Consider the following 72,089-nt stretch of genomic DNA (forward strand, 5'->3'; position numbering starts at 1 on the left):
AAAATGTAACTTGCAGTCTAATGGTCTCCACCTCAACTCCTGCAATGGAGGTATGAAAACAGCTGTCCAAATATTTAGGACTTCTGTTTACTACAAAGATTGTTTGAGAGCATGTGAGACATTATCTATTTTAGGAGACATGTCTCTTAGCTGGTTATTAAGGAATTTTGCACATTTTTTGTTTATTAGTAGTGAGGGTATAAAAAGCCCCAGCATGCTATAAGAGAATGTACAATTTTTGGTGATAAGTGTAGATGTGAAACTTATCAATAATTCCACTGCAAAATGTTACTGTAATTTATTGTAATATTAGGTACTAGAGATAAATAGCAACATTAAATGTTACTGACTGTGATCTCCATACCTACTTCAAATGTTCTCTTGCTAGTGAGGGTATAAAAAGCCCCAGCATGCTATAAGAGAATGTACAATTTTTGGTGATGAGTGTAGGTGTGAAACTTATCAATAATTCATCTGCAAAATGTTACTGTAATTTATTGTAATATTAGGTACTAGAGATAAATAGCAACATTAAATGTTAGTGACTGTGATCTCCATACCTACTTCAAATGTTCTCTTGCTATGTAACCTTAATGCTGACCTTATGAATAACAAGATGTCTTAGTCTAGTCAAGCCTTCTCCACCATATAATGAGCATAGCACCTGCCCCATATCTATCCTCTTGGGATGGGAGTTTTAGTTTGATGGAAGACTTTGGCAATAGGTAGGTGTCATTTCTCTCTGCAAATAGCAGCTAACAACAAGTTAATGAAATATTCATATTCTAATATCCTAAGTATCATCATCATAAAATATAATTCACTACATGCCGTTCAATAACTGTCTTATTCACTACATGCCCTTCAGTAACTGGCTCATTCCCTGCATGTACTTCAGTAACTGCATTCACAGCATCCACTCTATAGCTGTCTCATTCACTGTGTGCCCATCAGTAACTGGCTCATTCCCTTCATACCCTTCAGTAACTGTTACATTCTGTGAGGGGTGATGCAGTTCCCCACATATTCAGTAATGGGTCTACTTGTATTTGTGCATGGAAGTTAGAATGGCAAGAACCATGCCTCATTAGTACAGTTAAACTTGGCATTCTGCACTGACAGTGTGCCCATTTCAGGAAACATTTTGTATGTATAAGGTTTTGGCTAACCAATATTCTGCCTAAAATGTTTACTTTTATAAAACTGAAGTTCTTCTTACTGCCAGGTGACAAGTTCCTGGTTGAGACAATGCAACAAAGAATGCTAGGTAAGTTTCTAATGAACCAAAGCGTTGGTACTGCTACAAGTACCATACTCTGTACTTGGCCTCGTATAACATAACCTGGTGCAAATGAAATGTATAACTATACCTGCTTAACTCAGTGCATTAGAAATACTGTCAATTAAATATTTCTACTTGTTTACTACTACTGAATTTTGGTACATAAGAATGATGCTCTGTGAGGTAAAACCATTATAACACATATTTAGACATAAAGTGAGTTCCTTGAAGTTTAAATGTATAAAACAAATAATAAAAACAATACTAAAGACCTGATAAAAATTTCCATGCCAGTTAGTTTTAATTATCTTATTTTACAATTGTTAACTGGGCAAGCGTTCGGAGGACTGTTTTCAGCCATGACCCAGGACACAAGGCTTGAACTAAGTGTCTGAAAGACTTGTACAATAGCTGCTAACAGTTAGCCAGCACAGAGTAAGTGAGTGAATAGAATAGGCATAAAGTAAGACTACCAGCATACATTAACTACATAACATTAACCAAGAATAAAGTAACTACATAACACAGCATTAACCAAGACAAAAGTGACAGAAGGTCTGTCTGGGAAAATGAACATGCAATGAATATGTCACCTAACCTGCCAACAAATCAATATATTAATTAAGTTTACAGATGTGATATGGATTGTTGATTAAGATAGATTTCTCATGTATCCTCTCAGTCTTTACAGAAGCATGCAACTAGTAATGTAGCAAGACAGAATGTTCTAGATTAATGGAATATGTTCCTCTCAAAGGCATGATTGCATTTGTATGCCGTACATTAAGCAATGATAAAAAAGTTAATGACACAAACTTTAATACTAGCAATCGGTTATCCCTTTCCTGTAACATTTTCTTAGTCTCGATACCCAAATTATTCCCATCACTCTTTTTCCTTTCTTAGTTGATTCCAGTTCGCTGAACATTATGTTACCATTTTCTGTGAACTATATGTTACCATGATTAGCTTTTGTTTAACTATCCATTATATGGGAATCAGACTGATATACATTTTTTTAAGCTATAGAATACATCCCTCTATGAATGAATAATATTAAAATTACCTTATTTATACCTTTGCATACCCCAGATCCCAGGTTCTATATGCAGTGAGAGTTGTTCTCCAGGATATCGCAAATCGCCTAGAAAAGGACAGCCAAGCTGCTGCTTTGATTGCCTTCCATGTTCTCAAGGGGAAATTACTAACAATAGTGGTAAGTAGAGCTTTGTGTATAAGGAATGGACATTAGTGCTAGGAAGTGACAATGCTTAGACTGATTACATGGTGGATTTACATTTCTGAATGTATCCGAAGGAGATGTGGAATTGTGGCACTGTTTTAAATCCAACTGCATGCTAACAAATGCACCATATTTACTTTATGAATTCTTATGTACTGATGACACTTAAATCTCTCTTTGGTAATTAACTGAGATCATTTCCATTTGTTCAGGGTTATATCAGCTCTTCTATAAAGACTGATTCATTTGTTCCAAACTGTATCATGCAGATAAAAGATTTACTTCTAAGAAGGTCATGTAGAATTACACGTTCTGAATACCACAGGCTATCATTTTAAGGAACATGAACATTTTCAGAATGTCTGTTATCATGTCGGAACATTTTTGTTGTTCTGTAACAAGCACATATCCAGATATCATCAGTTTTGTTAGAAGGAGAAATGTCAGTAGCTGCCATCCAAATAACCAGTTACAGTTAACGGTAGAAGTAAGATGTGTACATGGCTAACAAATCACTAATTCAGCCATTGCTATTTTCAGTTATTTGCTCTGAATTTTAAAATGTCTTTTCCTAGTACTCAAATATTGATTAAATATTTAAAGACAACCTTCAAAAGCAGGTCAAATTATGCGATTGTACATAATTCCCACTTCATTTCAGGTGATCCTGATTTCATCAGCATTTATCAAAACTGAAAAGGCATCTGTTCCCAGCTGTATAATTCACAGTATTCTGTTAAAAACAGTTCTGTAGCTGAATAGTGCACAGCTAGGAATATGTCTTACATGAAGCTATCTCTCCAGTATTTTCCAAGTACCTCTTGCTTGCACTTTTGTCATGATACCTGTATATTTTCTCCTTCTTCCTAGTGTATAAGTGGATTAACCTTTTCTGTTTCTTTGGCAAACCCTTCCCTTTCCATCTTAACTTAAAGGTATGTTCATGGAGATGCAGTTTTCCAAATGAGTGCTGAGTGCTGCTGCCCTTGCTGGGAGAAGATGGAGCCTATCAGTAACACAGGCATCTATGGCTTGCTGACTACAGGCGCAGATAACTCTTCTGACCAAGCAGCCTCCAATTCCCAATCCCGATATCATTCTTCATTCTTCTACCTCCGTGTCCCTAATACCATCTCAGCTGACTACCCTGACAGATAATCAGTGCCTTTATGGCACTTGTTCATCAACTTGATCATTCCTTCCTACCATGCCTTACCAAGCTATCACAAGCTATTGCAGTCTGGCTTTTTCAGCCTTCCATGATAAAATTAAAAAAACACTTATTAGTGACTGAATATAAAGTTGGGAAAATTGTAAATGTTTCCACACTAACTCTCCTACATACTGTTGTGCCCCATTTTGTTATCCCACTTACATTCAACCATTCATTCTTCAACAACTGTCTCACGGACAGAACCCACACTGTGAAAGTAGCTGATTCCAAATCTGACATCAGACCAGTGACAAGTGGAGTACCACAGGGTTCAGTCCTGGGTCCTCTCCTGTTTGGTATCTACTTCTCTGAAGTGCAGGCCAACACAGAAGGTCTTTGGCTAACAAAGTCTGCAGATGACTGCAAACTAGGAGCCATAATCGAAACTCCTAAAGATGTGGACAAACTACAAAAGGGCCTCACTGAGACAGATACCTGGTGTCAAAGCCATGGCCTGAAGCTCAATGCCAAAAAGTGTATTGTCATCCCCTTTGGTAAAAACTCTGTACCCATGAACTACCACATAGCTGGTAGTCTACTTAATGCCGAAAATTTGATAAGAGACCTTGAGACACAGGTGGACAGTAGTCTCTCCCTTGATAATCACATCACCACAGTGGTCAGGAAATCCTTCTACGTGGCTCATCTCATCACAAAAGGATTCTCATCCAGAAAAAAAGAGGTCATTGTTCCCCTCTACTCATCACTCATTAGACCCATTATAGAGTACAACGCCCCTTTTGGTATGTACCTCACAAGACATCTACAACAACTGGAAAGGCCACAGAAATACCTCACGGAGAGGATTACTGGCCTCAAGCAGATGTCCTATGCAGACCGTCTAAAAAAACTACAGCTTTACTCCATCGCATATCGCCTACTCAGGGGTGATCTCTGCCTAACATACAAAGCTATGTCAAACCCAGAGCTGTTGGACATGCTCCACTTAAAGAAATCCCAATCCCTCTGAGCTATATACTCTAGGGACCTAAACCTTGTCACCACAATAAACAGAACATGCTGGAGGGATAGATTCCTGTCCCAGAGACTTCCCATACTCTGGAACAGACTACCTATCTATGTCAAACAGAGCTCCTCATTAGCACTCTTCAAGAAAAATCTTGATGATTGGTTGAGAAATGGGAAATTCACCCCGGGGATCACTTCTGTGGCTCTGCCCGACAGGGGCACAGGAAAATAATTTTCTTGGGTGGAGAAAGCCAGGGTACATTTTTTGGCTAGGCTTGTATGGGCCCTAGGGCTGATAGCCTAGTACCTACCTATGAACCTATGAACCTATGAAATGCAGTATCCACAAACCTCCACTTTAAATCTACTTTTTGTTGCCGTCCCTTGTTAATGCTGATACTCCCCCATCTACCTGTACAATTACCACAGCCACTATTGGAAACAGCTGACTTCTTCTCCCATTATTCACCTTAGCTCCCCCTCCTCCTTCTGCTCTACTCTCTTAACCTTAATCGCAACATCTTCCAAATCATTGCTCATCTATTCCACATTATTTCCTTGATTGTTTATTTATGTACCTATCTATTTATCTCTCTCTCTATCTATCTATCTATCTATCTATCTATCTATCTATCTATCTATCTATCTACCCGTCTTTCTATCTGTCCATCTATCTGTTAACTAGTCAAGTGGACATATTGGCAAGGGTGATACAACATACATGAAGAAGATTTAGTGGACCCAATCAATTGACATGTTTTTGGAAAGTGCCATGTAAAGACCCTTGCAGAAATGGGCAGGAAGAACATGAAAAAACTCCACACAAACAGTGAAAAGAGGTCAAGACTGCACCCTGTACATAGGAATTATGGACAAAGATATTACTATTAAGCCACCATGTAACTTGCCTCTATAGTGCACATTGCTTTCAGGTCCACTTCACCGACTAACCATCCATTCCAACTGAGTATCCCTTCATGCCCTCTTCTCTGTAGTATTGTTTCCAACATAGCCACAAATACATCTGCTTCTATTTATTGCTCGTTACTACATTCATCTACCCCTCTGCTGTGGCTTCCTTTTCTTTCTCATCTCTTTCCTGGCCATGTATCCTGTCTTACCCTTTCACTTTACTGCTTGCTTCTCCATTTACTTGTAATTTTCTGGTAACATCTGACCATGTCTTTCTAACATTGCTCTTCCCCTACCTTTGTTTTCCCTACCAGCTCCCTCCCTGGCCTCCTTTTATCCCATTTCTATCATCCATATTCTCAGCTGAGTGTTCTCTTTCTCCTACAGGCATCAAATCATCTAATAACTCAAAGTTTCTTGAGCCAGACCTGTTCCAGAAACCCTAAAAACTTTAACCACCTGTCCCTCCATTACCCTGCCATGATTTACTCCTTTGTTTTGTCCAGTTCTTTGAATTCCTCCTACCCACTTTGAATATGCACCTTATTAACTCCTATCTAGAACCCTCATTCTTAAATGTTTTTTTTTTTGGCAAATTCCACATAAAGTACTTAAACAGTCGGTAAGTACTTATTATCTACCCTACCTTAGTAGTTTCTGATCACTAAAACAATAGAAAATATGCAATATTCTTATATTCTAAATTAGATTCCCTACAAATGCACCTATCTGACCTATCCAACTTTATAGCTATGTAAGTGGTAGATAAGTAGGTAAATTTAATTATGCTCAGTTACCAGACCTAAAAATAAGACTGTTTTCTGTCTTAGTCTCACATGAAAAAAATAATGTTCAAATAAATAAAAGTAATATATGTGTGTGTGTGTGTGTGTGTGTGATATATAAATATATATATATATATATATATATATATATATATATATATTATATACACATTTAGATATATATATAGGTTCATAGGTTCAAAGGTGATGACTAGGCTAATGGCGAAAGAGCCTTTATAAGCCTGGCCAATAATGCTCAGACTATAACAGTATTATATCTTAATTCTAGAGATATGGAATGGGGTAATATCAGGGTAGTGGGTCTTTGGGTGTTGGAGCTCTGAGTCATTTTCCACACTGCCTCTGTCCATAAGGGACATGGGCAGTACCCCAGAGTGAATTTATGGTGCCCTATCCATTTATCCAAATTGTTTTTGAAGTGAGTGAGGGACATGTTTTGTTTTATGAAGATGGGAGGTTAATTCCACAGACAAGGCAGCCTTTGCAATGCAAATCTGTCTCTCCAGCAAATTCTGTCAGAGTCAGAAATAAGGTTCAGGTCCATGGAACATGTTACTCTTGCATATTTTTTTTCTTCTCTACTTCCGTACATGTGTGTGTGTGTGTCTGTGTGCATACATTCATATATGGGTTCCCTTTGAAATCTTGAAATACTGAAAAGTCGAATTTCAGTATTTCGAGACCAAATTGTCGAATTTGCAGTTGTGCAAAACTGCAATATATCGAACCCGGAAATGTGAGTGTGGTAGGGAGTGTTAGGTGTGGGTTAGGGTAGCTAGGTAAGAGTGTAAGTGTGTCAGTGTTGAGAGTGGTGGTGTTTGTATGTATGTGATGTGTGTTTGTACAAGGGGGTGTAGAATGTGTGGTAGTGGTGAGTTTTCTGTCTTTCGGTGTTTAGTGCGGCCTCGGAATTAGTATATATAAGTAGCAGGAGTGTGGGGGGCGCACCCCCACATGGAGGGTGCAGGGGTGCTTGCCCCCCTGTTTATAGGAAGGGTAGGTGTGTGTGTTTGTTTTGTTGTGTTCACTTGTGTTCTTTTGCTTTTTTTGTAGTGTTGAGAGGTAGGTGTATTTGTGTTTGTATGTGTGGTGTAGTGTTTTGTTTGCATTCGCGGTTTTGAATTTTGCGGTTTTGGTTTTTGGGATTGTGAGTTTTTAGCTTTATAGTCTCCAGATACTGAAATTTGATATTTCAGTATTTCACAATTATTAAGTGAATATATACATATATATATATATATATATATATATATATATATATATATATATATATATACATATTATATATATATCTATATCTATATATATATATATATATAAAAATATATTTGCATGTATATATGTGTGCAGTCACACACACACACACACACACACACACACACACACACACACACACACACACACACACAAACTCGCATGCATATAAATATATCTGTAAATGGTTATCATCCAAATAGCAGAAAATACAGTCACCATAAAACAACAAACAGACAAATGAGTGACTGCACATTTCTGACAATCACCATTGGTTCAATTCAAGCTTTATATAGTGCAGGTATGTAGGAGTATGTAAGCAAAGGAATAGTTCAGTGAAAGATAATGGTTTTGAAAATGTGCAAGACTGCATTATAGCTGTGGGAATTTTGTGCCCTTTTATCTTGATCAGTGGTACTTTTAGGGAAAGGGTTTTTAGTGTTGTGATGCATAGGATTATGGTTAGGGGCAGGGTTAAGGTTACGATTAAGATTAGCACTTTAGTAAGGTTGTTCATGGGGTGAATATTGATGCTGCTTGATCTCTAACTATAATTTTATTACATATTGTTTCTTTGTAGCTATGACAGCATCGTGATCGTACTGGAAAACTTCTTCTCTCCTTTCCCCTACAAGACTGGATAAAATCATTATTTGGCATTTTGAATGTCCTTTGTTGAAGATGAAATTTATTTCAACTTGCATGGCCAAAATTTATAACTAATAAATAAAAGCTAAAAGTTAAAACTTAAAGTTCTGTTCTTGTTTTTTTTTTGCATTTCATGACCAGAGTTTATAAGTACTGAACAAAGTTAAAAGTTGGAATTTAAAGTTCTACTCTTGTTTTCTCCTAGATTTTGGGTGATATAATTTCCTTCTTTCTTCCCCCTTTTTTCCTTTTGACGTGTTTGTTTCTAAATCTGTTGTAGTTCTGGATCATTATTATGTTGTAAAAAAAAAAAAAAAGAAACTAAAGAAAACAATCTCCCCACACTCTTACAATCATCACATTTATATAAGAAAACGATTTTATTTCCCTCTAATGCTATCGTGCCTTAGTGTAAAACACGTAGTAAACATTGCATTTGTACATATATCAAAATCCGACTGATCATATACTACGGTATTATGTCTGTGCTTCAGTACAAAACACAAAGTTCTTTAATGCTCCTTATCCAAATGAAATAAAAATGTACTTTAACATATCAGAATAATTCTTTTAACCAGTAGGTCACATTTTAAGCAGCCTGGTGAAATGGTACTTAGATACTTTTCTTCTGATGATCTCTTTTCAGAGGTGATCTGATAAAAGTGATCATCTCAGGTGAAGAAAAGGTTAAAGAAGTGCAGCGAACAACATTTGAAAACTGATGAGAGATACCATTAACTGGAATACCTTGGATCAACTTTCAGCCATGGGTGAGGCAGTCTGCTACATTGGCATTATACTCATGTGTGAGCTGCACTGTTTTTTTGCTCCCCAAAAGGAGTTTCAGGTTAAATATGGCACTCTGCCTTCTATGCCAGACAACAATGAAAGTATATACAAATGAGATAGACAAATGGATGGCTACACACATACCAGTTTATCAAGACTAGATGGTTTTCTACTAGTTCAAAAATCTTGGCTTTATTTTCTATTGCTGTCCATCTAACACTGATGATGAACACAATCATCAGAGAGCTTAATTTCCCTGCCTTGAGGAAAGAATTCCCCAAACTCTTCCAAAAAGTAGTTGCATCTGCTGAGCCTAATATTGCTAGACTTGCTGTTAAATAACACAAACACACTGTGGTTGTTAAGGAGCATATAAAATTAAACTTTTGTTCACAAATAAAACAAACCATCACTTCAGCCAATGATTTCTCATGGTTATGTTAAGCAAAACAAATGCTTAACTTAAATATTATTACTCCATGGAATTATTCAACACAATCAATCAGTTCAACGATTATATATGCCTGTATAGATACACTTAAAGAGACATTTATAATAAATTTCTCATTCTCCTTTTATTGTTTAAACAAGTGTGTTATAACTAAAAATGGACAAAGCTTCCCTTTTAATGAGCTATCAGAAAGATTTACATATAAACACAAATTCTTACAGTGATGTATAATAAAGCATCTTAAAACGTTGTGGTCACAATTGTGTTCTAATCTGAAGGGGTTTACAAATAAACTTGTTAATGTCTCATTCATGATATCTTATATGAGGTGATAAATTCTTACCCGGACTTGCTGAGTATTGAAGCAACATAATAAAAAAAAAAAAAACACTAATCCACACCTTTAGTATTAAAGCTAAAAGGCTGTATGTCTTTAAATAAATTGCCATAATTTAAATGCTGGGGTGACATATCACAGAAGGGGAAGAAAGTGAAACTGTCATACTGTATTAGAAAGCTATATTCTGGTTGTCAATAATACTGGATTCCTTGCTCCTGAGAGTACTACTTTCAGCTGTGATATGCCAGTATGTGTGTATGGAGTGATGCATAATGGGGGTGTTACTGACACCCTAAAGCGAATCTCTGGGTAACACGTAAAAAGGAGAAAATGAACATTTGCACCTGATGAAGTATATTGATGGATGTGGAACTGGGGGATGTTATCACTGCCGGGGTGATATGTAATTAGCATTACCATGGAATGATACATAATAAGGGGTATTGTTATATCACGGTGATAGTTTGAAAACTGGAAGTCATTTGGGACAATTACTTCTTGGGAAGTGTCATGTAGTACATTTTAATGAACAGCCATTACAAATAATCCCATTTTTAATTTTTGTTCACTTATCATGAATATTCATTTATTAGAAATTCTGCTGAAATCCAAAGCTAAAATTAAAAAAAGTAGTTTTTAAGTTTCCTTTGTACTTTGCTGACTGTATTTTATCATATTGATATCTCATTTTGCTGATTTTTACTGCATTTTCTGCACATAGAAAAAAAAAAGCTATTCTGTAACTTTAAGTACCTATCACATAGCATAGACTAGATTCAGCTTTGTTAAATCTCGACTGTATTGTAACACTTGAGCGCTCTTCCAGCCATCTTACATTAGGAGGGCCCTGTCTGCACCCTTGTGGCAGAAGTGTGTAGTCTGAGACTTATCTGAGTTGGAGATTACTGGAGGAAAGCTCATTATGTGTTTTCCCATTGGTAGTATAGTTTAAAAGTGTTTATTTTCATTTGTATTTAAGCTTCGCATTTGCGCAAAGCTGTGCACCATGCAACTGGGTTTAGCAGTGCCCTGTATAGAAACAAATGCCTTGAAAAACAATTTTCCACTAAAGATCTCTTAGTGAAACCCTCCCAAGCTCCCCTGTTGCATTGCAGGCAACTCAGTTGTGCACTGAGAAGCATTGCCATAGTTTTTTTTTCACCCCTAGCCTTCAGTAGAATAAGATCCTTTTTAATCCTAGAACAAAATCTGGTCAAACTAGCCCCCTCCTCAGTAGTAGCTATGGTAAAAATCTGCCACAATGGATGGTCATTTTTCAACCATTTCTCTGGCCATTTTGATTGACATGAGCATCCTCAGGCAATGTAGTAATTGCCTCATGCATAATGAGAATCATTACTCCTAAAACAAATTCAATATGTGAGAGATGTAATTACACTATGAATCTGGAATTAGTTCTCTCATGTAACAACAAACCAGACATCAAAAAGGTTGTCAGCACACACACATCACCACTCACACAAAACAAGGTCACAGTACATAAACACACATACATGGAGGTACTCCACAGAATCCTTTCAAAAGATCAGAGATGTTCCAAGCACAAACCACTTGCACACACTGCAAAGCAAATAGAATCCACTAAAACATAACAACACACAGACCAGTTGTCACTTGTCCAGTCAGGATAAGACAAATGGTTGTGGGTTCAGTTCAAATAGCTTTATTACATACAAACACATTAAGATTGAGGCTTAGTAATTTAAACTTAAATAAACTTATAAACAGACTGACTACTGCACTCATACATGTTAACACTCTGGCTGTTCACTCAAAATGGCACTGCTGCCTGCAAGTGCTCTCTATTTATACACAAGTGCCCTCACTTTTAAATGCTTCTTAAAGTCACAACACATGCTCTGATCTATATACTCCTCTTTGAAAAATAAGCTATATACAGTAATAATGACAATAATCATTGACATGCAATTATATAGAACTAATTACAAGTGAAACAATCATGTCCAGGTTGCTGTGTATTTTACACTGGGTCTGGAAATACAACCTGATTGTGTGACATAAAAATTAGGACTGGTTTAGCAGCAGGGACTGTCTTTAATGAATGTTCATCTTCAGGGAAATCTGGGATGAATGCTTTTGAACAGTTGGGCTTTGATTGCTCTGGTGTTTTTAGCATTAGGCACCAACAAACTGGAACTGATGGGCAAGGTTGTGCTTGTTTGCCTAAATAGAAGTCTCTTAGCAAGTGAGCCAAGTAAACTGTCATTGGGTATATTTCTGAGATTAAACAAATTCAAGAAAACATTGGTATTGTCACTCTTTGACCTCTCTAGTAATTGCTTTGCACTTTGCACTGCATTTTCAGCTAGGCAGTTTGACTATGGGTACTCAGGACTACTGGTAACATGCATAAAGTCCTACTCTTTTGCAAATTACTGAAATACCTGACTGGTAAACTGGGCACTGTTGTCAAAAATGACTTTGTGTGGAGTACCATGGACTGAGAAATGATGTTTCAACCTAGTAATGACAGTACTGGACATTAGGTTAGGAAGTAGATCCATCTCAAACCAATTTGAATAAGAAAATCCACAAAGCGAGGTCCTTGTCAGCAGGAAACCAGACACAAACTGAAGTCCTTAACGCGTTTTATTATAATACCCAGTTTCGCCGCCACGGCAGTCCGTGGCTTCTTCAGAGGAGAATAAACAATTAAAACAGCACACTCCATTAATATCAAGGAGAATAGGAAGTGACATCTTCCAATTTCCTCAAAGCAGCAATCACCTTTTAAAAAAACATTTATCACATAAAATATAACACTACAGCTCGCCATGTTAATTAATACAACAACTTGTGTATAAACTTTATGAAAAAACATGTCTAAAATAAGCATTAAAAAATAAAAGTACATGTGAATAAAAATAAACATAAAAAAATATATATATAAAAATGTGTAATTAACTACATCTTTTATTAACAGGACCAACTATCCTATCAAGGATACCTGCAATGTGTGTGTGTATAACTACCATTGCAGGGAGGCTAAATTGACTTTTGTTACATCATAATGATATCGTGAAAGGGACATAGTTTGAACCTGTTTTCATCAGATTCCTTCTGTAAAATGTACAGAACAAACCTTATTACTGTATCCTTTTGCCACAAATGGTAGATATTTTAACTAATAATATTTCCATATACTCCTGTACGCTTACCACAAGCTGAAGGGTCTACCCTATTTACATAGAGGAAACCAAAAGAAAGTTATATGTAAATTACCTAAAGTAACTTTTTAATTTCAGAACAGGGGCTATGTTGCAGTTGCTGTTCAGACCTGGGTGCCTAAAAGCATCAAGGCGTAACTGCCATTCTAGCTCCCTGTTTTCTAAAATCAATGAGAAAGGACCTCCCCTAGTCCTTAATGGTACGTGATCAATGGCCATAAATTGGAAACCGTGACCTGGGTTTAAACCTATATATGCTGCCAGCGTGTTCGCACTTGTTGTTTTTAATGGCGTACAGATGTTCATACATCCGGTCCCTGACCCGACGGTCCGTTTTACCGATGTAAAACACCTGGCAACAATTACACATGGCAATATAAATAATAGATTTACTCTCACAGTTTAAAGTGAAATGTATATGATACTTCCTATCCCTGATCGTAAATGTCTCACCCACTCTGACCTCATTACAGTATTTACAAAAGCCACATTTAAACATGCTTTTCTTCTTATAAAATGAGCTTAGGGGTACATCCCTTTGCAACAGTTCCTTAAGGTTATTTGATCTCTTAAATATAAATCTTGGTTTAGTGCCTAATTTTTCAACCAGACAGGAATTTAAAGATATAAGGTGCCAGTTTTTTGCAATTCGAATAAGAATCTACCAACACTAAGTAATGCTGACTATTCCATTTGAATATAACAGTGGCTGCGGTTGACCAAAGTAGTTCAGGAATCTGGTTTAGCTGAAGTGGCTCTTTTTGCAAATGTGGTTTAGTACTATTGCATACTGAACAGGATGAAAGTACTTTATTGATATCTTTTGACAGAGAAGGCCAAAATACTATCTCTCCCGTCCTTCTTTTGGTAGCTTAGACACCAGTGTGGCCACAAAGTAAAATTTGGATGTATTCATGTTGTAAGGAAGTAGGAATTACAACTTTACAACCTTTGAAAATGATACCATCTACCATCAACATTTCACCTCTGTAAGGAAAATAAGGTTGCACTTCTGTTGGTACACAAGATTGCTTGGATGGCCATCCATCATTGATGAAGTGGTTGACCTTTTGAAAATTGGATCAGTCTTTGTATGATCTGTTAGCTCATCAAGTCTTGTGGTAGAAAAAGTATGCTCATCCATGACACTGAAGTCAAAATTCTCTGTATCAAGCCTTTCTGTGGTATTTCTGGGCAATCTGGATAAGGTATCAGCCAGATAAGGAAGTCTGTCTTTTATGTAGTATATTTTGAAGTTGTACTTTTGTAATCTGAGCATCATTCTTTGTAGTCTTGCTGGAGCTGTATGCATAGGCTTCTTTAAAATAGTGACTAGAGGTTGATGATCAGTCTCAATCTGGATAGCTCATCCATAAATATAATCATGGAACTTCAAACATGCAAACACAATTGCCAAAAGTTCCTTCTCAATCTGAGCATACTCCATCTCAGTTTGGGTAAGAGTTCTAGATGCATAGGCTACTAGTCTGCCCTCTTGAAGAATAACTCTAAGACCGAACTTTGAAGCATCACAGGAAAGAATTACTGGTTTGTAGATTTCATAGTATCTTAATGTAGATGGACTGGCAATTTTCAGTTTCAGGTCATCAAATACTCTATGGTGTTATTCCAACCATGACAAAGTAACATTTTTGCATGTCAACTTTCTTAAGGGTGCTCATAATTCACTGAAGTCTGGTATAAACTTGCCCAAATAGTTAACCATACCAAGAAAATGCTGTAAGGCTTGGACATTGTCTGGAGCTGGTATCTCACTGATAGCTGTTTGTTTGGAAGGAGCTGGTCATAAGCCTGAACTGGTAAATAAATGATTGACATAAGTAACTTCTCTCAGCTTGAATTCATATTTCAGAGGACTGAGCTTTAGATTCACTTCACATGCTCTTTCCAGAACTTTCCTGAGGTTTCTGTCATGCTCTGCTTCACCATTATCTCCAACTAGTAAATAATCTACTATTATAGCATACAGATAGTCTGAAAAACTTTGCTCCATTGCATGCTGAAAGACTTCACTGGCAGAATTTATTCCAAAAGGCTTTCTGAGAAATCTGTATCTACCAAACTGCATAATGAATGTAGTCAGTAGTGAAGACTTACGATCAAGCATTACTTACCAAAATGAACTGTTTGCATCTAAGACAGAAAGAACAATGGCATTTGGTATGAGGATAGCAACTTCCTCAACTATATGCATAGGATTATGATATGATATAACTACCATGGAAGGCACCCATTCAGTCGGTTCTGTAACTAGACAAATCACACCTTGCTGCGCCATTTTATCTAAATGGACTTTGACTCTGTCCTGCATAGCTGTTGGAACTATTCTCACTGGTCTGACCACTAGACTGACCTCTGGGTCTAATTCCATGGAGCACACAACTTCAAATTTACCTAGCTTGTCTTCGAAAATATCAACATACTCTGAGAAAATAGCACAGGTGAAACTGGAACTGGGACATGTGCTTACATGATGGACTTCTTTGGTAAAATAAAGCAGTTTCATTCTTAAACTGTCTCTGAGACCATATAATGATTGTACAGGTCTTCTGACTACATAAAATTGCAAGCTGTAACTGTTCCCAGCTGAACAGCATGAAAGCACTACTGAGCCTTTGGCTTGAATTTCTTCACCTCCATAAGCAACAAGCTTCACACAACTGGCCATATTAGGTTGTTCCCCAGCTCTTACTCTAGCAAATGTTTCTGCTGACATAACATTGCACTTTGAACCAGTGTCCATTTGAGCTCTGTGGGATTACCATTAGTTAGGACAGTACAAAACATTTTGTTCTTTGCCAACAAATCTGCTGCATTAACCTTTTTACCAATCACTGATACACTATCTACATAAAAAGCAGAGTTGCAGCTTTCTATATGGTCAACTTGCTCTTTTGAGTGACCTTTCTTAATAAATGAATGAGGCTTGCTTGATTTACAAAGCTTTTGAAAGTGGTTAATTTTTTACACTTGTGGCATTATTGACCAAATGCTAAGCACATTTTTCTTTTGGACTCATGACTGGCACCACAATTATGACAGTTAACAATGAGACTTGACTTGGGTTTTGCTGACTTGTGCTGCACTGAGCATGTCTGTTTTACTGAGCTAGTCTTAGGACATGCTGGAGAGGTACAGGTTCTCCCTGGAAGTCCAGCAGGGGCTACAGATGCTATGTGCTTAGGCCTGTTTTTGTTAGCCACGTACTGCATGCTGTCTATGTTTGCTCTAGAGGCTGCTGAAACCATGCTCTTATCACTTGCAAGCATATTTGTGTGACTTTCTGTAAGCTTGTGTATTTGACAAATCTCTATTGCTTTGTTCAACATTAAATCACTGTCTTGAAGCAAAATCTTTCTCACTGCAGCATTATTAACACCACATACAAGTCTGTCCTTTATCATTTCATCTTTCAAATCACCAAATCTGCACGTTTTAGCTTTGGTTCTCAAGTCAGTAATGTAAGCAGCAACAGTTTCTCCTGGCTTTTGGTCTCTTGTATAAAATAAGTACCTCTCCAATGTAACATTTGTCTGGGGGTTACACATTTCTCTAAATTTATGTTTCAAGCACTCAGGGTCCTTCTTTGATTCAGCTTGTACAAAAATATGATAGTTTTCCCCTTCTCCTGCATATACTGCTGGTGCATACACAAATGAATGCTCTTTCAATGGCTCTTGACCCAGCTAAATTAAGCACAATAAATGACCTTGTATGTGCATTTTTATTAGAAAAAGATGCTTGTATGAAAATATTGTATTCCTGCTCAAATACTCTCCAATTCTCTGCAATATTATAATCAAGCACAAGTGGACTTGGTCTGCAAAATGCATCTGCCATGCCAAAACACAGTAAGAAAGTGCCTTGGAATTATGTACGAATATAAACACATACATGTCAGAAATTTATGCCAGAAACTTGTAATTATGCTCAACAGCACAGTAGACTCTTCAGAATAACTACACTTTGTAAAATGTCTACTTTGCACAAGAAACACTTTGAAATAACTGTACTTTGCGAATGAACTGTACACAGCACAAGAAAATTCTCAAAATGACTGTATTCTAAACACACTTTGCAAAATAACTGTACTTTGCACACAGTAAACTCTGAAATAATTGTACAGTAATAAAGCACACATTGCAAACACTTTGCACACTCTGAGATACTTTGAACAATTCTAGTTATACTTTGAACAGTTTTAGTAAATGCGAAATAGTAGCTCATATCGAAAAATATGGTCATTTACTAAAACAGTAAGTCGTTTTGCTTTTTCATCCTCATTTTGCCCTTTTATTGTACTCGTTATGCTTGTTTTGACTTCTATCATGCTCATTATACTTTTCTTGTGCTCATTTTACTTTTAATGTGCTCATCATACAAATCAGAATTCTGAATGCTCTCATAAGAATTTTGAATAATTTTATCAAATATCATAGTTTCATACATTTTGTTTAATCAATAAAATGTTTTGTGATTTTTGTTTAATTAAGTTTAATCAATAATGTGTTTTGTGCTTTGCAAATGCTTCATATCATTTTCTTTACAAAATAAATTATTTATGCGAGTTTTAATTACCTGAAATTCATTTCTGACCTTTTTTCAATTGCTTGAGAAGGTTGGGGCGAGTCATTCCTCTATATACCCCATTTCTAATTGTGCTCCTCATGGCTCAACTTCGGGCTTCTTTCTGGCTTCTTGTTGCTCAGACATCCCATTTCCAACACCATGTCATTCAGACATGCCACTTCTGACACCATGTCGCTCATCCTGACAGGGTAAAACAGACGAACGGTTGTGGGTTTGGCTCAAACTGCTTTATTGCATGTAAACACATCAGGATTGAGGCTTAGTAACTTAAACTTAAACTTATAAACAGACTGACTACTGCACTAATACATGTTAACACTCCGGCTGTTCACTCAAAATGGCACTGCTGTTTGCACGTGCTCTCTATTTATATGCACATGCCCTCACTTTGAAATACTTCTTAAAGTCACAACATACACTCTGATCTACACCAGTGTCTCAACAAATAAGTCCCTAAGGCAAAACACCTGAAAACCAAATGTCCCGGTAATAGGCAACTCCATAGTGCGACACACAGATGTCTCTCTCACCAGGCTGAATAAGGAGAAGGTCTTGGTCAGCTGCATGTCATGTGTCAAGATCTGTCAACTCACACTCACACTCAAATCAGTCAACAACAAATACCATTATGACTCTATCATAGTACATGTTGGGGTGAATGACCTGAGATGTACCCCACTGGACTATATAAAAAGAGACATGACTGAACCTCAGATTATGTGTCCCAGGCAGGTATGTCCCTAGCCCTAAGCAGCATCCTACCTTCTCCCAGGTTGATGCCACAATGTAGACAAAAAAATGATTGACTTCAACAATTGGCTTAGCTTCTGGTGTCATTCCAGGGGGATTCAATATCTGTCAAGCTGGAACACATGGTTGACAGACCACTCAGCTTTCCACTGATGGTCTTCACTTGTCTCCTCTAGGATTTTGGATACTGGCAAAGATGCTTGTCATCCCCATAGTGCCTTTTTAGGCAATGTCAAAACAACACAATTCCCAACGTAAAAAAATCCATTTGAGATAAACTTCTTAATGCTAGGAGACTAAACAGGAAATTGAACTCCGTGGAAGCACCCCACACCTTGGAAGATGCTGACATCTGTGCAGTCACTGAGACATGGTTCAAGGCTGCAGACAGCACCCCAGCCATGCAAGGTTACAATGCCTTCCACATGTTAAGACTCCAAAACGAGTATAAAAGAAACAAAGGTGGAGATATATCCATCTTCTTTAAAACCAAATACGCCTTGAAAACAGTACGACTCATTTGAGCTACTCCAAGTCCAATTAACTATAGGTAAGGCATCCTAACACAACCTCCCACTATGAACCAAGAGAAAAACACCTAACATCTGGTTAAAAGTATTAACATCTTTGCACGAAGATTTAGCCATGAGTAAGAATTATTTATATGCGTACCCTGAACAGACACCAACCTGACAAACAACAGGAAAAATAATGCTCCTACTTAAGAGTGAACCTGCAAGCTATTCTAAAAATTATAAACCAATAACTTGCCTTCCAGCGACATATAAACTGTATGCTGGAATTGATGCTGACAAGAGTTTATAGTCATTTAGAAGAAAACTCAGTTATGGCAGTTGAATGAAAAGGCAATAAAAGAAAGTCATACATTTATTTATTTATTGACATTTGTTAACCAGGTTGATCCAGCTGGGTTTTTTGGCCCATTTTCAGTGGAGGCCCAAGGAGAAACGTTCCAATACAGATATATACAGACATAAAAAGGTAACAATTTCAATTGACATATGATGAGATATGAAAAAAAGAAGAAAAAAATAATAATAATAATAATACAAGAACACTACAGAGACAGGTGAAAACATGCAAACTATTTACATTATGTAAGCTATATGTTTACAGATTAGAGATTTTAAACATATTTACATGCAGATTAATTGTTCAAATGAGAAGATATAGAAAAAAGGATCATTTGTTGTTACATAAAGCCATAGTGGAGAACTGTAAAAAGGGGAAGAATCTAAGCATGGTGCAGAGTGACTACAAAAAAGCATTTGATAGTATCCCACATTCATGGATAAAAGAGTGGTTAAAAATGTATAAGATACACCCTACACTGATTGACTACATTACAATGACCATGAAAGAGTGGCAGACTATTTTGCAATTAAGCCATGATAAAGGACAAATTACTATTCCATGGATAAAAATTCAATGGGGGATATTCCAGGGTGACTCTCTGTCACTGCTGCTATTCTGTCTTGCCCTTAACTCATTAAGGTGTCTACTTAGCTTAGGCCATGGCTATAATTTGGTTCCTAGAAAACAAGAGTGGAAGACCACTCATCTTCTCTTTGTACAGCTCATCAGGTGAGGAACTGAAAGCACAAATGCAAGTTGTCAAAACTTTTTCAGATGATATTAGAATGCCATTTGCTCTTGATAAATGTGCAAAAGCAACCTTCAAAGCAGGAAAACTGCAGCATCAAGAAAACATTAGTTTGGGAGAAGAATGTGATATGAAAGAACTTCAGCAAGAGGGAGTGTATAAATATTTGGGAACTGATGAAGAATTAACAATAAAACATGAACAAATGTGAATAAAACTTAGTAAGGAATATTGATAGAAGACAAATTTAATCCTAAAAACAGTGTTTTCATCTAGGAAAAAAATTCAGGCTACAAACCAATTTATTCTTCTTGTTCTAACTTACAGTTTTGGAGTGATTGATTGGTCTCAAAACGTGTTGGATAGATTAAACAGGAAAACAAGAAGGATGCTTCATGCTCACCAAATGATTTATAAAATCAGTGCGTACTAAGATTATATATTCCCCATTCCGAAGGAGGGATGAGCCTCCTTGAAATTAATTACATGTATAGATTTGCAATCATGGGACTCCACCCATATCTGCTGACATCACAAGACCCTAACATAGTGAAAGTTTTGGAACATGAGAAGAATAAATCTAAGATGACTTCCCTGCTTAGTCTAGCAAAAGCATATCAGCATCAAGCAGGAATGGAAATCAACCCAGAAGTAGATAAAAATCAGGCAGTAACTGAATGTGCCAAAAACAAAACAAAGAATATAAGATGAAGGATCGGATGAGAAGACAAGAGATGTGGAAAATACATAAATATAGTTGCAAGTATAGAAAAATTCTGGAAGAACCTCATGTTGATCTGTATTGAATGCAGGAATGGTTAAGGAGATGTGAATTCAAACCAAGAGATGAAAGGTTAATATTGACAGTCCAAGATATTGGGCTACGTACACGTTGGTTTACAAAGGCCATTGAACATGTGGGAGAAACAGACAAATGTAGGTTTTGTAAAACGGAATTAGAAACAGTCACACACCTCATTGCTGATTGTGATATACTAATGGCAGAAGGACTGTATACTGAAAGGCATAATAATGTGGCAAGACTGTTGCACTGGGAGCTGTGCAAACATTATGGTATTGAACTGGCTGAAAAACACTAGAAACATGAGCCACAAAGCATCATAAAAAATTATGAAGTCTACATCACATGGGATCACCCATTACCAACAGTTCAAAAGACAAATGCTAGAAAACTGGATATAGTGGTCCATGAAAAGATGACAAAAGCAGCATTGATCATTAAAATCACCACACCCAATGACTACAGTGTCTTGTATACAGAGAGACACAAAGTTATAAAATATCCGGATTTGCAGACAGAAATGAGCGCAATGTAAAAAATATACCTAGACAGTTCCGATAGTAGTAGGAACAACAGATCTTATAAAAAGAATCTACAAGCATATTTAGATATGTTACCAATACATGTAATTCCATACAAATTGCAGTAGTAGTCATTACTGGGCACATTGCAGGTGCCGCATAGATCACTTCTGGCTGACATCAAAGATTGAAACAATACTAATTGAATGAACTTTTATCATGTTTTGACTTAGGAATAGGATACATTCCCTCATGGTATTATAAACTCAAAAGGTTTGGAGAAATTAAAAAAAATGGTGATTGACCCATATGTCACTAGATGAGTAGCTAACTAGCTCACCTACAGAATGCATACTGTCAAAACTGGGGAGTCCACCTCTACCAGCAGACCAGTTGTCAGTGGTATACCACAAGGATCTGTGCTAGACCCTCTGCTGTTTGGAATCTATTTCTCAGAAGTCCAAGTGAAAGTAGATGGCCTGTGACTTACCAAGTTTGCTGATGATTGGAAACTGGGCGCAATCATTGAGTCCCCCAAAAATGCTAACATATTACAAAAGGGGCTAATATAAACAAATGATTGGTGCCAGAGCCATGGACTACAACTAAACTCACAAAAGTGCATTATTATCCCCTGTGGCAAAGAGGAAGTCCCTGCAAATTACAATATTGACAACACCCTCTAAGTTCAAACCCAGTGGTGTGAGATTTGAGAACACAGGTTGATAGCAACCTAATCTTCAATCAGCATGTGCCCACAGTGGTAAGCAAAGCCTTCTAAATTGCACATCTCATAAGTAAGGGCATCACGTCCAAGTCTAAGGATGTTATAACTCCTCTGTACTCGACCCTCATCAAACCACTAATAGTGTACAACACTCCCTTTTGCATGTACCTCACCAGACAAGTGCAGTAACTGGAAAGACCACAGATCCACAAAGAAAATTCAGGGCCTCCAAAACATGACCTACATGGAAAGACTGAAAGCCCTGTCACTGTACTCTGTGTCCTGCAGCCTGTTGAGAAGTGACTTGTACCTGGCCTACAGAGCAGTCTCTGACCTTGCCCTAATGGAAATGCTGCACTTCCACAAATCAAATGGAAGAAGAGTCACTCAAACTAGGATCTCAACTTAGCCTGTGACATCAACAGAACATGCTGGAGAGACAGATATGTCTCCCAGAGATTGCCAGTCCTCTGGAATAAACTCCTAATTCATGTGGAGCAGAGCTCTTCAATGACCTTATTTAAGTGCAACCTAGACAATTGCATGGGAGACCATCAATTCACCATGGGGGTTGCACCTATGTCCACCATGGACAGGGGCAGTAAGTGCTGATCATAGACTTGCCCTGCAAAAAAAAAAAACATTCTAAACATGGTCAATTAGGGGACACTGATATAATATGGCTAGGCTTGTAAAGGCCCTAGAGCCATTAGCCTAGTAACCTCCTATGAACCTATGAACCTAAAACTTCTCTACAAGTGAAACTGATTGGGTTTTGCTGGTTGATGTCTGATAGCAAAAAAAAAAAATAACATTTTAATTAGTCTCAGAATCAAGCTCAGAATAAAACTGAAATTTCAAAATGCTGAAAAAAAAATAAATGAAATACTCTGTTACCAATCTCTGTATTTGCATAAATGGTACTCTTTACATATATCCTCTTGAATAATACTAAGTTCAAGAAATATACCAGAATGTACAATACTCTCCATAAGATGGATGAATTCCTACATGACACTTTTGGAGAAATATAAATAATATTCCGTGGCACATTACTGGAAAATCTCACTCAGACTCTGCCATAAACAGCTGTGAAGGAAACGTTAGTTTGTATTTCCTTATATTGTTTCTGTTATTTTGCATTGCTTTATTGCATTCTTTAGTTTTGTATATTATAGTGTATTTTTATTACTCTGTCTTAATTGCATTCTGTTTTCTATTAATATTTAAACTAGGGAATAAACCAAAGCTGTGTCTCTTATGAGTCACATAGAAATTATTTTTTTCTCTCTTTCACACACTGATGCAGTGTTCTTAGGGTCACTGTCTTGTCTCTACTATGGCCCTTCTGTTAATTTGACTACATAATTCCTTTCCATAAGTTCATAGGTAGGTACTAGGCTATCGACCCTAGGGCCTATATAAGCCTAGCCAAAAAGGTACCCTGGCTTTCGCCACCCAAGAAAATTATTTTCCTTTGCCCCTGTCGAGCAGAGCCACAGAAGTGATCCCTGAGGTGAATTTTCTTTTTCCCATCCAATCATCAAGATTTTTCTTGAAGAGTGCTAATGAGGAGCTTTGTTTGATATAGCTAGGTAGTTTGTTCCAGAGTATGGGAAGTCTCTTTGACAGGAATCTATCCCTCCAGCAGGTTCTGTTTATTGTGGTGACAAGGTTTAGGTCCCTAGAGCGTGTAGCTAGGAGGGATTGAGATTTCTTTAAGTGGAGCATGTCCACCAGCTCTGGGTTTGATATAGCTTTGTATGTTAGGCAGAGATTGCCTCTGAGTAGGCGATATGTGATGGAGTAAAGCTAGAGTTTTTTAGATGGTCTGTGTAGGGCATCTGTTTAAGGCCAGTAATCCTCTTTGTGAGGTATTTCTGTGGCCTTTCCAGTTGTTGTAGATGTCTTGTGAGGTACATATCAAAAGGGGCATTGTACTCTATAATGGGTCTAATGAGTGATGAGTAGAGGGAAACAATGACCTCTTTTTTCCTGGATGAGAAACCTTTTGTGATGAGGTGTGCCACATAGAAGGATTTCCTGACCACTGTGGCAATGTGATTATCAAAGGAGAGACTAGTGTCCACCTGTGTCCCAAGGTATCTTATCACACTTTCGGTGTTAAGTAGACTACTGCCTATGTGGTAGTTCATGGGTACAGAGTTTTTACCAAAAGGGACGACAATGCACTTTTTGGAATTGAGCTTGAGGCCATGGCTTTGACACCAGGCATCTGTCTCAGTGAGGCCCTTTTGTACGATGTCCACATTGTTAGGAGTTTCAATTATGGCTCCTAGGTTGCAGTCATCTGTGAACTTCATTTGCCAAAAACCTTCTGTGTTAGCCTGTACTTCAGATAAGTAGATGCCAAACAGGAGAGGACCCAGGACTGAACTCTGTGGTACTCCACTTGTCACTGGTCTGAAGTCAGATTTGGAGTCTGCTACTTTCACAGTGTGGGTTCTGTCAGTGAGTCAGTTGGCAACCCATCTTGTGACATAGGAATTTGTAACTAGTTTAGTGAGTTTATAGGTTCATAGGTTGGTACTAGGCTATCGGCCCTAGGGCCTATACAAGCCTAGCCATAACAATTTCCTGGCTATTTTTTCCCACAATATTTACTTCCCTGGACCCCTGTCTAGCAGGGTGACTGACATGATCCCTGAGGTGATTCTCCTATCACCAATCCAATCATCAAGGTTCCTTTTGAAGAGGGCCAAAGAGGCGCTCTGCTTCACATGTATGGGCAGTCTATTCCAGAGCATGTGGAGTCTCTTGGTCAGGAACCTATCCCTCCAGCATGATTCGTTAATTGTGATGACAAGGTTTAGATCCCTGGAGCAATTGTGATGACATAGTTTAGATCCCTGGATCTGAGGGATTGGGATTTCTTTAAGTGTAGCATGTCCAACATCTCTGGGTTTGACATAGCCTTGTATGCTAAGCAGAGATCGCCTCTGAGTAGACGATATGCGACAGAGTACAGATGGAGTTTTTTTAGATGGTCAGTATAGGACATCTGCTTTAGGCCTGTGATTCTTTTAGTGAGTTATTTCTGCAGCCTTTCCAGTTGTTGCAGATGTCTTGAGAGGTATATACTAAATGGGGCATTGTGTCTATAATGGGTCTAATGAGGGATGAGTACAGTGAGACAATGACCTCCTTTTTTCTGGATGAAAAGCCCTTAGTGATGAGGTGTGCCACATAGAAGGATTTCCTGACTGTTGTGGCAACGTGGTTATCGAAGGTGAGATCACTGTCTACCTGTGTCCCTAAGTCTCTTATCACACTTTCGGTGTTTAGTGTACTGGCACCCATGTGGTAATTCATGGGTACATGGTTTTTCACAAAGGGGGTAACTATACATTTCCTGGCACTGAACTTGAGCCCATGGCTCTGGCACCAATAATCTGTTTCTTTAAGGCCCTTTTGTAGAATATCCACATAATTTGGGGATTCAGTAATGGCTCCCAGTTTGCAGTCGTCTGTGAACTTTGTTAGCAAGAGTCCCTTAGTGTTGGCCTGTACTTCAGAGAAGTAGATGCCAAACAAGAGTGGTCCTAGGACTGAACCCTGAGGTACTCCACTTGTCATTTGTCTTGAGCTGGATTTGGAGATGGCTGCTTTTACAGTGTGGGTTCTGTCAGTAAGCCACTTGGCAACCCATCGAGTGATGTAGGGATTAATGCCCAGCTTAGTAAGTTTATCTATGATTCCAGAGTGGGGGATGGTGTTGAAGGCCTTGTTGAGGTCCAGATAGGCTGTGTGGGCTGCCTTACCCTCATCCACAGCTCTGGAGACTGATTTGAAGAAATCAATCAAGCTCAGGAGACAAGATCAGCCCTTCATGAACACAAACTGGGTGGGGTCCAGTGTTTCAAGGTTGCCAATGTCTTTGTTTATATGTTCCATGATAATACGTTCCATGGCCTTGCAGATAAGGCTTGTCAGACTGATGGGGTGGTAGTTCCCAGGATCCAAGTTGGATCCCCCCTTGTGGAGTGGGATAACTGTAGCTGTGCACCACTCAGTGGGCACGAACCCTGAGGAGAGGCTATGATTAAACATAACACTTAGGTGAGGTGCCAGTTCATTTTGTAGTTCATGTAGTACACAGCCCGGGATGTTGTCTGGTCCCATGGATGCTGTATTCTTAGCTTTGGAGAGTGCAATTTTTACCTGTGTGGCTGTGATTACCAGAATTTGGCAATCTTTCAGTATTAAGATGGGCCTTTTAGGGGGTGAGAGGGGGTGAAGTTGACACTGAATTGATCTGCCATGATATTGGCAATATCCTTGGGATCAGTATATTTAATGCCATTCTGTTGTAGCTCAGTGCAGATCTGAGCATTGCCATTTAGATTCTTGACATAGCTATAGAATACCTTGTGGTTGTCTTTGGAATCTTTGGCAATTTTATTTTTGTAACTAGCTTTGGAGGATTTTATTAGGGATCTCAGCTTCTTACTGATGCTGGTAAGGGAGTTTTCTGCATCCTGGGATTATCCTCTTTTCTGCAACAGTTTCTTCCTTCTGTTGTAAAGTTTGTTTATGGCAGGGGACCACCAGATTGGCTTCCTTTTTTTGGAGGAGAACATCTTGGTTCTATTTGGGATGGCTGGCACGATTCATGCACGAGTGGATGTGCTCGTACAGTGCCTTGGTGTAGGATTCAGCAGTCGAACTTTCAGTTCCTGTCTGCATGGGTGTTATGCAGTTTGCCACTTCTGACTTGAATAGCATGAAGTTGGCTTTGGAGAAGTTTTTTACGGAGGTTTCCTTATGGGAGGTGGGGGTGGGATGTGGATGTCAAGGGTGAATAGCTTATGGTCAGACCTGACCAATGAAAGGGGGTGACCATAGGTGTGGAGCATCGATTTCCCATGTTGGTAATGACCAGGTCTAGGATATTGGAGCTCCTTGTGGGACTATGGATTAGTTGATCCAGGGCACTGGAATTTATGAATTCGAAGAACCGTTGGGCAAGGGTGTTGGTACATGAGTAGTTTTCCCAGTTAATGGCAGGGTAGTTAAAATCACCCAGTATTAGGGTGTTTGGTTCTATCTTAATATTTTCCAGTATGTTTTGAAAGGTGTAGTGAGAATCTTAGGGCATGGTGGCGGATCTGTAGCAAGCTACAATTTGGATTGCAGTCTTACCTAGTGTTAGTTGCACCTGGAGAATTTCAGATGCATTGTGTTGGGCAACTAGCCTGGTGGTGTGAATATCCTTGGTAAATATGGACACTCTTCCACCTTTAGTGTTTCGATCCTGGTTTGGTGGCCGAAAAAGTGTGGTAAGAGTTGTAGCCTGGTATTGCAGGGGTGCTCTCTGGAGCCTTGAACTAGGTCTCAGCTACTGCACAGATATCGATGTACTCCATTTTTAGGAGTGCCTCGAGAGAGTGCATTTTGAGGTTTAGACTTCTAGCATTGAGTAGCATTGCCTTCAGATTTTGCATGCTTGTACCTGTTACGGTGGTGGTTTTGTCCTTTGAACCTTGCCTAAAAAAGGCACTATAGGAGTGGCAAGAGCCTTAGCCAGTAACCTGAATCCCAGGGGTGACAGGTGCAGACCATCTCTGGCAAACCATCATGGTCTGTCGATAATGTTGTCCCAGGCAGACAGATACTGGATCCCCTTTGAATAACACCAAAAGCTTAGCCAATTGTTGAAGTCAATCATTTTGTCCTTATACTGTGGTATCATTCTGGGTGAAGGCAGGATGCTACTCAGGGCTAGGGTCATACCTTCCTGGGCCACATGATCTGAGAGCTCTTCCATGTCTCTTTTCATGTAGTCCAGGGAGGTACGTCTCAAGTCATTCACTCCAACATGGACAATGACAGAGTCATATTTGTACTTGTTGTGGAGTGACTTGAGTGCATGCTTATGTGGCGGATCCTGGCACCCGACAGGCAGCTGATTATAATTTTCTCCTTGTTCAGCCTGGTGAGTGGGATATCAGTGTGTCTGACTATAGAGTCACCTATGACTAAAGTGTTGGGTTCGTTGTCTTGCCCTAGGGGCTGTTGTTGGGTGGCACACTGGTGTGCTGAGCTATGTGACACTTTGGTTGTGATTGGTGTTTGTTTACTTTCAGGTTTAGAGGTCCTTGTTGCTTGGGCAGGTTACTGTTAAGGGCCTCCACATATGTGGGTTTAGTGTTGCTATGTGTTTGTGTTGATGGTGTGGGTTTAGAAGGGCTATGTGTTGCTTGAGGTGTAGTGCGGGTGTTAACCTTCTCCTCTTGACTGTCTAGCACAATCTTGGGTGGAGAGAGCTTTGCTTCCAGTTTGGCTATGTAAGTGCATCTCTCACAGGTTGTAGTGTTGGGTGGTAGGAGGAGAGGGTTGTCTGTGTACATGAGGCAATTGCTGCATTGCCCCAGGATGCCCAGATTCACCAGGTGGACCAGAGAAATCACTGAAAAATCACTGAAAGCTGACCCTTGGACATGCCTGGTTTGGTGCTTTTTTGTAAAGTGCAAAAGCTGTTTTCCCTTACCTTAGCAAGGTACTTTGCAATCATAGGCTGTTTAGTGCCTATGATTAATTTGTCTTTATTAACAAAGAGAGCTGAGTGCTTGTATCAGTTTAAGACTTCCTAGTGCTTACCAGCAGGTTTTAGAGCAAGTGTTAGTCACAGGGATGCTTAAAGGTAAGATAAAAAAATGGTTTATCCTAAACACTGCACTGTGCACTAGGTAAGTTAGATGTGAAAGTAGGTAACTTAAGTTTTTCCTGTTTAAAAGGTTAAGTTTTAGTAGTCACTATTTTTAAAACAGCAAGATAGATTGAAAGGGAGTTGTCACTTTTGTATTCTGGCACTATGGAATACAGTAGGATGGTCAATAAATTTAAATAGTTGAAGGGGAGTGATTTCACAAAATGATAATTTTGTGCTTACACAAAACAGTAAAAGCACAGAGGAAATGAGATATATGGTCAAATTAACATAAGGGGCAGGCAACTAGAAAGACAGTGGTGTTTAAGAACACAACAGTAACCGAGTGGGAGAGTGCGGAAAAAAAATTCTGACTGACTCACAAGAGACAGATCTGTGGTCTCTTTTCAAGTTTTAATATCCAGTTAAAAGCAGAATACAAGTAAAACACAAGGTAAAGAAAACAGATCACAGTATTCAAAATAGAAAAAAAGCAATAAAGTAATACAAAATACAACAAATAAAAAGCAAACTAACCTTTCCCTCACAGCAAAGTGTAACAGAGCCTTGGTGAGCCTTTCTATAATTCCAGAGTGGGGGATGGTGTTGAAAGCCTTGGCGAGATCTATATAGGCTGTGTGAACCACCTTACCCTCATCTATGGCTTTGGTGACTGCTTCAAAAAAGTCTATCGGGTTTAGGAGACATGATCTTCCTTTTACAAACCCAAATGGGTGGGGTCCAGACTTTAGAGATTACCAATGTCTTTGTTTATAAGTTCCAAGATGACACATTCCATGGTCTTGCAGACCAGGCTCGTCAGGCTAATGTGGCGGTAGTTCCCAGGGTCTGTGGTGGATCCCCCTTTGTGAAGTGGGATAACCGTTGGTGTGTGCCATTTAGTGGGGCACAAAACCTGAGGTGAGGCTATGACTGAACATGGTATTTAGGTGGGGTGCCAGTTCGTTCTGTAGTTCATGTAGAACGCAGCCTGGGATGTTGTCAGGTCCCATGGATGCTGTGTTCTTGGCTTTGGAGAGTGTGGTTATTACCTGTGCAGCCATGATTACAGGAACTTTGCATTCTTCCGGTATAGAGATGGGCCCTTTAGGTGGTGGGGAGGGGGTAAAGTTAGCACTGAACCTATCTGCCAGGATGTTGGCAATATCAGTTGGTTCTGTATATTTAGTGCCATTGTGCTGTAACTCAGAGCAGATCTGAGTGTTGCAATTGAGATTTGTGACACAGCTATAGAATGCTTTGTGGTTGTCTTTAGAATCAGTGGTGATTTTGTTTTTGTAACTAGCTTTGGAGGATTTTATGAGGGATCTCAGCTTTCTGCTGAGGCTGACCAGGGAGTTCCTCCAACCATGGGATTTTTACTATTTTCTGCAGCAGTTTCTTTCTTCTGTTGTAGAGTTTGTTTATGGCAGGAAACCACCAGATTGGCTTCCCTTTTTTGGAGGACAGCATCTTGGTTCTGTTAGGGATAGCATGGTCCATGCACTCATGCAAGTGCATATATAGTGCATTTGTGTAGGATTCAGCAGTTGTACCTCTATTGTCTATCTGCATGGGTGTTGTGAAGTTTGCCACTTCTGTCTTAAGAAGTGTGAAGTTGGCTTTTGAGAAATATTTTGTGGTGGTTTCCCTAATGGGGGGTGGGGGCGGTATGTGGATGTCTAGGGTGATTAGCTTGTGGTCGGATCTGCCCAACGAGGAATTGACCTCTGGTGTGGAACACCGGTCGCCCATGTTGGTAATGACCAGGTCTAGGATACTGCTGCCCTTGGTGGGGGTGTGGATAAGTTGATCCAATGCATTGGAATTTAAGAATTCCAGAAAACGTTGAGCAAAATAGTCGTTACATGAGTAGTTTTCCCAGTTAATGGTGGGAGTTGCAGCATGCAGTAAGCAGTTAGGAAGATACTGGTTATTGCCAGAAAGCACAATGTTATCATTTTGTGAAGTCACTTCCCCTTAAGCTACTTAATTTATGTGTCCTTCTACTGTATTCCACATAGCCAGATTAATGAATGCCCACCTCCCATTCAATCAATCTTGCTCTTTTAAAATTAGTGCTTCTCCTCATAGACTGTAAAGCTTGAGTTACTTCTCTTTAGTATCTTCCTAACTGCTTACTGCATGCTGCAACTCCTAAGATATTAACCCATTTGTCTTCGTCTTACTTTTAAAATCTGCAACATCTGGTGCAAGACAATCAATCACTGGGAGTCCACATTCCACTTCTCAGTAGTCATCTTGGGATTAATGCTTATGTTTTGCTCCTGAGGAGAGAAGGAGCATAGACCATTATTTCTTGGAGACTGATGATCATAGGATTGCCTGATGACTGCTTCATAGAATCCAACTTGTATTCTTTGATATTCTTTTGCTCCTAGTGAGAGATGGAGCAGATGTTAATTTGTTACTGGCTGTCTCTGACTGGTCAGTGAGTGTCTGTGTGGGACCTTCCTAATAGGTCTGGTTGCTATTTAAGGCATTTACCAAGAAAATCCTACAACAGGCCTACAAACCCCACCCCATTATGGATGAGATTGTTGCTCACCAAAGAGCCTGTGCACCGCTTTTCATCTTGGGATTAGTGCTACTGTTTGCTTCTGGTGAGAGAAGATGGAAAGGGACACTGAATCCCAGCAGTGTGAAAATGTGGTGAAAAATGCACTAGTAGTACCTTGTTGGTTGCCAATTAGATGAACCTGTACTATTCATCAGTCTTGAGAAACCTAATTCATTCTTTCTTTCTTTTCAGTAAGTATCTAATCTAACCTCAAATATCTATGTAAATACCTCATCCTTAAATCTTCAGAGTCTACTGCAGCAGTTTCCCCTCAAGTGTTTGGCAGTGCCCTGTATAGATGCAGGCACCTTGAGATGACATTTTCCCTGTAAAATTACCCCTGAAATTTTATGACTACCTTGTTGCTCACAAAGCAACTAGTTTGCACAATGACAAGCACTGTCATCAGAGTTGTGAACCAGATGCTCTTGAATTTATTCTTTATTCTCACAGCAGCTGTCAAATCAATGAAAAGGGCCTGTTGCCATGGATCCCAACTTCCTTACTATGTCTGTTGTCATCTTGGTGGACATGGGTATCCTGCGTAAATGTAGAAATTGCCTCATGCTCACTTACAACCAGCTAATTTTCAAACTAACAAGGTATGTGAGTGATGTAATTACACAATGTCAATGGAGGCAAAGCTCTCTCATAAAAGTACTCCTAATGTCAATCAGGTTGTCAGTAGTACATACACTGCCCCCATCACACACAGCATGAATCCAACAAATAGACCCATATATGCTGAGGCATTTAAATGTAACCTTCCAAAACCCTGAATTTCTCCCAGATGAAGCACACCTAACAAATGAACTCAGCAGCCTCAAAGCAACATCCACATTAACACATACAGCCACATCTCATGAAGCCTCTACGTATAAGTCCAAAAGACAAGCTTCCACATAATTCAACATTCTGGTCATTGTTGACTGTATTGTGAGACAGTCTAATGTCCCTGTCCCCAGACTGAGTAAGAAGAAAGTCACAGTCAGTTACTTATCGGGGACAAGGATCCACAAGATTAATTATACACTCAGGTCACTGGACCACAATACTAGTATAACTCAGTCATGGTCCATGGGGGTGTAAATTATCCAAAACTTACTTCCTTTGGCTATATGATGAGAGACATACGGAACTCTCAGAACATGTGTCCTAGGCGGGTATGAGCCTAGAATTTAGCAGCATTCTACCTTTTCCAAGGATGATGCCACTATACAAACAGAAGATGACTAACTTTAAAAATTACTATATAAACAGAAGATGACTGACTTTAACAATTGGCTTAGTTTCTGGCATCATTCTAAGGTGGTGCAATATTTATCAACATAGAGAGAGAGAGTCAAGAGAGAACATTGCTTTGCCAGTGATGGTCTGCACCTCTCCCCTCTAGGCTTTCGAATATTAGATAAATCACTGTCTTCCCCCATAGTGCCATTTTAGGCAATGCCAACCCGACAATACATTCAAAATAGCAAATCAAAACCAAGAAAACATAAAGGTGTTACTGCTCAGTTTCAGAAGTCTAAACAAGACACTCCAGTCCCTACAAGCTCTCCTTACCCTAGAGAATGCTAATGTCTGTGCAGTGATTGAGACATGATTTAAAGGCATGTTGAGCACCCCAGCAGTGCAAAGCTATAATCCCTTTCACACACTGAGACTGACTAATACACAGGCACGGACTAAAGGTAAAACTGTCTTGAGTTACATTAAAAACACATGTACCTTCTTGTTAAATATGACAATGCACTTGAAATTCTCCTTGTTCAAATCACCAAAGGCAAAATCTCATACCACTTTCTTGTAAGCTACTGATCTCCCCTTTATGACCCTGAAGCTTATAACATGCATTTAAGCTCACTGAATATACTCTGACTCAATACCATGTACATGAGTGACATCAATTAACTCATTGTTAACTGGGAATCATATACAACACCAAATGTACAGTTACAGAGATTCCTGGACTTTGTAAACGCAAAAACCCTTGACCAGGCTCTCAATACACCAACCAGGAGTGCAAATGTACTGGATCTGGTCCTCACAAATATAGGAGAGCTCTGCACATCTCCTACTATAATGTATTCTCGGGTAAGGTCAAACCACAATATGGTCTCCTTTGAACTCAAAATAAAACCAGAACCCACAGCAAACTCTGGAATGTTCAAGGACCACTCTAAGGATATCTTCTTGCTACTAAGTGATAATCTGGAAAAATTTCAATGAGCCTCCCCAAACCCCAAGAACATTGCTGCCTATGGAGAATTATTCACAGAAAAGCTATACAAGCATGTTAATAACTGAATAGAGTCAGCTGTGTCCATCAGGAATAAGTGCAAATCTAACTAAAAAAATAAGTCACCCTGGTGGAATCCCACCATCAAAAAGCTGTATAATATAGGGAAGAAAATCATGGCAAAAATTTGGAGGAGGATATGAGTGTTATCATCAAACTAAAAAAACTTTGAGGATAAGTACAGTCCAGCAAAGCCAAACTTGAGGCACATCTGGCCTCTCAGGCCAAGAACAGGAACAAGTGATTCTTTAGCTTTGTCCACAACTTCAAAGGCAATACACAATTGTTTACAGAGCTCATTGTTAATGGAGCCATCTACACTGATCTAGAAGATATAGCAAACCTACTGGCAGAAAAATTCAGCTCTAACTTTACCCCACTCACCCCACCAGCCTCTCCTCAGGAAATACCATCAAATATAGCTCCCTCAACTATTATTAGGGAACAGGTCTGCAATGATCTCTCTAAGGCCAAGAACTCGGTATCAATGGGCCACAACAACATCCCAGGCAGCTTTCTAAATAACATGAAATTTGACCTATCTAGACCTCAGGAATCACTATTTAACTGTAGCCTTCAAAGGGGCTTTGTGTCTTATGACTGGAGAATGGTAACTGTCATTGCTCTGCTCATAGGTGGGCCATTTACTGACCCTGGAAATTACAAACTGTTAAGTTTCACAAGTCTCATATGCAAAGCCATGGAAAGAATCATCATGGAAATGATCAAAACTGACATAGGAAACCTTCAGACACTGGACCCAACCCAGTTTGGTTTTGTCAAAGCAGGTCATGCCTACTCATACTGGTGGACTTCTTTGAGAAGGTCACCAAAGCAATGGTCTACAGCAAAATGATTCGCACTGCCTGCCTTGATCTGGCCAAGACATTTGACAGAATAGCCAGTGGGGACTTGTTGACAAACTCAAGAGATTAGGTATAAACCCTTATGTCACCCAATAGATATCCACCTGGCTCACAGACAGGATCCAGGAAATTAGAGCTGAGGAACCCACCTATACAAAGAGGCCATTCACCAGCTGGGTGCCTCGAGTATTGGTCTTGGGACCACTCCTTTCTAGTATCTACTTCTCTGAAGTCAAGGCTAATGTCAAGGGCCACTGACTGGCTAAATTTGCTGTCAATTGCAAATTAGGAGCAGTCACAGGATCTCCCATCAACACTATTGTTCTCCAAGAAAGTCTGACACAAACAAACAACTGATGACATAACCATGGACTAAAACTATGTGCCAATAAATGCATAATAAAATCCTTCAGGAAGTTAGCCACTCAAGGTAACTATTACATACTGACAACACACCTCTGTGATTTGACCCAGTAGCAAACACTCAGAGACACATGTAGACAGCAATCCAGCATTCTACCATAGCATGCCTATGTTAATGAGGAAATCATTCTATATTGTGCAACTTATAAACAAAGTTATTGCAATTATACATGACTTCTGAGCCTGCTCTTTGTCCTTGGACTACATAATAATACAGATGACTAATGCTAAGCCCAATGAGTATGTAAATACTTCTCAGATGTAATGAGTGTCAAAAGAGTCCGCTAGGGCAGACTCATTTGCAGGCCACTACTTTGTAAAAAGTTCCTTTCTGAAGTACTGTGAGAACTTCATAGTGGGTCAGTATGCAGACCACACAGCTCTTCTGCATTCACTAAAACCAACATATAGCCAGAAATAAATCACAGGCTAGTTTCTCTATAGTAAAAATGGAGTTTTATACACTTAGTGCTAAATACAAAAAAAAATGCTAAATGTTCTGTGGGATGCAATATAATATACACACTCAGCTTCATTGTCCTTTCACTCTGTCATGACAACCATTGACACATTGACAACACTATCCCTGATACAAACAGAATTCAATACATGGAACAATTTTGGAGGAAACATTTTCACAGGAAGATCAAATCAGTGCAACGGTTAAAAAAATGTAATCAGCTTCTGAGAGACAGATAGATTTCTAAAGGTGATTCTGACAGCTCAACAAAGTGAAATTCATTTTGATAGAGTTAATGCTCTTTAAAATCAATATCACTTACAAATTAACTTATTTGTTTTATAATTATATTTGTTTGTTTTATTTTAAACAGATCTTACTGTTTGCATCAAGTGCCCAGAAGATAAGTGGTCTGATTACAACAGAAAAACCTGCATCCCATGGAATATAGAATTTCTATCCTATGAAGACCCTTGGGGTGTGGCATTCACTGCTATAGCTAGTGCATGCTGTTTAATATCTGTTTTTATTTTATGTCTATTCATTAATTATCGGGATACTCCAATAGTCAAGGCTAACAATCGTGAGCTGAGCTACCTTCTCCTTCTCTCCCTAATGTTATGTTTCCTTTGTTCCCTAATATTCATTGGCCAGCCTAATAGCACAACTTGTATGCTTCAACAAGTAGTTTTCAGTATTGTTTTTTCCTTCTGTATTGCCTGTGTGCTTGCAAAAACTATCACTGTGGTAATTGCCTTCAAAGCAACTATGCCAGAGAGCAAGCTACGGAACTGTGTCGGGTCTAGGATACCTATATACATAATTACACTGGGTTCATTGATTCAAACCCTAATATGTATCATTTGGTTGTTGACATCTCCACCATTTGTAGAATATAACAAGCGATATAAAATGGATAAGATAATAATTGAATGTAATGAAGGCTCAATTGTCTTATTCTGTTGTGTGCTGGGATACCTAGGTATTCTGGCAACCATCAGTTTTATTGTTGCTTTTCTAGCAAGAAATTTACCAGACAGTTTTAATGAAGCCAAATATATCACATTCAGCATGCTGTCTTTTGTCTGTGTTTGGGTGTCATTTGTACCAGCATATTTCAGTACAGATGGCAAGTACTTAGTTGCTGTAGAGGTATTTGCAATCTTAGCTTCCAGTGCTGCTTTGCTTAGTTGTATATTCATCCCAAAGTGTTATATTATTTTGATAAGACCTGAAATAAATACAAGAGCGTATCTCATGGGAAAGAAGAATGTTAAAATATAGACTGCACACCACAGCAAACTATTTTCTTTGTATCTAAAATAAATATGTTTAAAAACTTATTTTACTTTTGCATTTTTAGTTACAATATAAATTATTTTTATGTACAATTATATGATGATGTGTTTCTTTGCCCTGATTCACCATTGTTTCATTAGAATGGGAAGGCATACCATCGAAGTATACAGCTCAGAACACTGGTAACCAATCAGAAATCCAGCCAGGCCTCCCAGAACTTCTAATTACACTCACGGAAACCTGTAATGCTTCTGTAAACCAAATGAAAATTAAAAACATTTTTTAACTACCAAAATGAATGTATACTGAATAAAACTGGCTCCTACAATAAAAATAATCATAAACGTTTATTCAAACAATTAAAAACAACAAAGAACTAAGTGCTTTCATCCACAGTAATCCATATTACAGCTCCATGTTCATTTTTATTGTGGAAAATGCCAATCAGATTACATCTAATTAAAACACTCTTTCATTTAAAGGAAAATGTCAGTTGAATAATCAAAAATCATCTTGATTAAAATTAATAAATTATAATGAAAATGATAATAAAACATGTCAACATTATTATAGTTCCATGAAACAATGCAAATACTTGTACCACCGTAACAAATCTTACAGCATGTGGGTAATGCACCATAAATACAGCTCTCTTATGTAAATATTCTCTAATATTAATGTGATATAATACATACATCCAATAAGAAAAGAAAATTAAATAAAACAAATAAAAGTTGGGTCCTGACCCATAAAAATACATGACAAGATACTTCATTTAAAATATTTAAATATGCTTCTACTTAATAAATCAACATAATTTATTGCCCTGTCCTTAAGGATACTTGTGATGGATACTGAATCATTTACACCTGGGGGTTGACATGCATTTAGTCTGAATTGATAAATTGTCAAGAAACCTGTCTTTAACTTTGTGTTTAGACAATTAGACAAACTTAAAGACAGGTTTCTTTACAATTTATCAAAAGAAGAAAGAAATATTTTTAAGTTTATAAGGGCAGATAGAAGCTTAAGAATTATGAAACCAGACAAGGGAGAGGGTGTGGTTATTATGAACAGCTTTGACTATTCCCTAAAGAGGTTTGAGTTGTTATTTGATGAAACTACTTATAGGAGGGTATCGATGAATGAGATTAATATTGCCTTCAACAAGATAGATCTGCAATTAGATTATTTATTCATTGAAGGGGTCGTTAACAAAAACACCTTTGATTATTTAACTACATCTAAACCCTTGGTTCCTGCATTCTTTGGGATACCCAAAATTCATAAGAATCAAAATGATCCCCCATTTAGACCTATTGTCAATGGGAAGGGATCAAAAACAGAACCTTTAGGGAAATATCTTGATAGTTTATGTAAAAAATGTATTGATAATTGTCATTACATATTAAAAGATTCTTGGCACCTTTTAGAAAACATGAGGTCAGTCCAATACTTGGAGCCTTTGCTGTTCATCACCATTGACAAAGTTAATTTGTTTACTGTTATCAACCTTCTAGAAGGACAGGGATTATTCATGGATTTTCTCATTCAGCAGGATGATTTATTGGATAATATAATTCATGTAATTCAAACTCTGTTGGAAATAGTTCTAATTGTTTTATATACTTTGAAGGTGAATATTTCCATCAGATTTCAGGGGTTGCAATGGGGGCAGTCTCTGCTCCCGTCTATGCTAATGGAGTGTTACCTGAATGGGAAAGATGTTGTTGGGAATTCAATAAAGCCTGCATGATAATTTTTACCATGTGCACATCACAGAGTGATGCATACATGGCTGCAACAAGTTTTAGATTCAGTAAACTCTATGTAGCAGTGTGGATTTACATACAGTCATGTGCAAAATGGAAACTTTCATGGCATGAAAATTTCAGCATAAGTAGCTGAATTTTATTCCAATGAAGGAAACCAACACAGTGGAAAGATCCAACTACCTGTAATGAAACTGTGTAAACTCTGTGTTTGTGTTGGCTGTGTATTTGGAAAATTTCCGAATATCATCTACACGGAAAAAAGAGCAACTAAAAGCTGTTAAATATGTACAGAATTGACCCTAACAGGTAAAAGCATACATATTATGCCCTAAGTACACACTCTGGATGCTATAAAATTTGTCACCCAAAAAAATTTAATTTTAACTGACATTACATAAATACACCTTTCCTCCATTATCCACAAATGAGGAATAAATGTATATGTACTGCAGGCTGCTAAAATGTTTAAAACTCATAAAATAGAGTATTCTGATGTACTGTAAGCATAATCTAGTATGTATCAGATACATAGGCAAAGTAATACCCTGTCTTGTGTTTACAGCACTGTGCTCCCATGCAGTTTCCCTGCTTATGTAGTTACTAACCATGTAGATTCCAAGCTGTCAGCTCTGTGAAGATGCAAATGAGCTCAAAACACAGTAGATTAGTTGAATCACAAAAAGGAGTAACTGTGTAGGGATCTTCACTTTGTGTAGGCACTTCTACAGTGCTTTTGTTTCCAATGGATGTCAACACTGAGTGATGACATAAGGGGGTTATGTCAGGTTACAGTTTTTTTTTTACCATGTTTGCGTGATGGTCCACTTAGCATACCCAAGGAAAATGGACTAATGAAAGGAAGGTTTTAGTGTGCTTGTTATGTAACTATTCCTGTGGCAGCACGTGTATGTGCAGGGCTACAGTCTTGATGGTCCTGTGTTTGAGTATAAGATGTGCAACCTTTTCTGCACTTTTTATGTGCCATGTTTGCACGATATCAAGAAAACACAGACACAAATATTAATTTTGCCTATGCTTACCTTATTAATGTGACAGTGTACAGAGCTGCATGAATGTGCACATAGTGCACTACTAAGCACTCAGCAGGTCTGTTAAATTTATGCTTACAGCCTAAACAGGTGAATTCCATGTTAATTAGCCAATCCAACATGGTAGACCTATTCAACAAATGTATAAAGCATCTAGGTAGCCTACATTCTTGTTTCCCTCAATACTTCAATACCATTAGAGTAGAGCCAAGGACATTTTAACTGAAATAATGCTAGGGGCTGCTGCAGCTATTCTATATCTGTATGTGCTACAGGCTGACACCATTGCTGCTGGTGCTGCTGACAACAGGCCTAGGCTGAGAAGAAGAAGAGAGTTCAGACCCAGAGTAACTTTCCAGGTGCTACATGAGCTAGAGATTGTAGAGCACTAGGGTAGACAGGGACACATTACAAGAACTCTGTAAGCTCTGCTGCCCTCAACTCAAAGTCAGAGCCAACCGAGGGGAACCCATGCCAGTGGAAACTAAGGTATGTGTAGCCCTTAGAATATTAGCTATGGGTACTTTTCACAGACCAACCAGGGACATGATGGGTGCATCACAGGCATCAGCATCCAGGATCCTCCACCAGTTCCTTGATGCTATGCTTATAAATGCCAGTGAGCACATATATTCTCCCCCTTCTCTTGAGGAGAGGTCCAGCAATATGCAACACTTCTATTGTGTTGAGCACAACCCTGAAGTACTGGGTGCCACAGATTGCACTCATGTACACATCAAGGCACCACCTAGTGAGCAGGTTAGAATCTACATTAGCTGCAAGAGATATCACTCCATCAACCACCAAGTTGTGTGCAATGCCCAGGGAACTATATTGAATGTGTGTGCTGGCAATCCTGGCAGCTATAATGACTCCAATATCTGTCACACATCATAGCTGTACCAGATGTTTGCTGGAGAGGGACATCCCACAGGGACATTTACTGTGGGATGTTGGCTATGCCCCGGAACCATGGATGATGACACCTATCAGAAGTGCACACACACTCATGGAAGAAAGCCGTAATGAGGCACACACTCAAACTTGAAACATCATAGACCCCATGTTTGGGCTGCTGAAATCATGGTTCTCATGCCTAGATATATCTGATGGAGCCTTGCAGTATAATACATGCACATGTACACAGAAACTCACCGTATGTGATATGCTCCACAATCTGAGCCTCGGAAACAGCTGCAGCAAGATCAGCAAGGAGAAGGGGCACACATCATCAGCGGTTTACTATGAAAACATCAAACCTGACCCCATCGAATGATGGAATCACCGACCCACTTCCGCGAAAATGGCAATGTTGAATTCTGACATTGTCGAAATACAAATTGCTGTAAATCTCGAAACGAGTTTTAACATGGGTCGGGGGCAAGATTCATAAGTCGACAATGTCGGGTTCGACATTGTCACCATTTGACCTCCGGACTTCGTGGAAGTGGGTTCAACCAATCCCACTTCGGAATTCTCATGGTAAACCATCGCCAGCACCTAGGTCACCATAGCCACAGTCCAAGGAGGACTCAGAGGCGGAACCACCAGCTGCTATCCCTGTAGACAGGTGTAGGCGTGCTCAGTATGCCTTTGTTTTGGCTAAGAGATAATGCATAGCACATTCACTAGCCACCTAGGGACCTAATATTTTTCTCCTACTGACATACATATATTAAAAATGATGCCAGACAATTCACACAACCTTTACCTACCCATGTATTCACTGTGTATTGCTAGTATCAGACAGAGTCAGCCCTGAACTAAAGGCATGACATCTGCTGCATTTGCAAGGTAGGTTCTGAACTTAGAGTGTATTCTTTAATAATATTATGACATATCCTTGTATTCATAACATGGTAGAGTAAGCAATTAAATAGTGGTGGATATGTACAGAAATTACCTTAATATGTGACTACAGACACTTATTTTACTAATATGTGTCATTTTGTAATTAGTAGGCCTCGGGCATGAAACATTCATACAGTCATACCTCTGCAGAAAACTGATGTTCACTGCATGGTCTCAGTTTAGAACCATACCTTTGCGCTGGTAAATCATTCAAGAGAGAAGTTAGAAAGTGAGGATGCACATTGCAGTTTCTGACTTCAGACCTGTGTGTCTAATAACAGTAACTGCGCTTTTTTCCCTCACACCCAAAAGAGGAGTGTACCCTTGTTCCTGCCATAACAATAACTCAGCTATTCTACTCCCAATGCAACAGTTTATGCATGTTTATGCCGCAGTTAATATCCCATCCCATTTAAGGACAATTATATAGACTGACTTACACATAGCATGTGTTAGGCAACTAATGAATTACCAACAAACAATGACATGTAAGGCAGAGCTGTATATTTGGAGCCATAATTATGGCAGGTTGTGTGACTACTAACTGCTGTATGTCCAAATATAATACAGAGAATCACATGTACAAAATACAGCCCATATCTGGATAGCAGAGTACATTCTTATGCAGTTGGTTATGTGATGAATGACCACATTTGTGTGCTGGCAAGCTGTTTCTGTGGCAAAGAGGACTAAGGCATCCATCCTGTTTTCTGAAGATGTATTGGTGTGGGGGTTCAAATCCTGACATATGTAGGATTTTGGGATGTAGACTATCAATTAGTAGTGTGCTTTTACAGACTTTATGTGTCCCTTTTAATATTTATCCTCTTTGTCTTCTTTTAATTCCACACTTGCGTGATGTGCTGTGTCTAGAAAACAATTTTGAGAAGGTTTATCTAGTTTGGGCAAAGTGCAGTATTACAGAAACAGGGAAAAACAAGATAAGATTATGTTAAAGCAGACTGCCAACAACAAAAAGCGGATACTATCAATTATTGCTCTTAGTGATTCGGTAATCCTGGCCAGGAGTACAGATAGGACTGGGCTATAGTAGCAGGTATATATTACATAATAGTAAGTCTCAGACATTGGCAATACAGCTCACATTTGCACAGTGCTTACCTAAGTGCAAACAGGTCTATCTGGCATGCGTGTACATTAGTTAGCCATCACGCAAATCCGATGTTTCTTGAGCTATTACATTATATATATATATATATATATATATATATATATATATATATATATATATATATAGGTAGATAGATATGATAGGTTCTTATTGCACTATATTTCTCAGATCCTTCCTCTGACATAAAACGACATGTGGAACCTGCTTGTGGAAACATTGCAAACTAAGGGCACAATATAACTTTATGTTCTATTCATTTGTTTCCCCACCACCAGCCACACCAAAAATAAGTATAACTCTGGGGTCTCCTTACTTTTTCATCACATATATCAACCACAATACAAAGTGCAATATATAATGTGTGCTGCCTCATAGACAGGGCCATTTGGTGGTGTTCACGGGTTTGCTCTGCCAAACTCAAACAGCCAAATATGTTCAGTAAGGGTACTTGTGTTGTTACACAGCTAGGCTTCTAATCAGTATACTGCTGTTAGGTTACTACCCTCAGATGACACTGAGAAGCTATGTGCCTATGCAGGCCTCCCAAGCTGTGGTTCCCCAGATGGCTTGCTGATGTCATCTACTATAATTTCACCTCCAGTCTTATACAAATAAGACTTGTGGTGTGGTGCTTGTGCTAAGTACTGTGTTCTGTAGTCTGTGCACCTAGATAGGTAGGGGGTTGGTTCTAACTGCAGTAGGCTGTGTGTCCATGTGTCCATAAAGAAGAGTGGAAGTGTGTATTCCAAACTGACTTCTCCAATGGCATGCTTTTCCAGTTTTTTGGGGCTTGCAAAAACATCCATTTCATGCAGGTTTCCAACCTCTTGTCTCCCACATGGCCTGCTGATGTCATCTACTACAAGATCACCTGCAGTCATGCTAAAGTCAGACTTCTACCATGGCATGTGCATTAAGTACTGTGTTGTGTAGTCTGTCTACTTAGATAGATAGGAGTTCTGTTCTCACTGTAGTCAACTGTGTGTGTCTGTCCATACAGAAGCCTGGAAGTGTGTATCGAAACTGACTTCTCCAGTTGCATGGTTTGCATTATTTGGGTACATGCACGAACATCCATTTCATGTAGGGGTCCAAACTCTTGTCTCCCACATGGCTTGCTAATGTTATCTACTATAAAGTCACCTGCAATCATATTTGTGCCAGGGCACATGCTTTAAGTACTATGTTCCATAGTCTGTGTAATTAGATAGATAGGGGGGGTTCTATTCTCACTGCAGTCAACTGTGTGTGCATGTGTCCATACAAAAGAGTGGAAGGGTGTATTCCAAACTGGCTTCTCAAATTACATGGCTTTGCAGTGTTTTGTTGCTTGCACAAAAATCCATTCCATGCAGTCCTACAACCTCTTGTCTCCTACATGGCCTGCTGATGTCATCTAATAAAAGATCACCTGCAGTCCTATTAAAATCAGACTTGTGCTGTGGTGTGTGCATTAAGTACTGTGTTCTGTAGCCCCTGCACTTAGAGGTTCTATTCTCACGGCAGTCAACTGGGGGGAGAATGGTGTAAAGCTGATACTGATATTACACAGAGAATGTTTTACAGCAGCCTATGCAACACTGTTCTATGCATATTCATCATGCCATTATTTTTAGGCACTGTTATGAAGTAGAAGTCCTGTTGTATGTCCAGCTTCTGCTTTTACTTATGTAAGAAAAAGTATAGTTCTATTTTTTATGTGATTAAGTTTGGAAAATATTGTGCTGGGTTTGACACTGTTGTCTATGTAATGTTATGAACAAACAAATTGACATTTCCTGCTTTTAGTCTGTTGCAGTTGTGTTGGTTGCACTATACACTGGATTAATCTAGTTCTGTTTAACTATTGATAAGTAAACATCATGACACCTGCTTTGTGAGAAAACCCCTCTGTACCACTGTGACTCGTCTCAGTCTGAACTTTAACAGTGTTTCAGTATCTCAGCTGCTCTGCTCTTGTTTGCATGCAGAGAGCCTAACCCTTTGCAGTTATACATGCAGAAACAACAATACACTTATTTTCCATTACAGTCACCCAATGTTATCTCGCAGAGCAGATCTTCAACAGCTCAACATAAGTGTGAGAAATTCAATGCCACATCTTACCTATCCACAACAGAACTATATATCCCACTTTGGATAGACCTTGCACTGTACACCCCATAGTTTAGTCCCCCTAAAATAGCAACATATCACATACTCCCATTCTTTTCTCATTCTCTATGCAGATACCAGGTTCACACCTCACGTTACAACCTGTCATTTTCCCTATTTTTCTTGAGCTATCTTAGTTGACATATTGTTTTGACTCAGTGCAGATTATGATTCATGTTCACTGACAAGCCTGTATTACAATATCAGTGACATACTATCATGGACAGAGGTACTCTCCAGAAACCTACCTAAACAGTAGATACATCCAAAACACAAGTATGCTACACCTAACACTACACCCAAAGCACACAATACACATAAAAAAGTAGCACCATTGTCTCACATAAGAAGTGCTTAATACCTATGCCCCACTCACCAGCTTAAACAAGGAGAAATTTAGGGTCAGATGTGTGGCATAAGTAGTTGTCATATCACACTTACAAACAAGTCTCTCCACAACAAGTCCCACTATTGATCCTTCATAGCTGGTGTTGGTATGAATGACTTGAGAAGTACCTCCAGGGAATATATGGACACAGACATGGTTGAGCTCTCTAAATATGTGTCTCAGGCATGTATATCCTTATGTCTGACCAGCATTATAAGCTCGCTTAAGATGATACAACATTATAAATAACAAATGATTTTCTGGAATTGGTAACATTTCTGGTGTCCTTCTATGGGGATCCAGTTCCTGTCAGTGTGGGATGCCATTGTGGATAGACCATGCTGTTTTGCAAGACATGGATTCACCTGGCAACTCTAGGCTTTTGTCTGCTGGCTAAGGCACTAGCCTTAGCCATAATATGCCTTTATTAGGCAAGGTCACAAAAACAAAATGTAATATATGAAAATATACAACTCCAACAAAGTAAGGGTCATGCTGCTAAACCTTAGGAGTTAACATCAGAAAATGCACTCTGTGTAAGCACTATTCTCACTGGATGTTGTTGATATTTGTACAGTCAAAGAAACCTGGTTCAAGGCTGCAGTAAGTAACCAGCCTTACAAGGCTACAGTCCACACATTCAGACCACAAACTGAAGTTGTGTAAAACACAGGAGGTGGAGTATCTATCTTCATTGCAGATAATTCTGCCTCTAGACTGGTTACACAACATACGTATATGGAGTCAATGTAAGTCCAATTTACTGTGGCTAAGAAACCCCTTCATGTTATTGCCAGTTATATGTCCCCTTCCATGAACAAGAAAGCCCACACAGCCTATTTATAAGCACTTGGAGCAATTAAAGTTAAGCAAAACAGCCTATAACTATACCTACACTGATTATAAAACTTCTAGAAGGCCAAACTCACTTGTACAATACTTCCTGGACTTTGGTAACTCATATGCCATGGAAAAAAGATTGCACCACCCACAAGGACCTGCAATATTCTAGATCTGGTCCTCACAAATAACATTGACCAATTCAATGCCTCATGTATTGAGCCTGCACTGTTTAAATCCAACCATAAAGCAGTCTTTTTAGAATTATCAGTAGGTACAGAATTACAAAAATGAGAAGTCAGCTGAAAATACATCTTGCAAGGTAACTATACCCTCCTAAGGGACGGTATATTCTACTTCCAAACTGCAGTTTCCACAGAGGACGTTGACAGCTATAGTAATGTATACCTCAATGTACTGTATAAATATCTACACAAATGTATAGACACTGACATACCTGATAGTATCAAAGAAAGATCCTCATGAAAATACAAACCATGCTGATGGATGTCTGACATTACTTGATTATACAGTAAGTGAACAAAGCTGATGTCTACAAATACAAAAGGGGGAATCCCAAACTGGAAGATGACCCTACCCCGCATAAACAAGCAAATAAGACACCTAGTAAAATCATCACAGAGCAGCTATGGGAAATATGTACAAACCATAGCCAAGGATAACCATAAGGCTTTTTTTCTGCTACATCTGCAACCTCAAAGGTATAACTCAGATGTGTGCTGAACTGATTGTGGACGCTATTGCACACACTAACCTAGTGTAAATTGAAAACCTGCTAGCAGCCAGGCTTGCCTAAAAATTAACACCCCCCCCCCCATCCAGCCACAAGGTTACCACAAAACATATCTTCAAAATCACCTCCAATCTCTCTCTACAAAGAGCAAGTAATCACTGCTCTCCCCAAAACTAGTAGCACAGCCTCCATGGGACCAGTTGACATTCCAGCATGCATTTTTAATGTTCTTAACCTGCAAACCACTGCACTAGGCACCCTATACAACCACAGTTTGAATACTGTCTTTAACCACACAGATTTGAAATCATCAATCAATTTCCACCTACACAAGGGTGGATCACCAACATACACATGTATTTATAGCACCTTAAGTTTAACCAGCCTCAACTGCAAGGCAATTGAATGGATTTTCATTTATGTCAAATACAAGGACAGAGTTGGCACCCAAACACTGCATCTGTTCCACCTTAGTTTTCTCAAGGGTAGGTTGTGCATGCTTAACCTGGTGCATGTGTGCAGAACTTTGACTTTGTCTGTCTTGACTTGGCCAAGGCCTTCCACACAATCCTACATTCATGCATCAGTGAGGAAACTAACCCAGGTGACTATCAACTCCTATGTTGTCTGGTGGGTTGCAAACTGGTTCTCAGACCAACAACACTCACTAAAAGTGGGAGAGTTCACCTCTAGCAATAGAACCATCATCCATGGGTTATCCAAAGTGTCAGTGCTATGGCCATTCATGTTTCCATGTACTTTTCAGAAGTCCAGACAACAACAGAGTATCTGCGGTTAGCCAAGTTTCTGGTTGAATGCAGCTTAGGTACTATCATTGAATTCCGTAATCATGTGAGTACTCTTCTAAAGAGGCTTACACGGACTAATGACTGATGACAAATCTGCGCTGTTCAACAAACTTCAAATAAATGCATTATCATTTTATTTGGTATTAACAATGTTCTAGCTTATTACAACATAACTCTGAATACTCTATTCACAAATTCTTTTGATAGACCTGGGAACACAAGGAAACTGCAACATGCGTTTACTGTAGTGAGGGAGGTTTTCCTACATCTCATTTCAGATTGCCAAAGGCATTGCATCACGTTAAGTTCTAAATCCCCTATAGTCATCTCTCCTCAGGCCTATTCTTGAATATAATGCTGCCTTTGTTTTTTAATTTCTCCAAATCTTTTGGGTTTATAACACTATGATGAGAATGGACCCCATTCCTAAGTCAAAGTACGATTAAAGTTCATAAAATTAGTATTGTTTCACTCTATGATGTCAGCCAAAAGTGCTCTTCACAGCACCGGCAATGTGCCCAGTAATGACTCCTTCTGCAATTTGTATGGAGTTACATGTATTGGTAGCATATTTAAATAGGATTGTAGACTCTTCTTAATAAGACCCATTGCTCCTACTACTATTGGAACTATCTTGGTATCTTTCTTCCACATTGTTCTCGTTTCTGCTTGCAAATCCTGATATTTTATGACTTTGTGTCTCTCTGTATGCAGGACACTGTAGTCACTGGGTGTGGCGATTTCAATGATCAATGCTACTTCTGTCTTCTTTTCCTGGACCACTATATTTGGTTTTCTAGCATCTATCTTTTGAACTGCTGGTAATGCGTGATCCCATGTGATGTAGACTTCATCATTTTCTATGATGCTTTGTGGCTCATATTTCCAGTGTTTTTCAGCCACTTCAGTAACATAATGTTTGCACAATCCCCAGTGAAACAGTCTCAACACATTATTTTGCCTTTCAGTATGCAGTCCTTCTGCCATTAGTATGTCGCAAACAGCAACGAGGTGTTCAACTGTTTCCTATTCGGTTTTACAAAACCTACATTTGTCTGTTTCTCCCACATGTTCAATGGACTTTGTAAACCAATGTGTATGTAGCCCAATATCTTGGGCCACCAATATTAACCTTTAATCTCTTTGTTTAAATTCACCTCTCCTTAACCATTTCTGCGTTCATTCCTGATCAACATGAGGTCTTCCAGAAGTGTTCTATACTTGCAATTATATTTATGCTTTTTCCACATTTCTTGCCTACTCATCTGGTCCTTCACCTTATATTCTTTCTTTTTTGGCACATTCAGTTGCAGCCTGATTTTTATCTACTTGTGGTTTGATTTCCATTCCTGCTTGATGCTGATATGCTTCTGCTAGTCTAAACAGGGAAGTCATGTTAGATTTATTCTCCTCATGTTTCAAAACTTTCACTATGCTTGGTTCTTGTGAGGTCAGCAGATATGTGTAGAGTCCCATGATTGCAGATCTATACATGAAATCAGTTTCAAGCAGGCCCATCCTTCCTTCAGAACGTTGAATATATAATCTTGGTATGCACTTATTTTTATAAATCACTTGGTGAGCATGAAGCATCTTTCTTGTTTTCCTATCTAATCTATCCAGCATGTTTTGGGGCCAGTCAGTCACTCCAAAACTGTAAATTAGGACAGGAAGAGAAAATTGGTTTATGGCTCAGATTATGTTCCTAGATGTCAAAGCTGTTTTCAGGATTAATTTAAGCCTTCTGAAGTACTCCTAAATTTTATTTACATTTGTTCATGTTTTATTACTATGTAGTGTGACAGACACCTGCAGAAACTTGACAGACCTCAGAGATTTCTAAGTTATATATCTGATCTGTAATAAAGCTGTTAACTTGGTACTTTGACTTTGAGCTTCTCTGTTACACCCTGGTACTTTTTATTGGTCTTTTTGGTTGGGTGTTGTCATTCCTCTCTGCTGCATTTGGTTATTGGAGATTTCTAAGTTATAAAAATCAGGGTGCCAAACATGTATATTACATGAACAGACTGAAATAGCTGTCACTGTACTCAGTATGATATAGACTGCATCAAGGTGACTTATGTATCTCTTACAGGGCTATATTTGACCCAGTTGTGATGGAAATGCTGCCCTACATATGTCATATGGGACTACAGTCACCTGTTCCAGGGCCCTCCATGTAGATTGCCATATATAGAACATGCTGGAGAGAAAGATACATATCCCATAGGTTGGCACTCCTCTGGAATAGGCTTCAAAACCATGTCAAGCAGAGCACTTCCATGACCATTTTCATCATAACTTGGATGACTTGATGTGAAACTGTTAATGTCTGCCTGGGACTGCCCCTACTTCTCACATGGACATGGATGGGTCTTGCTAGACAAATCTTGGACATGCGTGATATCTGTCATTGAATTTTATATTGTGATTTAATGGCTAGGCTTTTAAACACCACCAGGTCAATAGACTAGTAAATTGCTATGTACCTATGAAGCTATAGTGATGTACATGCCAAAAATAATGTTATGCTGTATTGCTGTTTTGATGAGATTTGACTACAGTGCTGACATAAAATCCTGAGATCTGACTCTGATGTTGTAACTTCTGATGTGCACCATAACTCTGTACTAATGACATTTCAGAGAAAATTTCTAAATGTAAGAGACACATATCAGATGTTAACTTCCCAACCCTTACAAGAGCATCCACTATAAAGTAGTGAAATGATGATGGCAGCATCTGTACAACTGGCCAACTGGCCAAGTACAATATAACTGACAGGTGCAAACATCAGTTCAACACCACACATGCAGATATAATCATCATTTATGTAAATAGTCACCCTGTGCATCAGACACATACCATTACCATCACTGAATCCAAAAGACAGAAAACAGGGATATGGCACAGTTATCATCACTTGCACAAGGTGTTGTGTGGGGTTGCAGGAGGCATTGGCTGACACAAAAGGTGTGTGTGTGTGTCTGTGTGTGTGTGTGTGTGTGTGTGTGTGTGTGTGTGTGTGTGTGTGTGTGTGTGTGTGTGTGTGTGTGTGTGTGTGTGTGTGTGTGTGTGTGTGTGTAAGTAAGGGAAGCAAGCAAGAGGGACCATGAAAATGTATGTGTGCCATGCCTGTAGGTGGCCTCAGTGTCACAGTGATGTGTGAGTGTCTGCATGAACACAGCCAAGCTCAGTGCTAGCTCTGTGTATCTGTATGTTGACAGCTGTGAGCCATGCATGGTAGAGCTGACAGTTCATCATTGTCACTCCCGGCCATGAGAAGTGGCACTGCCAGGAGTTGCACTGACACCTCCACACCCAAGGTCAGATGCAGGGCTACTACCTGAAAGTGACTGATGTCTGCTGGATGTGCTCCCTTCACAGGAATGCCCAGGACCACAATCCCATGGCCTTCCACATCTGGGTGTGGACAGCACACTCCCTGATGCAGCAGTGGAGGTACTACCACTAGAGAAGCATGATCGTACACAGCCACGTTGGCTCACAGCAGATGTAGTTGCTGACCTACACCCATAAGGCCAGTATTGCATTCCATCACAGAAAAATGTGCGTTCCATGACAGATACTCCATGCTTCATCACAGACACACTCTGCTCCAATGTGTTATTCATCCCATCCATTGAATCAACACAGTGGAGGCAGGCATAGATGTCAGATTGTGCCACATCTAAAATCCTGTGGATTTGTCTGGAGTGTCTTTCTGAACATGCCTATTTCTCCATGATGAGCCTAAACATACATTGAGTTACACTTAAACAGACACTTGCACCAGGTAGTGGAGGGACAGCAGTCATCTTCTGAGCACCCCTATGAAGCCTCCTGTGTAGCACCTCACCAAAAGTTTGGCTATGGCCAGACTTAACAGACCCTGAAGCCACAGTGCCTACCCTTCCCTGGTCAATGTCCTTGCCCTCCACCTGTCCAATATCTGTGGCCTCAGTCTACTGGGGTGTGTAGGCGTACTGGCTGTGTATGGGGAAAATGAGGGGGGTTACTGGGTGTCAACCTCTGTGTCAGATTCAGCCTCTGCACCCCCCCACCACCACTGTGCCTCCCTTTGGCCTCCATCATTATTATAGTCTGATGAGACACTGACATCAAATGGCACAGGGGCCACACAACCACTTCCACATTCACCTGTGATAAAAGGAAGAAACACAGGAATACATTAATAATGCACTACTATGCTGTAATATATGCTAATCAATTTACACTGCTGTCGCTATTATAGACAGTACAGTAATACATACAGCAAGTCTGACAGGACACATTATCAGATATTTTGAAATATATCTACAGTACAGACATAAATATATTATGCTTAACAAGTGCAGGAGGCTTATGTCTCTGCATTCCTGAAGGTCCTGAAATGGGTAAAGGAAGAGGTAATGACAACAGCACCACATTTACCACTAAAAAAGGAGGTAATATGTTTACTTATCTATATCTGCAGTAACTCAAATGTCAACAAGACTGTGGCTGACAACTTCAAAATAAGCTTAAAACTGTAGTGATCTTATATTTTCCCACCCAAAAACCAACTGACACAGGCATAGAAACTATTTAAAATATTTCAGAATGCTACAGTATTCTAATAATGATCTAATAAAGCATACTGGAAGCTCCACTTGATACGCAGCAGCAGTGCCCATATCCGAAATATACTGTGTCACTGATTATTGGGAGCTGTCCTGGGTGGCAATGTTCACCAAGAATTCCTCAGTGGCAGTTATTTATATAGATTTAACTTCAGCATTTGACAGTCATACACAAAACAGTAATCAATAAATTAGTACAACTACGTCTTGCTAAGATGGACAGCTGCATGGCTTACAAATAGGACTTGGCAAGTATCATACAGCAACTGGACAGTTGAAGTGCTTGGTTACAGTCAGGGTTTCCCACAGGGCTCTGTCCTAGGTCCTTACTTGTTTAGATTGTATCTTTCAGAACTAACTTTTTCATCTGAGGTGCTCTACAGTCTATATGCATACCACCTGAAATTGTGTAAACTGATTACATGTTTTACAGAAAAGGCATGTCCGCAAAATAACTTGACTAAATTGACCATTTAGGCACAGGAGAATAATATGCTGATAAATACATCAAAAACTAAGCATATGAGATTTGGGAGACATAAATTGAAAGGTGAATATTTAATACAGCACACAGTGATTGAAACTGTAGACTCGTTTAAGGACCTGGGTATATGGGTAGATTCGGCTATGAGTTTTTCTAATCATGTCAAACAATTGGTTAATGATAGTCATAGAACTGTAGGTTGTATAAAAATATTTATAAAGTCTAGGAAATCAAAAATAATGAAGTCATTGTTTGTCAGTTACATTAGACCCAAACTTGAGTATGGAATAACAATACGGAAACCCTATAAGAAAACAAGCATGAGTAAACTGGAAAGAGTACAGCAGAAATATACCAAGGGCATCCATGGATGTGAACATTTAAGTTATTATAAAAGACTAAAATACCTGAACTTGTACAGTGTATCTTACAGATATCTAAGAGGAGAGATTATTCAGGTATATAGGGGATTTAGAGACAGCTACCATATGAATGTTTGGAGTTGTCAAACAGTAGTAGAGAATCATCAGATAACCTATGTGGAAGATTCTATAGGAATGAGACGTGTACTAATTGGTTCTGTGACAGAGTAGCCGATGCTTGGAGCAGACTACCTAATTACATTAAAGCAAGTACTAGTTTAGATATTTTTAAAAACAGCCTGGACACTTATTATGGGAAAAAGTGTTTTGGTATATTGGCAAGATAGAATGGCATTATTGCCTGTGCTTGAAATATTTGCATGTATGTATGTATGTATGTATGTATGTATGTATGTATGTATGTAAGGTCACCACAGCCATAGCCCAATGAGGAGTCAGAGGAGGAACCAGCAGCTGCTGTGGTTGTAGGCAGACATTGGCATGCTCAGTATGTCCTTGTGTTGGCTAGGACGCAAGCCATAGAACACTGACTCACCACCTTGGAGCTTAAAACCATCCCCCTACTTCACCACACATTTGTACTGGGAAAGCATTACAGATAAAAGTTTGACAGTAAGCATATACATTGCAGTTTCTGACTTCACAATCCTCACTCGATCAAACAGGCAGGATGCCTAACAAGCAGGTTAACCAGAGCAACATATTCTTGTTTGTGCCATAGCAGGAACACACCTGTGCTCCACCACCTCCAAAAGAGCAGTTTATGCTTGTTTATGCCATCCAGTATGGCTTTCATTAGTTGGTAACTGCACATCATATTATTCTAAGTTAATATCCTTTGATATTGTAACTGCAATGATATTGAATGGTTTATACACTGTATGTCTCAGAGTACTGATCAGATAATTGCTGAATGACCAAGAAACACAGAAAGGTAAGGTAGTGCTGAATATTTGCAAGCAATAATGATAACAGCGTGTGTAATCACTAAATGCAGTATGTGCAAAGATAAACATGTCACTATATGTACAACCAACGTGTAATGTTGTAATATAACTGTACAGTCTTTTTAATTTGTTTGTGTGCTGAATGAGTCTTGCTGTTTGCTGCAAAGGTGTTTTTGTGAAAAACAGGGTTAAGGGACCCATCCTGTGTTCTCAATGTGGATTCTATGATTATTTGGAATCCAGACCTGTGTTGGCATATCTCACGTACACTAACATATTCCACTGTGTATGTCATACTTTGATTTCTGTTTCTGCCTGTTTTTTTGCTTTGTTTTTTCTCTTAATATTTGAGCCACTGTCTCTGCAGTGCTGCACTTAGCACAATTGGATTTGGCTATGGTCAACTGGTTTGCCCGCACAAAGGCAATGCACATACTGGATGACTGGACTACCATAGTTGCAGATAGGACCCAGACATCCAAAAATAAACATTGGATACATTCTATTAATATAATTGTGCCTGGCACAAACCTACTAAGCACCATTGTGCTGCGTTTAACAGCATGAACCTCACAATTAACACTCATGTAGGAGATGCTCATGGAACTTGTCTTGTGGTTCCATGTAATTCTAGGGCTGAAGTCTAGATGGTCCTGGATTCTACTCCAGGGTTTGCAGCCTTTATTTTACTGTTGCGACAGTGTACTATATAGCAATGAAATTAAACATAGACAATTGTTTTCTCAAACTTCTTGTTGCAACAGCTGTAAGTGTAGAACTATCATGCATAAGGTACAGGGTTTGAATCTAGCATATTCCATTCATTTTTTTAATGGTGCTCCACTTCACATTATGGTCACTCTCAGTTATAGCAGTTGACGTCCTGCATCTTATATAATATTTATATCCCTGAGGGCTGACACACTAATATTGTGTCAGTTACGTACTTATTTATTCATCTCTGTATTAGTTGCCATCTCTGTATTGGTTACTATCTCACAAACACGTTGCCTGTGTTTGAGCAATGGTAAGCGACATGCACCATTTTTAAATTATGTAAAAGCCAAAAGTGCATGCTCTCAGTATCTGTGAAAACTGGAATTGGCAGGAAAACATCATTGCAGATTGGTCTGGATCTGTAGTAGACATGGCTGGTGCTCGCAAAGAGGTTTTGAGATTTAGTGTTTAAAGATGAGGTGTCCAGGAGTCCAAAGTGTTTATTGGACTCCTAGTGAATGAGTATATGGCTTGGCTGTTACAGGAGCACTATTATGGATCAGATTACAAATTAGATGCATGGAATAGTTTGGATTGGGGTTTGACCAGTGCTACCAGTATCCCCACACTGGTGAACAATGTAGAAATCACTATAGAGATCTCAGGATAAAGATAATACCCTCAACCATTAGATCAAGGAATGTTGGACTGGTGGCATTCCACAGATGTGTAAATATTGCTTGCAGGCACTACTTGTAAGACTTAGAAGCTGCATTTTTCAGGATTGATATTCTTAATGGTATTCTGTTCAGGTCTGCTTTTTCCACAGCCCCTAGGGATAAAGTACTGAATCAGCACACCTGTGAAGCAAGGCTGGCACAGATGTGAGACACATGCGGTATGTATGCATCCAAACAGTACTTTTATTGTAGCATTAAAAGTAAAGTCAGCTTTGTGTGTTAATCAAACACTTGTATCACATTGAGTAAGCATCTATCAACTGTAAAAGAAAAGTAATCCTTTCTTGGAACACTACCCCAAATATTAACCTCTACTCCCTTCTGCTCTAGCACATCTATTCCTCCTGATCATACCTATCTCTCTTACTAACCTATATTATTTATGCCTCAGCTTAACCTCTCTTGCTATATTCCTCCTTAAAATCATCTCTTAAAAGTAGTGAATGTCTAATATAGTGCTATTACATTAATAACTTATAATAATACTTCTAGCTCAATTTTTCACATAGTCTCTATTACCAAGGATTATGTATAAACATTTGAAACTTGCATAATGTTGTAAATATAAGCAAAATGATATTATCTGTAAATTGTTTTTTGTTTTTTTGTATAATTGTTTCTTGAGCTTTTCTCCCTGTGCTTCTGCTGAAAAAGGGCTACTTTTCTAGCTCAGTCGGACTTTTCCCAGTCAACAAATGTAAAATAAAATAAAATAAATGAAATAAATAAATAAATAAATTAGTTTTTTCAGCAAAAACAACAGCCCAGTATTATAGAGTAGTCAGAGGTCATTGGTTCAAAAACCACACTTCCCAACTATACAATACTGTTAAGTTTACATCAATATTGCAATGTAACATCAGACCTATAAACCAGGGCCAACAACAGCCTGCTGATAAGTATAATCAGTATAACTGGAACATGCATATGTACAATATATGCACATATCCATGATTGCTTGATGCAGTTGGTAATATACTGTGCATCTGATATGAGCTTGGTTGTCTTAACAGTGTAAAAGTTATTTGTTGAGTTGTGAGTGTTAAAAGTAAAGACAGCAGCAGAACAGAGTCAAGGAATTGTATAAATGTGCATTGTATGTCACATATGACGTTAGTAATGTTCTCTTTTTTCTCTCAACCACCCCTTTTCTTCTTTTATTTTTTTATTGTTAATTTTCTTAATTGTTGGTTTATGTATAATTTTGTATTTCTCTGTTTTTACCTATTTTTAATTTATTATTTTTAATTGTGTTTCTGATTGTAGTTTTTTTATATTAAAATCATTTATAATATTGTTTTTTATCTTTTTTTAATAATTTTATTATTTCTTTTTTGTTATATTTTATTTTATTATTGCATTTTAATTTTTTTTGTATTTTATTATTACAGTACAGCAGGGTAGGCAGGTTCCATGTGATCCACCTACGCTCACTCCACCAGCTACAGTACCAAAGCCCAGCACCTCTGGGCTGCAGCCTGGCACCCACCCCCCTCGCTGACCCTGCACTACCTGCCCCCCCTCAGGTAGTTCTGCCCTAGAGGAGAAGCCTGTTGTTCCCACTGGAAGCAATGATAGAGGGGGTGATTTTTGTCACCTGAGCTGAACTGTCAGGTATGGTATGTAGGATTATGTGCCTCCCAATTGGTGCATGCCCACACTGAGTGGAGACATTGCTCTCCATCCTTGTACTGAATAACACAATGACACACAGACATCAGACACTGCAGCCATCGGCACAATGAGGTGACAGTGATAACAGTCCAGCTGGTAAGGACTTGATTCTCACTGTCACCCAACTTGACATCCACGGGTTCATGATTTCCCCACTCTCACCCCAACTATGGTGTTCACCCACCTCTCATGCCTTCTCCAACCCTGCATCTTGTCTCATATATCTTATCTGTCAATAATTGCTTCCTCACCTTTGCAGCTTGCCTGCCTCAGGACTTGCCTATGTCCCTTCCCCAACGTTCCTCTCTCTCCTCAAAAAAAAGGCACTTGTCCCCCAAAAAAATCATCCCATACATAGCTCTCCATTTCACACATGTGTCTACTTGGCACATTTAATTTGGTCCAATCGGCTACACAACACAATTATGTTTTTATCAACTGTCTCTCTGGAGGAGACAGTCCAAAATCAGCTAAGATTCTGTACATGTGATCATTTGTTACAGTTGACAAAATGGATAGCTATGGTTCTTTCCTATACCCTTCCTGCACATTTCTGCCCTCCTTTCACTTTGTTTTTCCAACATTCCTGCCCTCCTTTCACTTTTTCCCCCTGATTGCTCCCCATTTCACCACTTTCCTGTCTCCCACATTTCTTTTCTTTAAAGAATCTGTGTGAGCAATGGTAAAAGGCAGTGGTATCTGTTATATAAAGTTGCATTTGAAACCACTACCATACAGCACTAAAATGTTATTATTACTCCACTGAGTGCATAAACAGCTGATAAAGCAGTTTCATAAGTATCACAGTTTATAATTTTGATTTACACTTACAAGTATTTGAAACTGACAGATACACCTGTATTTGAATGCAGTACCATCTGAACCAAAACAAGATACCAGCAATGCATTTAACAGATGGTACTACAAACTCAGTCAAGTAGCTGGAGTTTTTTACACATTGAATAGAAAAATTGCAGACTTAACTGCTGTTGCATACACCTGCTACTTGACTGAATCTCTTACTGCAGGTAGTAATAATTTTTATTGTATTTTTTTATTTATTTTACATTTGTTTACCGGGAAAGTCCAACTGAATACAGGTCCATTTTCAGGGGAGGCCCGGGGAGAAAAGCTCCAGATAAAATGCATACGATTACATAAAAAAATACATAAAATACATAAAAATAAACAGGAAGAAATCAGCAAACACTTTGACAGTGGATATCAAGTAATAACATAGTGAATGTAGGACAATACATGGTAATAAAGACAAGAACATTTCGAACATAATTCCATATAGTACATAGTAAAAAATAATATAAATTCTTTACATAATGTTGATGATTCTATAGAATCACACATAGATGGGTCATCACTTATAACAATATTTGGTGAGATAAATAGTATGCTACTCTCTTTTTGGTGGTATGGGATATTGTAGTCGGTCAGGAAAAGAAATGTTAGTAAGTAAGAGGGGTGATACAGTGTAAAAGCTGAGATGTTATGGCTAGTTGGTTGTTACTAAGTAGTAGGTGCAGGGTTCAAAATTGACTTAATGTAGTGATAAGTTTTTTTTTCGGCCTACATACCACTGGCCAGGAATACAGCTGTAGGTAATACATTTTACAACTATTCTCATTCTTGTCATTTAATTAATCTTTTATTAGTGTTGCTTAGTTATGCTGCAGGATGTGCAACATGGTGCATACATGCTTTATAGAGAAACTGTGGCAACTAAAATTGATTGTGTAAAATACATCTACTAATTTACTGACTCTGGGGCTGAATGAGTTAATGTATTGTTCTTGAAGACGAATGGTGCTGGCCTTGAAATGGGTTTTAGACAGTGCCTTTTACAAGTGTGTATGATACTTTTACATACATTTACTGATACTGGTGCCTTTTACATTGCTTAGTGATGCTGTGCATCATGCACCATCATGCGCAGATTCTTTAAGGAAAAGAAATGGAGGAGACAGGAAAGTGGTGAAATGGGGAGCAAGAAGGGGGAAAAACAAATTGAAAGGAGGGAAGGAATGTGCAGGAAGGGTGTGGGACAGAATCATAGCTATCCATTTCTTTAACAGTAACAACTGATCACATGTACAGAATTTTAACTGAATCCAGAGATAGAGGTGAGAACAACATAATTATGTTGTGTAGCCAATTGGACTGAATTAAGTGTGTCAAGTAGACACGTGTGAAATGGAGAGCAATGTATGGGATGATTTTTTTTTTTTTTGGACAGGTGCTCTTTTTTTTGAGGAGAAACGAATGTTGGGGAAGGGACATGGGCATGTCTCTGGCAGGCAAGTTGGCAACATGATGAAGAAATTGCTGACAGACAAGATAGACGAGACAAGCCACAGGATTGAAGGACATGAGATTTGGGTGAATACCATGGTTGGATGAGGGTGGGGAAATCATGAAACCATGGATCTCAAGTTGAGTGATAGTGAGAACTGAGTCCTCTCCTACTAGACTGTTATCACAGTCACCTCACTGCACTGATAGCTGCAGTGTCTGATGTCTGCACCTATGACTGGTACTCTGTACCAGGATGGAAAGCAATCTGTCTATCTATGGTAGGCATGTGCCCACTGTGCAGTGCACAGGCCTACACACCATACCTGGCAATTCATCCCAGGTGATAAATGGACCCCCTGTACCACTGGTCCTAGAGTGGACCACAGGCCTATTGATTGTGAGGAGACTTTGTTTATGTGGCGAAGACTGAATATGTGCTATTTCCTTGGGATATATCTGCTAAGATGATTATTGAACTTCAGAAGGGTCTGTTTGCATTTTGTCAGCTACATGCTGTATATGCTGGAATGTAGTTAAGAAAAATCTGAAGCAAAGGCTGTTATACTTATCTGTATGCTTTATTTAGAAGTGAACTGATGCCATTGGCATGTTTGTCAAGGCATTTCACAAGTAACCAATACCTTACAATGGAATGCTGTGTGATAAAAATGTAGACATTTTTTAGGGATAGTTACTTTGATAACACTTTTGGCATTTCAAAGAGGGTTTGTTAGCAAAATGTGTCATTTGCCTGTTCTTTTTTGGGGGTGGGGGTTAAAGCTGAGTTACTGCTATGGCACAAACAAGGATGTGTTGCTGTTGTTACTCTCCTTTTTTTGCATCCAGCCTGTTGTTTGTATTTCACAATTGTAGACTGTTTTATGTTTCCCCAATGGGTAATACTGAGAGGCTACCTTTACTGCTTAATCTGGGAACAGTTATTTTGTAGTTATGTGATACTTATGTGTGTTATCCTTCTGTTGTCTTTTAGGACACCTAGGAGTATGCCACACAGGTTTATGAATCTTTGGAGACCCCCTTCTCTGATGCTAAGCATCAGGTGATAGTGTATGCCTTTTGGCAACATGGTGCCTTCTTGCTTGAAAGGGAGTGGGGAGATGTGGCATGCAGAATACAAATTTGGCTCCAGATTGTGGATGATGTGAATGCAGTGGGTAGCCACGGCAAGACATATGAGCAGGTGTGCTTCAGGGTCACTGATACAATCACATCTGCACAGAGGACTGCAGCTGCAGTGGGCCATGACCAGATGGTTACCAGGGGATAGCCTGCTATGGAGCCACCCCTAACACCGAATGAAAAGTTCCTGGCCTCTGTCAGGGATCCAGACAGCTCCCAGAAAAGTGCAGAACAGCATGTACTGGATGTCAATGCTACAGTGTCAGAGGCTGCAAGCATGTCCCAGGAGGAGCTTCCAGGTAGGCTTTGATATCTCAACTGTTGACTCTGGCTGTAACCAAAGTGAGGGTAAGGTGTCACACAGGAAGGTTGTTAAGGTTGCTCAGTTTTCCCCTGGCTCTGAGTTGAGGATGACAGAGGTTGCAGAGTTCCTGTTGTGTGTCCCTATCCAGCTGTAGCACTCCACACTTTCCACATCATGTAGGTTGCGAAAAGTTAGATGGGGCCTGAAAACTTTTCTCCTTCTAGGCCTAGGTCTGTTGGTAGCAGCAGCAACAGCAGCATATACCTCAGCCTGCTGCACATACAAATGAATTACAGCAACAGCAGCCCCTAACATTCTTTCTGTGTAGACACCTTTCTGTGGCTGTATTCCAGTAGGTTTTGGAATTCACAGGGAAAACCAGCAATAAGTCTACACAGTTGCTTTATAGCTTGTTGAATAGCTCCTCCATGTTGGATTGGTTGATTAGCATGCAATTCAGCTGCTTATGCTGTAATTAGCATGCCGAGGTGTTTACCTTGTTTGAGCAGTAGTGTGCGCCGCCACACAGCACTTACTGAATCTAAAACTTTGTGGTACCATGTAACATTTATTGAATTTGGCTGTTTGTCTTTTAAGCTAATACTCTTGATATTTTTCTGTGCTAAATCATTTTAAGATTTTTATCTTTTAGTTTAATAAACTTTAACTGGTATCATGGAGACAAAGAACCTACAATCAAAATGCTTTTGACATAATTGGCTTCTTAACTTTAGAATTACTTATCCGTAAATGTAAGACTAATTGCAAGACTATGCCACTGAACCCTTGCAGAAATATAAAACCACTGTTCAAGTAGGGGCGTATATAACTCTCTTCCAAGTTATTTTTTCTCTCTCTCTGAGAAGGTAACTCAGTCTCTTCCAAGAGTGAGAAATGTATTTAATGCAACTGAGAATGGAGTAAATTACTACTGAAGCTTTAAGTTTTGTGTCTCGAAACAGGGGAAGTATTTTTTATGAATTTTCAAACATTTCAAACAGCAGACACCAACTGGTATTCTGGTACAACTGCACTAACTATGTCTCTGTTCCATGCCACCCACTCCTTTATGAAGATTTTAACAAATACTTCAATATTGTATGTTGTTCTCCTTAAATTCACCCAAAAGTGTTGTAAACATCACAAAATTTGATACACCATCAACTGATACACAAAGAATACTGCATAAAGAAAGAAGCATGAAGAAAGAAAAAAATTGAATTGAAAAGCATCATCATTAAAGCAGTTAAAAGTAAGGATGATGCTTGTGAAGTTATGGTACTATTAGTGGCAGGATGCTGTAATGTATGAGGTATACTGAGAACAGGCTTATGTGCTTTTAGAATTAAGTGAAATTGTTCATCATATATGTAGTACTAAAATGGATGTGATCTCTATCAACTTATCAAACCATACTTTGCATACAGTCTAAAGTGTGTACAACTTCTGCTAGATCTATGAAGTTATGCTTTGATAAATTATTAGTTAATATTAATAAACAGAGATGTTAAATGATGATGATATATGTTAAAATATTTCATAGAGAGAAAGCAGTGAGGGGAAATGACTTCAAACCATGAGTATTGCAAACTCCTGAACTTCCAGGGCATGGTGTAATGAGCAGTGCTGTGACGTCTGATGACTATATTTTGAAATGAAAAGCCAAGTTACTCCTTGCAGCCACAATGATTTGATCTGACAAAATTATCACACTCTACAATAAAGAAAGCCAATAATTCACATAAATTCAATTTTTTTAAGAAAGCTGTTTTATTTACTAAGGAGCTTTCAAAATTACAGTTATAAAGACTTAATAACCTAATAATGATGGTGAAGCTTAAGGAACGCATGCTGTGATGATGAAATTAACATTATTCCTGAATTAACTATGTAGAAGAGGAGTTGGTAGTTTGCGCAGTTGTGCAGCAGTTAATTTTGTCACCTCACAGCAAGAGGTGCTCCAGTTTGATTCTCGGCTGGAGTGCCTTCTGTGCAGAGTCTGAATGACCTCCCTGCATTCTTATGGGTTTTCTCCGGGTACTCCGGTTTCCTCCCATGTTACAAAAACATGTTTCGGGAGTGTTTCTCCCCAGGCCTCTGCTGAAAATTGGCTCATTCCAAGTTGTATTTTCCTGATAAATAAATGTCAAATAAAATATAAATAAATAAACTAGATGTGTCAAGTGGTTCCTGTAGAATCCTTACTGCAATGTAAATGGTTGAGTGGGTTTCATGTAAGATATGATGAAATAGTTGGGTGTTGTTGGATAAAGTGCACAATTTACTGAGAAGATATTATTTACAAACTGGAGGACTATGATGAGTATTCTTACCATAACTAGCTTAAGTCATTAAAATGGATGTCAAGAAATTCACAACAAAACTCTAGACGTGAATCTTGACATCCTTTTCAAGAAAATATAAATAGCTGACTACTGTCAAAGAAACCTAACCATAATCCTTTACAGTACTAGATGCTATAGCTCTCCAAATATTCCAACAGTTGCAGACAGAAAAAGTTTATGACTGCAAAGTGTTTTACAGATTTAAAAACTGTAATACAATTAATGCCACCCTGCAGTGATCATAAGTAAAGTTTATCAACCGACAACTTTACCATGTTATGCTTGTACTGAAGATAATGCCATAACATTTATTGCCTTAGGATGAAGTAGGCAGAAGCCACTACTGAAAGTGATAATTTAATTCTTACTGCTGACTAGTTTGAATTTTATTTGACATTCAGTTATCTACAGTAAGTCAGTGCTGTACATTAAACTAGTACTATAAAAATGTTGTCTGAATCTTATAGTTGAGATGCAGATACTACAAAAACATGGATAACAGTGCATAAGGACTGGAAAATGTTTTTCCTACATTGCAAGTATAGCAAAGGGACCAGAAGAGCAAAATTGGTTGGGACAGTATTGTCAATTAAAAATGTGATATAATTCATTCTGTTTGTTAAAGAGAAAATTTCAAGATAGGTAAATTTTATTTTATTTAAATGACCACAGGTTTTCTTTCCAGCTGCTATAGAAAATTGCAAAGGACACATACAGCAAGTCATAACTGAGCATTCACTTTAGACCCAAGAAAGATTTGGAGCATTACATTTTTAAAAAAAAATCAGGAGTACCAGAAATGGGTCCGCATAGGTATATAATCACATATTGTCAGCAGTAGACAGAAACTATGAATTTACTGATTTATTTGGAAAAAAATCAAGAAACATGTTCATGTAAGATTGGAGAGAAATGGGAAAGCATGGAAAAAAAACAAAATTAGTCCAGACAAACTAAAGACTTTGTCATGTTATAAATCCCAGTATGGAAAGTTGCGAAGGACAAAGAAAAGAAATCGACCAAGGAAGAGAAACCTAAAAAGAAAAGAAAAAACATTCTAACAGAATGTGGAAGGATTATTAAAGAGATTAAATATTAAAATGACTCTTGTGATTCTTACATCTCTGAAGTTTACACCAAGGTTGTGTAACTGTGGCAATAAAGACAACCCAATATCAGATTACAATTCTTGGATTGTATATACTGCCAAAGTGAAGTGCTGGTGATCTAGAGGAATTCATACATTTATTACATGAAACATAAGAAGGAAAATCAGAATAGCTGGGAATTTGAATTTGCCAGAGACAGATATGAATGCTATTTATTCTGCAATGTTAATTTATTGACAGTGACATGTTCAGGAACAGGAAGTTACATGTTGTAAATAAGCCTAGCAGGGAACGTAGCATACTGGACATTGTTTGCATTCCTACGTGGATGAGTGTTTATTTATGTCAAGTTTAAAGCTGTTGCTGTATAGTGATAATGGAGTTAAAAGGATTAAATTACTGCTAGATAATTTTGAAAAAATTAAATCTAATCCAAAAACCTGAAGATTATTAACAGACTGTATGGAAGAGTCACTTTGTAAATCTAATAGGAGTGAGGCATTCAGTGGAAAGATGGCAAAAGGAATGTGGCATGTCTAGAAAGGAAATTGTTTAAATATAAAAATCAGGATTTAGACATACAAGCACAAGAGAACAAATTTCCATAAGAACAAGATACTTAAGTTCTAAATATAAATACAAAAGTCCTTAACAAGCTTTTCTTCTGTTGACCAAGGATGCACAGACTGTTGCTATTGGTATCAGCAGTTCTACTCTGGTTTGTGATGTTTTAAGCAAGCTTGCAAATCTTATATTTTCAGTTTGGTCTGTCATGATAATGCAGTCCCTAATGCTGACTTACTTACCTTTATCCCTGTCTCTAAGCATGATTACTGAACAACACTTTATCTTCTGTTGTTGTTGTTGTTTTTAATCAAGTATTGATAGTTTTTGATCATACCTATATTTGCCCAATTATTGATTCTTTAGTAAACTTAAACTGTTATACAGCAGGGACTCAAGTCAAGAACTATAAGACAGAAAGCAAATTATTGATACATGTGCATGTGGTAATGGTTGCCAACCAGAGTAAAGTGCACATCAGAGATGACACGTTAGTATTACTCAGATCCCACTAAAACTCATTCTCCAGCATTCTGCATCACCAGGCTAATCCACAGAAGAACATGGCAGCCACTGATATAAGCTCTTTCAATTAGCAGATTCAGTGCAGTATGCTTATTAATCTGCCTTACTTAGTGGCATGACTATGAGAGATATAATTTCCTCATCCCGGGACTTAGCAATGGAATGCTCTGGACTTGTGGAAGAGTGGTCACCTCCATTTGAATATGCTGAGCTGCCCTGTGTGTTATCTAGCAAAGCTAACCTATGTATGAGTACTACATGGAGGCTTTCAACATTTTATATGGAACTTTCCTACTTGTCCAACTGGATACAGGAAATGATGCAAGACTTTGGTGCATTGCAAAGAAATAATTCATCATGATATTACTATATGTTGGCGGCATTGAAGGTCCACCTACACACTTATCTGGTGAGATAGATACGGCATAAATTATCAGAAGAATGTGATACAATTACTCAGCTGAAAGTTTAAGCAAGCATTACTTCTGAAGTCTCAACAGATTTTGGACTGTAAAATACCAGTAACCCTGGAGTACGTTAAACCTAGGTTCTACACTGCAACACTGTTAGCTCTATGAGATACGTGATTCACTAGTATATTACAGTGTAAGACCTTTAGTAGTAGTGTATAACAGTATTCAGGACTTATAAACATGTAAACCACCTAATTCACTGCTGGTCTAATCCCAATATTTGACTCATTATAGATATGGTTCTATTTGCACATTTTTTTAAAGATATCCTAGTACTGCTCTTTGCCACAATCCCTTCTTCTTATGATTCTCACTTACCAATGCCATTGTTCAGCACACAAAATCTAGTTTATTGGTCATGAGTCCTGAGTGTGGACTTTTAAAAAAATCACATAGCCACACTCAGATTCAGCAGCATGAATGGTTCATGGCTTCTGCACACATTAAGAATCCTACCTCACTTAGATTGTATTATATATATGCCTCTTAAACAGGTCAATTAAGCACAATTAGCCTATAAGATCCATGCTTAAGAAATGACCGGTCAGCAGCTATTAAAGTTTTGGGCATGATTCTTTTAGAATTAGTACTTACCTCGCTATGCTATCACATTTGCCTTCACTTCCCACATAGGCTGCTAGACAAAATTAAAAGAGCAGCCTTAATCCCTTGGCACTCTTTCATTAGAAATGTTAATTCTAACAACAATATTTTTTCCACATTCAGAAAAACCAGCACCCTTGTGGACGTAAGGCATCTTGCTTCTTCCTGCCTAGAAAGAGGAACTCAGTCCTATTGGGATTAAGACTTCCAGATAATCCCATCCCTTTAAACAATACTGTAAATCTCATCTTCACAAACACTGTCCTGCCATAAGTGCAGCCAGATGGTGTCCCACTTTACAAGTCTTTCCTCTATATCAGTCTTTTACAACAACACTAACCTTGTTCTTTACATCACCATTGCCTCTCCAATTCTCTCCACTTTAAAATATGCCATACTACACCACTCTTTCTGACATTAAACCCTTTCTACCCTGCTGTTCTTGAGTCAACCTTTCATTCTAAATGTTCTTCCCCTCTCCTCTATCCTATCCCTTCTCAAAGCATTTCTTTTTTCTTGTGTTGCAAGGCTATTGTTCTAAATTGATTAAACAAAATAAGAGAGAAAGCACCATGACTGGAGCAGGTTTCACAGCAAATACAACCTTTTAATGTAAAAGTAAGTGCTTTCACGCCTCAAAGGACGCTTCTTCAGGCTTCAATACATTCAAAAGAAAGACCCAACATATTTATAGTGCTAAAACCAATTAAATGACAATCAGCTGAAACCAATCAATCAATTAAACAATGAAACCATGTAAAAACTTAAAGTAATGGGTATATGCCTATACTAATACATATGTAAACTATTCTATACTATATATATGAAAGAAGAAATACATATATTAAAAGGAAATGCATATATTAAAAAGAATACATACAGAAAAAAAATACATATGTTAAAAAATACTGTATATGTTCTAAAGCATTATTCTAAACATGGGATATATATTAATAAAATCCATATATGCTTTAAAAATATATAATTTAATGTTTCAAAGGTCTATCAACTAAAAATGGTCGGAGTGCTACCTTGTCATTGAGGCAAAATCCCCTGTCAGCCTTTATCCTAATGATCCATTTAATTTCCTTCTGCTCTGTATGATTCTTAAAGTCTCCTAACCTATAGGTATGAGGAGTAAACTCTATAACTAAGAATAAAAACTTGTTAAAGTGCCATGCTCCAAAACATGTTTTGCTAGGGCATTCCCTTCATCTTCTCTGTTGATAGCATAAATGTGTTCTCTAACCCTGTCTCTCAGAGTCCTATTGGTCATCCCTATATAAAAAGATGGGCATTTGGTACAATAAGCAAGATATATAAGGTCCCTACACATACAGTCAGCATAGTGTTTAAAAGTATATGTATGTCTGGTAGTAGGATGTGTAAACTTGTCCTGACTGCTCATGCATTGACAATGGGAGAAGCTTTACACACTAGCCATTGTGTGTTTTTGGCTATATTTGTTTTTCTTCAACTAGTGTGACATGACAGATGGGCAGACTGTTGAAATGGACTATAACCCTGTGCACAAGGGAACTGCAGGTAAAACGGATGCCTTGCAACATCTACTTTACAGTGATTTGAATCCTTTACTTAACTATATTGAAGATGATGCCTGTGAATCAAATGTATTCAATGAGACTGAAAATGCTACTTTTCTCAAGCATGACCTTGAGAATAAGATCTTTCAGCTTAAATGTCTTCAATGGCAGCAAAGGCACATGGAGGCATGTTTGAACTTTAAAATAGCGCAGAGAGGGCTAAGAATCCTGAAAATGCCTAACTACGGTGATTCCTTTCCAGATTTATTATGTAAGTGGCAAAGGCTGAATTTAGACACTAGTTATGCTTACATGAGGCTCTTAATAGAGCATTATGTGGTGACTGAGCAACAGCTTAAGGATCAGATAACTAGTTTGCAAGACAGACTCACTATTTCGCTACCAACATCTAGACTAAATATATTTGTTGAGCATCTGGACACTCAAATTTCTAGTTTAGGGCAGAAACTATTAATGCAGAAAAGAAAGAAATTACATAGAGATTTTTACGATTTTAAAAAAGGGGAGGTGTTCGCTTGGCCGAGGGCGGCATTGAGAACCAATCACAATCATGTTAGTGATGCTACCAGCCAATCGATGAGCATTTTGAACTCAGTGGGTGGATCTAAAGTTCCTTCTGAGGTCTCTACTATGCTAACGAATGCAAGCCTGAGGATGACACTGACTACCAATCAGGATCGAGATAGTCCTGACACTAACCAATCTACGAGTATACCCACCTTAATGGGTAGGCTTAATATTACATCTGAAGTTCCAACAACGTCAGCTAATGTCTCACTTGGTCCGGATGTAAGGAAGAAAGTAAAAGAGTTTGAAAAGCAGAAGGACATGCCTATTTTTCTGTTTGATCTGCTCCCTATAAAGCAACAGCCAAGGAACCAATAGAGTCGGTCACAGAGCAGAGGAAGAAAAAGGAGAAAATTTTCAGGAGAAAACCAGGAGAGCAATGTGAAGAACAAGAGAGCCTGGACGAGGCCATCTCTGGATTAGTGCATAATATATCGGACTATGTTCTTACTGAAGCTGAGCATTCACTACTCAATAAAGGTCTGTCTTTCATTCCTTCACTTAACAGTGACAATGTTGAGCATATTATAGACATTAAAAAGTTTTGCAGGAATGTTATGCTTACAATTATCTACTGATGTTTTCAATTTTAGTAAACCTTCTGTTTATTCAGCAACATTGCACCCATTATTGGAAGCGTTTGAAAAAGCATGTGAAAGTGACATTATGAAATTGTCTGCTTTAGCAAGTAACAAATGTCATTTCTATAATTTAACTACTGAGGATTTTTAATGCTTTACAATCTTTGAAAAATAATGCTGATATAGTTATACATCCTGCAGACAAGGGGAGAGATATTGTTTTAATGAATGCCACAGAGCATAATTATAAAATGAAGCAAATGTTGAAAAAATTGATACCTATAGTTACCTTAATGTAAATCAACTCAACAAATTAATTAGTGGCATGAAGGTTACACTTCATGAATTTCTGATGAATAACATGATTACACCTGACCTGTATAAATATTTGTTGGTAGAGAAGCCATTTGCACCTAGTATTAGAGGTCTACCTAAAATCCATAAGGACATTTCTAACCCCCGCCCCCTTAGACGTATAGTGTTGAGTCAAGGTTGGTTGACTGAACCATTATCAATTTACCTAGAGAAACATATGAGAATATTTGTTGATAATGTTGATACCATATTGAGAGAGAGACACGTGATTTTTTTAGTCACTCTGTCTGAATATATACTTCGAGACGTTTCATATAGATGTTATTCTAGTAACACTTGAGGTGGTATCGTAGATGTTATTCTAGTAACACTTGACGTGGTATCGTAGATGTTATTCTAGTAACACTTGACGTGGTATCACTCTTTGCCAGCATTCCGAATGATGTAGGCATTGAACTTTAGAGACTTTATGAGGTCTGAGAATGTCGCTGCTGACAAGATTCAATTATATTGTTTTTTATTCAAACTTGTTTTGAATAATAATGTTTTTACCTCTGACAATCAGTACTTCCTTCAAATGAAGGAAGTGGCTATGGGTACCCCACGTGCCAATTCATATGTGAATTTGGTAACGGCACAGTGGGAGAGACAATACATCAAAACAAATACAAGATTCTTTGAATTTATACCTTACTGTAAACGCTTTGTTGATGATATTTTTCTTTTATGGAAGGGCAAACTGGATAGCTTGAGACAGATCACTGAATATATTAATTCTACCTCTAGTTTTTTGCAATTTACTGCCAAATGGTCTTTTGAAAAGATTGAATTTTTTAGATGTATCCTTGATAAAGTATGATGGCATCATCTGTACTGAGATTTATATGAAGGAATGTAGAAGGAATAATTTGCTACATAGGCAAAGTATGCATCCCCAACATGTTTATAAGAATGTCCTACAGAGTCAGCACTTGCAAGTCTCTAGGCTGACTGGTTTACAGTCTAGTTATGAAGGAGCCCTTTTAGAATTAAAAGATGAGCTGAAAGACAGAGGATATATGCCAGATGAGTATAATAGATTAGAGGCATTAGATTTTGTATTTAGACATATGAAAGGCAGACCATACTATAGGAAATATGATAGTGTCAATAATACTAGATACAACACTAATAATCTTAGAGCATTGACTGAATGTAGGATGGTGATACCATACTCTAATAATAATAAGGTTATACATGATATTGTGAATAAGAACTGGGCAATTTTGGTATCTGATGAGAAAATAAGTAACGTAGTGGGGTTACAACCAAGCTTTACATATCAAAATAATAAGTCATTGAAAAGAATGTTGTGTTACAGGGATGTCACATCTAATAGTAGCCCTGTTGTCTCTCAGAGGCAAGGAACTTTTCCTTGTAGATGATGTAACCATTGTCAATACATGAGCAGTCAGGACAAGTTTACACATCCTACTACCAGACATACATATACTTTTAAACACTATGCTGACTGTATGAGTAGGGACCTTATATATCTTGCTTATTGTACCAAATGCCCATCTTTTTATATAGGGATGACCAATAGGACTCTGAGAGACAGGGCTAGGGAACACATTTATGCTATCAACAGAGAAGATGATGGGAATGCCTTAGCAAGACATGTTTTGGAGCATGGCACTTTAACAAGTTTTTATTCTTAGTTATAGAGTTTACTCCTTATACCTATAGGTTAGGAGACTTTAAGAATCATACAGAGCAGAAGGAAATTAAATGGATCATTAGGATAAAGGCTGACAGGGGATTTGGCCTCAATGACAAGGTAGCACTCCGACCATTTTTAGTTGATAGACCTTTGAAACGTTAAATTATATATTTTTAAAGCATATATGGATTCTATTAATATATATATCCCATTTTTAGAATAATGCTTTAGAACATATACAGTATATTTTAACATAAGTATTTTTTACTATATGTATTTTTTAATATATGTATTCTTTTTAACATATGCATTTCCTTTTAATATATGTATTTCTTCTTTCATATATATTGTATAGAATAGTTTGCATATGTATTAGTATAGGCATATACCTATCACTTTAAGTTTTTACATGGTTTCATTATTTAATTGAGTGACTGGTTTAAGCTGATTGTGATTTAATTGGTTTTAGCACTATAAGTATATTGAGTTGTTCTTCTGAATGTATTGAAGTCTGAAGAAGCATCCTTTGGGGCGTGAAAGTGCTTACTTTTACATTAAAAAGTTGTATTTGCTGTGAAACCTGCTCCAGTCGTGGTGTTTTCACTTATTTTGTTTACTTGATTTGGGCTCTTTTTGGGAGAAGCTTTACACACTAGTCATTTTGTGTTTTTGGATATAATTGTTCTAAGTTGCTATATTGCTATTTTCTGTGAAAGAAGACAATTGTTTCTTAATATAGGATCATAGGAAGTTACTAGACTAATGGCCCTAGGGCTCTTACAAGCCTAGTGAAGTTCTACCATCATTTCCAGGATCAGCACCAATTGCCTTTGTCCAAGGGGGACAGAGGTGGAACCCCTGGGGTGATTTTACAGTTACCATCCAATTGTCCAGATTTTGTTTGAAGAGGGCCAATGA

At 38.4% G+C, this 72,089-nt stretch overlaps 1 protein-coding gene across 1 annotated transcript; it reads left to right on the forward strand.

Moving 5' to 3' along the window:
• The first annotated feature begins 2,374 nt into the window (after positions 1–2,374).
• LOC122796010 (vomeronasal type-2 receptor 26-like) lies at positions 2,375–36,734 on the forward strand. The gene is made up of 2 exons (XM_044064491.1): positions 2,375–2,498; positions 35,824–36,734. The coding sequence occupies exon 2, from the start codon at positions 36,066–36,068 to the stop codon at positions 36,732–36,734; it is 669 nt and encodes a 222-aa protein (XP_043920426.1). The 5' UTR covers positions 2,375–2,498; positions 35,824–36,065.
• Positions 36,735–72,089: the final 35,355 nt, after the last annotated feature.

This window comes from Protopterus annectens, chromosome 2.part2 (genome assembly GCF_019279795.1).
Source record: "Protopterus annectens isolate FY-2018-M chromosome 2.part2, PAN1.0, whole genome shotgun sequence".
Lineage (NCBI taxonomy): Eukaryota > Metazoa > Chordata > Ceratodontiformes > Protopteridae > Protopterus > Protopterus annectens.

What these genes read in the sequence shown, in the direction of transcription:
- LOC122796010 (XM_044064491.1), top strand. Translation starts at nt 36,066, where the DNA reads ATGTTATGTTTCCTTTGTTCCCTAATATTCATTGGCCAGCCTAATAGC.